The sequence below is a fragment of the Lactuca serriola genome, chromosome 5 (assembly GCF_051521515.1).
Source record: "Lactuca serriola cultivar US96UC23 chromosome 5, Lser_US96UC23_V15, whole genome shotgun sequence".
Taxonomy (NCBI): domain Eukaryota; kingdom Viridiplantae; phylum Streptophyta; class Magnoliopsida; order Asterales; family Asteraceae; genus Lactuca; species Lactuca serriola.
In genome coordinates this window covers 346,286,805-346,358,893 of record NC_136412.1, presented here as the reverse complement: position 1 = coordinate 346,358,893, position 72,089 = coordinate 346,286,805, and the positions used below count along the sequence as shown (strand labels likewise).

Below are 72,089 nucleotides of genomic sequence, written 5' to 3'. Positions count from 1 at the left end.
ATTTATTTGCTAAAAGATTAGTAATAGTGAATATGAACCTAATCACATTAGAAATCGGTAATTAATGATATATTAATCCATTTTACTTGCACAAAATCGACCATAGGAATAAGTGAATCGAATCTAAACGAAAGTCTCTTTAATCTTATTGAATCTAGTTGTGTTTTTCTTCTCTTTTAGTTGTTAATTGTTCTTTGCTAAGTGTTTAGTAATTGCTTAAGTTTCTAGTCTTGCAAAACTAGAGAAAAACCCTTTTAATAATTGTTTTATTTAGATAATATTAGTAATATTTTAATTGTTTACCGCTCCCTAAGTTCGGTACCCTACTTGCCTACACTAACAGCTAATCGATAGGTACACTGCCTTCCGTGTGTTTGTTTTTGTGTTTAAGTTAGTTAGGATTAAAACTAGTACATTCCGCACATATCAAACACATTGATCAGTCATAGTACCACCAGATCAAGTCTTCAGTGAATGATGTTCTTCGTGATGATAATACTTTCAATGTCTCTCGTGCTGATAATGCCTTCAGTGCCTTTTGCTCATCAGGGGATGATCTCCAGCAATACCAAAACTTTAGCACATGCTTTAGAAATATTCCAGATCTAATCAGCTAAGGCAGCTCAAATATGGTCTCAAGTCTTCATCAAGTCTTCAATATCAATCTTAAGAAACATCAGCATATCTTCAGATTAACTAAATAAACAAACTCTGACAGTTCAGCTTGTCTAAGTTTTACAACGAGTAGTAAAATTGTAACTATAATGTATATCTTTTGCAATATCAAATCTATACAAATATGTACCCAACAGGTAGTTGGTAATGGTAGTGGTAGCGGCGGTGCTGGTAGTGGTAGCAGTGGTGACGGTGGTGGCGGTGATGGTGGCGATGTTAGTGGTGGTTTTCATGTCGGCAGAGGTGGCGGCGAGTGATGGCAGTGGCGGCGGCGCTGGTGGTTGTTGGCGGCAGTGGAGGCGACGATGGTGGAGGTGGTTGTATCGGCGGCGGTGGTAATGGTGGCGGTGGCAGTGGCAGTGGTGGTTGATGGTCGATAGCAGTAGTGATGGGTGTTGGTTTTTTATAAGTGTGTATTTTGTAATCTGCCACTTTTCTCAATGAGAAGGAATGTTTTCTATCCAACTTTGGAAGGAATACACTTTCCTCCCTATGTTGGAAAATTTATATCATTTAGGAATCTCGTTCCCCCTCTAAGTTAAACCAAATGCATGCATTCAAGGGAATTGGAATTCTTTTTCCATGAATTCTATTACTTTCCTTCTGTTAGAATGTAAATATTGCATATATTAGTTTTGGCCTAGTTAGCCCATTGACCCATAAGGTTTCCTTTGTCTAGTGATCATGCCTCTATATATAGTCTTGTATCGTCTCCTTGTAATGTATACAATTAAAAATGTATTTTCACCCTCAATCAATTCTTGTTTACATGGTATCAGAGCATCGTTTAGAGTTTGATGGTTTTTGTGTTAAGCACCAACATGATACTGTTCACGCACAGTTCATTGGTATTGTTAACGCACTGTTCATCGGTACTACTCACGGTTACTATCCATTAATATTGTTTACCGAAAATTTTGCTATCGTTTCGCATCCGAGTTTTTTTTTTTGATTTGGGCACCATGTGAGTGCATCAGTTCTTTTGCCGACACTGTGTGGAGTTCCAACCAGATCTTTGAAGATATCAGAAAATGACTACGAATTGTCAAGAAATTCCTATTTCTAGTTCTAGTTATGATATTGCACTTGAAATTCCTGCGCTTGGTTCTACTTTTAGTTGTAGTTCTGCTACTATTACTATATTTGCGACAAAGAATGCTCGATTTTTGGGATACAAAAATTTACATTCGTGGTGGCCTCCTTTGCTTGGACGAGTACTCTTATAAATGTTTGTTATCTTCTGTCTCCAAATGGGTCATCAATTCAGGTGCCTCGGATCACTTGCCATGTAATCAACATCTTATGTTTGATTTCCATAATCCTACATCTACATCCCACGCTACCATTACTGATGGTTCTACTCCTCAAGTTTTAGGATATGGCACAACTGATCTTGCCCCATCTATTTCATTATCTTATGTGTTAATGATCCCTAATTTCTCATATAATTTGCTACCAGCCAGTAAAATTACTCGTGGATTAAATTGTAGTATCACATTTTTCCCTGATTATTATGTCTTTTAAGATCTTTCAACAAAGCAAATTATGGGTAGAGGACGAGAATCTACTGAACTTTATGTATTTGAACTCGAGGTACCGAAATCCATAGTAGGATTGATGTCATTATCTCCGTTTTAATTACATTGTCATTTAGATCATCCATATCTTCAAAGTTTGAAGAAATGATATCCCCAATTTAGTTGTTTGTCATCCTTAAATTGTGAGTCATGTCAGTTTGCTACACATTAGTGATATGGTCTTATTTAACTAGGTACTTTAGGCCATTATCCTAATATATTTGGGTAAGAATTTTATATTTTAAGATATATGATACTTAATATGCTTTGAAATGTTCAATTGCATTTAAAATGAGAGTTGGGATGCAAAAAGAGGAAAACAACATTGAAAAAGACCAAAAGGATGTTGTTGGCAGATTGACCTCTCTTTATTGTATTGGACATATCTCATGACTCGTAAATCCTATTAAGGAGATTCATTATTTTCTAGAAACAAGAAAAAATATCTGACAACTTATGTGTGAGGTCATTTTTTCTAAGTCCGCTTGTATCATGTCCAAAATCGTCCTTGAAGATGGAGCATAAAAGTTGGATGCAAATTCCCTCCAAGTTACATATCCCTAAGCACCATTTCCCTTATTTTTATTTGCTTAATCCCTAAGCCACAATTAGTTTCCTAATTCCAATCCAACCCTAACATTCCATAGTAAATACACCTCCTCAATTTAACTATAAATATCTCATCGTTCCACTATTTTCTTCATATATGATATTCCACATTGACTTGTCTGACAAGAAAACTTCATCACTGCCGTTTTAAGGGTCTAGAAGGTGACCAGAGGGCCGTTAAGCTGATATGGAGCGAAGATATGAAGGATTCGAGAGCAAATTCATGTCAGGAATCATTCGGTTTGCTGTTTTTGAGCTTGATTACCATTCCAATTGTTTATATTCGTATTTTACTTTCTGAATTAGGGTGTTCAAACCCTTTGCTTGGCGTTTATGATTAGATGAATCATTGAGACTATGGTTTAGTTTTTTAGTTGGATTGTTTATTCTTGTTTAATTCTTTTTTTAATTTTTATTGAAAGATCCATATGTGTTAAAGATTGTTACTTTATTCCCTATTGTTGAATTAATAGAGTTTAGATGACCATTCTTAAAGTGTTAATTTGAATCATAGTTGTCCATGATCATTTGTAATTATGACTAGAGTTTGATTAAAACTTAGTATTAGGAAAATAAAGTAATGAACTTTAATGTGTGTGCATGAGTGGATGATTATTCTATACATTATTTAATTCTTGTGATCATTAGGATTAATAAAGATCAAATCTTGCCTAATATGAACTCAACAATAAATTTATGGATAATTAATGGGATGAAGATGAAATTAAGAGTCTTTAGATTCAGTACGATGAGTAGTCTGATCATGATGCTAGTCATATAGGAATCGATGAATAATGAATGAATATCCATTGCACTTGAGTAATTAATCATGGTTTTGAGATGTAATCCAATCTAAACCAAAATACATGAAATGATTCGCTTCCAATTAGTTTATATAGTTTGTAAGTTATTGATTGCTTGCAATTTAATAATAAAACCCCCTATTTATTGTGTTCTTTTATTTAATACAACCTATAATCGAAAACTCTAACATTAATTCACTACGGTTCCCCTTGAGTTCGACACCCTTGCTTATCAAAACTATAGTATACTCGATTAGGTTCACTACCTATAAAGTGTGGTTTAGATGCGATAGAGTAGGAAATATAAATAAAAAACTAGTGCATTAAAGTTGCATCCTCATTTGAATTGGTTCACTCTGATGTATGGGGTCCTTGTCCTATTACTTCAAAAATTTGGTTCAAGTATTTTGTGACTTTTGTGGATGATTATTCTCATGTTACTTGATTCTATTTGATGAAAAATCACTTTGAGGTATTCACCTATTTTGTTCATTTTTTTGTTGAGATTAAACACAATTTAGTGTCTCTCTGGAAACTTTGCGTAGTGATAATCACCTTTGGGGATGATGGATGGATCGCCATTCCTTAACATATATGGTGGATGGGCTTCACTTAGAAAACAGTTTATTGTCTTTGTGAAGACTTTGTGTAGTGATAACGCAAAATAATATACCTCTAAAACCTTTCAATCATACATGCTTCAGCAAGGAATTATTCATGAATCATCGTGTGTTGACACACCTGCCCAAAATGGAGTTGCTGAACGAAAAAATTGTCACCTTCTAGAAGTGGCTCGAGCACTATTACTTTAGAAGACTGTTCCAAAAACATTTTGGGCTGATGCAATCGCTATTGCATGTTTTCTCATCAACCGTACGCCATTCGCGGTTCTTGGTGGTGATATTCCATTTTTTTCTTTGTTTCCTAAAAAACATTTATTTCCTATTGAACCAAAGATATTTGGTTGTAGTTATTTTGTTCGGGATTCTCGACCTCGGATCAAAAAACTCGATATGAAGTCTCTAAAGTGTGTTTTCCTTGGATATTCTTGGCTTCATAAAGGTTATAGGTGTTCTTCTCCTACACTCGATCATTATATGATTTCACGAGATACCACTTTTCTAGAGAAAGTACCTTTCTTTCCAGTGACCAACACACATTATCAAGGAGAGAATGATGATTTTTTGGTATACATTATACTTGTTCCTAAGTCGACTATAGAGCCACCCATGTCATCCAACTCTGAGCAGTCATTAAAGCCTACAAAACCACTAATCATTCACGTGTGTAGTAGGAAAAGACGACCTACATCAACTCCTAATCTGATACCACCTTCACCTACAGGTCCAAGTACTAATGATCCTTCTTCTATAAGTGTCGCACCATCTTCCGATACACATGATCCTGACCTTGATGTTCCCATTGCCTTAAGGAAAGGGAAGCCTTCATGTACTTACACTGTATCCTCTTTTGTGTCCTATGGTAAAAATATCTTCAACTTCTCGCGTAATGATCTCTACACTTGATAATATATTTGTTCCTAAAATGGTTGGTGAATCTTTGACCCATTCTGGATGGCGAGATGTTATGATTGATGAGATCAATGCTCTAGATCATAATAATGCATGGGAGTTGGTAGACTTACTTACAAGTAAGGAGGAAATCGGTTGTAAATGGGTATTCACCGTAAAAGTCAATCCAAACGGATATGTAGCTCGTCTGAAGGCATATTTGGAAGCTAAAGTATATGCTTAGGCTTATGGGGTAGACTATTCTGAGACGTTTTCTCATGTACCTAAGTATCCTTCATCCAATTATTCATTTACTTAGTTAATACTTATGATTGGGCCCTTCATCAACTGGATGTTAAGAATGCCTTATTGCATGGTGATTTACATGAGGAAGTTTATATGGAGAACCCCCCTGGGTTTTTTGCTCAGGAGGATTAGCAAATTTTGTAAATTGCGTAAACCTTTGTATGGTTTAAAGCAATCCCCTCGGGAGTGGTTCGGACAATTTAGTGTTGTAGTGATACATTTGGGCTTATGAAGAAGCTCTTATAATCATTATGTGTTATTTTCTTCATCGTCTTCTGGATGCATTCTGTTAGTAGTATATGTTGATGACATTGTGATTACTGTGAGTGATGGAATTGGGATCAAGAAGTTGAAATGTTTCCTTGCATCTCGGTTTCAAAAAAGGACATGTGTCCTTTAAAATCCCTTTCGGTAATTGAAGTCTCTCACACTTAAAAAGGGATCTATTCATATCAATGGAAATATTGCTTGGATATTTTGAAGTATTCCGGGATGATTGAAACAAAAACTTGCGAGTCTCCAATGATTCCAAATAAGAAATTGAAAGTAGATAAAGGAGATCCACTTAAAAACCCAGAGAAATACAGAAGAATTGTAGGAAAACTAAACTACCTGATGATTACACGTCCATACATTACTTTTCATGCTAGTGTTGTAAGTCAGTATATGTCATCTCCAATAAACTCTCATCGGGATGTTGTAACATCATAAAATCCTAAGCTAAAATTTTCATTTTTAAAATAATAAAAACATCCATTTTAAAAAAATTAAATCTAGGGAAACCCATTTGTCCAAAAACCATTATCCAGAAATCATGGTTAATAAGAAGACTATGTGGAATCTCAAATCAACTAAGGGTTGTCGACAATCTATGGGGACTATCGGCGGCCCCAATGGTCTAACAACATGCATTTTGGATTAACAGCACACCTCACAGGTTATCAGCAACCTTGGGGACTATCAGCAGTCCCATGGACTTATAGAAGTCTATTAGTTATCAACAACTCAGTTCACATACAACATAAATCAAAAAATAGGACCCACCAGTAGACATGCATATACTACCAAGCAAGTATAGTGAGAAGAATCACCTCACAAGTAACAACTAAACACCACAACTCTCACCTGGAGAAGACTGATCCTACATGGCACCTAACAACAATAAAGAGTAACCTATCAGTCTACACTCCAAAACCCTTAGTTTGACCAAAAGTCAACCCATACCGAAAGTCAAATTCAACAACCAACAATACTAGCATATGACCATCACATCATAACGAGCCCTTAGACACGTCGTGAGAACGCACCACGACATGAACCCTCCTTGGTCATGTCGTGAACACAACAGGACAAGAAAATCACAAGATCATCCATCGTCACGTCGTGACACTCTCCAGGTCACTACGAGACCACAATTTGAAGCATAATCCTAATGGTTTGAGTCCTTAATCCATTAAGTCTTCAACTCCAAATTTCTAAAAGGCTTCCCAAAACCAAAGGACCATAAAACTCATAGCTTTTTAGTTATGCATGTCTAATGCATGACTTAAACACTAACTAGAACAAAACAAAGGAAAATGAGACCAGGACTCGTGCTTGGAGTCCAATCCACCACCACACTTCATATATGAGACTTATGCTTATCAAATGACCTCAAAGATCCCTAAAGTTGCTAACTTTATGGATTTCATGTATTCAAATCAACCCATACATAGAGAAAAGTACGTAAAGCTTAGATCTAGCATGTTTCAATGAGAAAGGCAAGAACTTAAGGACTTACAAAGGTCCAGAAGCATCACAAAATGGTGAGGAGGAGGCTTTATTTTTGAAACAATGCACCAAAAGGGCCTTTTTCTTCAACAAAGAGCTAAAACCACCCAAAATGAGCCAAAACCACCAAGATGAGCTTGGGTTAGGGTTTCTGATGCTTAAAGAGAGAAAGCGGTTGAGAAATAAAACCTAAATTTGAGTTTAAGGTGCTTAAATACGAAAGGAAACCCTAAAAGATCACGGGCTGGCGCTAAAGACCTTTTCACGCCGTGACGAGCTATGTGTCATGTCGTGACCACTACTCCAGATAAGTATCCTCATTTGGTTCATCACATCGTGACCTCCTTATGGTCACGTCACACTAATCCATTCTGTAAAGTGGGTGTTATAATTCTCCCTATTTAAATTAGATATCGTCCTCAAAATGTTCCCTTACCAATCATTCTGTAAGATCCCCCTCTGAATTCCTCTCGAGGGATATGTTGGATTAGTGTCTAAGTCCATAACTATTTTGGTATGTACTTGACCCGATTATGAGCATGGTCCTTTTGGGTTGCCTTCACCATAGCAATATGTAGGATGAGTTAAGGAGAGAAAGGTTTAATTATGATTTTTTAATATATTATGAGAATAATATATTAAAGGAGAAATCATATTGTTTAATTAATATTAGTCAAGAATTAATTAAGAAATAATTTTGTGGCTAAAAGAGATTAATTAAACTTAAGGGACTTATTGTGTAATTATAAGATAATTACATAGATGGGCTAATGGACTCCATAGAAGTTGGAGTGGACGAATTCTATGGTTAAACCCATTAGAAATCGTCCAAGGCTTCTAAAAAGGGAGTCCATGGGCTGCTTAGGGCTTAAGCAGTCAAATTAGGGTTTCCTAGCTGTAAACCCTAATAGTCAGCATATATAACGAACCCTTATGGCCCAAAAAACGTGGTGAATACTTCTTTTAGGGTTTCCGGCCGTTTTTGGTGCATCCTCTCTCCCCCCTCTTCATCCAAGTCGCTTGGTGGTGTTTGTGACTCCACTAGAGGTGCAACACTTGAGGCACTAAGCTTTTTGAAGCCAAGGATTGATTGTTATTGCTATATAACAATCAAAGGTAAGATCTAAACCCTAATTTCATTTATAGTTTATTAGATCTAGGGTTTATATGTAGAGACCCATTTGAATACGAACGGTGGATGCGGAAGAAATAATCTTGAGATTTATCGTGTATCAAAATATAAACATGAAGAACATATGATGAGAATTCTTAGAAGATGAGAAAGAAAGAGAGATAAAATATTATTCAATGAAGAACATTGGTGGGAGAGAGAAACTCTCCCTAGGTGGGGAGAACCCACCACTTTCTCTCTCTAGAATTATATTTTGAGAATGGTAACTCTTCTAAGAAAATGAGAAATGAGCTAGCTAACTTTAAAAATGACCAACTCTCCCTTTACATAGGAGGGAGAGTATTTACACCATAAATACAATAAAGGGAAAATATAACCTAACTATCACTCATTATTTGTGGAGCATTTACATGCCCCAACATTCTCTTCCTAAATGCTTACAAATGATGAGAGATACAATAAGTGATACAAGGCTATAATACAGTAATCCAACTAGCAAGTGTGGTAATAAAATGAAATCAAGTGCTGAAATATCTCTAAAACTCTGAAGTGTCTGTGAAGTATGAAACTGGCCATGAATCTCTGAAATGAAGGTCTTCGGCTTCAAAGCACAACCAATGAAGCAGAAAAAATAAGATCCAAATCTTCAAACCAGTCATAATCACCCGAAGAAGGAGGTCACCATGAGCAAGTAGAAGATCCAATAAAAGATACACTTCGTCTTCAAAAGTCTGAAAAACATCTCGAGTTCTCAAATCATAATACACCGAAATTCTTCAAAGAATAACCTACTAAAAATGTGAAGCATCCATAAAATGTAGTCCGGATAAAGATAATGTGAGTCCAAAAACATGGTCTAGCAATGCCAAAAATTTGATCCAAGGACCAAAAATAAGTGTCACGTCACATTGCCAAAATAATCTTCGTCTTTAACATATCACAAATCCAAACTCGTGAAACCATAAGAACTAAACTAGACGCGAACACAAAATCATCCTGTGGTAGAGTCCGAATAATAAATAATCTGAATCGGAAAACATCGAGTAATGTCAAAAATTTGATCCGTGAAGACCAAAAATAAGTGCCACGTCGCATCACTAAATAAATAATCGTCTTCAGAAGTCTTCAAAATCCAAACTCAAACAATAATAACCAAATCCGGATGATATTCTCTCCCTATTTTTGATAACCAATGACCGGATATCAAAAATCAACAAATCATCGGATGGAGACTGTCGGATACCAAGAGCTAAGAGAAGCTCTCCCTAGATGTATGAAGGGTCTCGATAAGAAACAAGAAAGAGTAAAATAAATACTCTTGCAGTCATGAGAAAGCGGGTGACATCGTTGCTGAAACTGTGCTGAGAAAATCTGTTGTGCCAAAAATATATCCAAATATCCAAACTGCGGTGTCGGAACACTTGAAGTGGTCTTCAATAGAGAATAAAGTCCACATACTCAAGATACATGATTCGTCAACCAAAATCAAGAGCGCCAAGTCATAATATCCCATATAGTGAAGAATGCGAAACAACTTTGTTGATCAATCGTCGTTGTGGTGCAAGCATCACAAAAAGATAATATGAAGTCCGACCGCGGTAGGAGTATTCTTCCAATAATAATAATCGGCATGAAATGAATAACCAATGTGACAATCCATGGGTAGGTGGTGGCAAAAATTGGCGTTAAAAAAAATGGTTTTAATAAAAAAAAATTGGTTATAATAAAAAAAATGGCTAAATAAAAAAAATTGGTGTTAAAAAAATAATTGGCTAAATAAAAAAAATAAAAAAAATTGGCTGAAAAAAAATTAATTAAAAAAGTAATGTAGAAAAAAAATCTAAATTAAAAAAAAATAAGTTTAGAAAAAAAAAGGTTTTAAAAAAAAGGGAGGGGAGGAAAAAGCTGGGGGAGGAGGAAGAAGAAAGGAAAAGGAAGAAGGAGGGGGAGGAGGAGAAGAAAGGGGAGGAAAGGAGAAGGGTTGAAGGGAAGAAGGAGGAAGGAGGAGAGGGGGCGAAGTCTGGGAGGAGGGAAGAGATGATCTGAAGTTGGAGGCTGGTTTCGGGTCTAGATAGCTTGCGGATGAGAGGAGGTGGGTGGAAGGTGATGGTTGCGGACGAGATGGCTACTGATGGAAGGGGCGCTACTGATGGGGTACGTTGCGGATGAAGAACTTGGGTGCGGACACAAGGAGGGCGTGACTGTGGATGGTGCGATCTGGGAAGACACTGCGGACGAAGCATCAGAAGGCGCGTTGCGGTCTGAAGTTGCGGTCCGAGCCAAGAATACATCTGAAGCTGCGGTCTTGTGTTGCAGTCCGAGACTTCTGACTTCGGTTCAGCAGTTCGGAAGGGTAGGCTTCGGTTCTAAGCTGCTGACCGAGGGGCTGCGGATGGGGCATTATGACCTCGGATCAAAGGCTAAGAAGGGTTGCTGAGAGGCTTCTTAGGGGACTCCGGTAGGCAGTTTTTGGTTGCGGTTCGGGGGTCCGGAAAGGGCTGAACAGGTGACGAAAAATGTTCTTTTTTCATGAAAAATGGTACCACAAAGGCCATTTATTCATATTTTAATAATGGAATCATTTTATAAAGCATTTAAGTCAACAAGTGGGTCTTGGGAAGGCAAAAAAAGGAGTGTACAGGGGGTTTTTAGGGGACAAAAGGTGATGAGATTTGTCAGAGCCACATGGTTTTTGCTTAGGAAGGCAAATATAAGTGAATTAATCTTTACCCAAAAGAGCAAAAAGGACAATATGCTTTTCACAAACACAATTTACGTCCAAATTTCTTCAATTAAAGATCTACAGCAAGACTAAATAAGGAGTAAAAGTCTTCATACCTCAAGAAGATTTCAAGCTGCTAGGTAAAAAAAAAGCACCACTTTAATAAAAATAAGCCCATAATTGTGTCTTCTCATTTCCAAGGCATAAATAAAATGCATGGAGCAAATTCTTCAACAAATTGGAGACCACAAAAATAATTTCTCTTCTCATTTGCTTCATTTCTTCAACAGAAAAATAATAAGAACATCAAGAACATCATTTTTTTCCAGCAATAATAGAATGATCAGCAGCAACGACTTTTATTTTTGCTAAGATAGAATCACCCAAAAGATAGAACTAAGAAAGAACTTCATAAAAAAATTCCGGTTTGCAACCCGAAAATTTTTTCTTGCAGAAACACGGAAAAATCACAAGATAATCACCGAACAGGAGTCGTTCCCTTGAACTAATTGTGAGATCTTCAAGGTACGGCTCTGATACCAACTGTAGAGACCCATTTGAATACGAACGGTGGATGCGGAAGAAATAATCTTGAGATTTATCGTGTATCAAAATATAAACATGAAGAACATATGATGAGAATTCTTAGAAGATGAGAAAGAAAGAGAGATAAAATATTATTCAATGAAGAACATTGGTGGGAGAGAGAAACTCTCCTTAGGTGGCGAGAACCCCACCACTTTCTCTCTCTGGAATTACATTTTGAGAATGGTAACTCTTCTAAGAAAATGAGAAATGAGCTAGCTAACTTTAAAAATGACCAACTCTCCCTTTATATAGGAGGGAGAGTATTTACACCATAAATACAATAAAGGGAAAATATAACCTAACTATCACTCATTATTTGTGGAGCATTTATATGCCCCAACATTATAGCTTTGGATATTCAATTTCATGTTCATTAGACAAACTAGATCCAAAAGCTATTAGGGTTTGCATGTATATCACAAGAATGATGTATTGCTCAAAACCCACCAGTGGTATCAGAGCCTAGGGCTATTTGTTTGATGTATTTGATGTTATATTTGATTATTCAAGCTTAAAATCGAAAAATTTGAGTTTCTGGGGGCTGGACTTGCCGAGTCCATGGCTGAACTCGCCTAGTCCACTGTGAACTCGACGAGTCTGAGACGCAGAATGTTGTTTTTGCGGGATTTTGACCTGTTTTGGCTGTGGATAATTACCTAAAACGTTTTTTTGTCAATAAAATCTGAATTTTATCTATATTGGTTGATTATCCTTGCCAAAATAGCAAATAATTGTCAAAATTTAGATAATATTTTGTTTTATTAGATAAAGATTGATTATTTGTAATTTAGATTTGAATTATCTTGTGAAAAAGTTTGAAATTTCCCCTTTAGGTTTTATAGTTTAAATTTGAACTTAAAAGTTTTGTTTTTGAAATTTAAATAGTTAAACCCTAATGTTTTGAAAAGTTTCAAAACTTGCCCTCAAGTTTTGGAATTTAATTTTCTTTTGATTACAAGTTTGATTTTGAAATATTTAAATTCTAAACCCTAATGTTTTGAAATGTTTCAAAACTTGCCCTCAAGTTTTGGAATTTAAAATTTTGATTAACAGTTTAATTATGTAATATTTAAATTCTAAAACCCTAGTATTTCAAAAAGTTCAAATTACACCCACATGGTTTTGTTAAGTTAATTAAAAGTTTAATTAAAAGAGAAAGTTAATAAAACCACCTAGTATTTTAAAAGTGTAAAATACACCCTATATTATATATATATATATATATATATATATATATATATATGTGACATTAAAAGTCTAATATTATATATATGAGTAAAGAGTCAGTCTTACCGTTAGTAGGCCTCATTCACAAAGTTGGTCTATAAGGGGTGTTTATGGAAATTGCCTATAAAATGGCGATTGAATGGGTCTCCACTCTTACCCACCGCACTCTTGACTGGTGGAGGGTCATTAGCCGAACGGGTAGGATAGGATAGAAACCTTCCATTATAAGTATAATGAAGTACAAAGTAACTAAATGTTTTTCCAAATTCCCAAATCATAGTTACTTTAGGCAAAATGTGAAATTGTATGCTAATCCATGGAATGACACTTTGTACCCTTGCCGAGACGTTAGTGGAGCGTGTGTGGTTAACCGACACACTAATTTGGGTTTGGCATGGGTAGCGAAGGGTGACTCGATGTTTATCATATATCAATGGAGCATATGTGGCTAACCGGCACATTGATTAGGTGATAGTAGCATTGAGTGCACCACGTGATTCGCATGGTTATTCACACCTTGTTTATGATCCTCGGCATCCCAGTCGCAAATAGTAGGGCATAATCGAGATTAAACATGCCATTGAAAAGTTCAATGAATCTCAAAAGATATAGGAGTTTCAATTCATTTAAAACTTAATTTTTTTTTCATTTTTCATGGTGGAAATTGGTAAATCGTCATTTACCTACCTTCAAATATTCTGCAACTAGATTACGGCATCCCACTTTTAGGTTGTAGACTATTGTGTTGGATCCTAGCCTTGATGTTTCATTTGGTTGTTACATCAAGGATTCTTATCAACTTGAGTTGAATTTCTCCCGTTTTGTAGATGTCTGAATCTATCAATGGTTTTCCTAAATCTCTTTGAACAAGCTTTCCAAACGAATATGATATCCCACGATATGATCGAGGAACAAGAAATCATGCTTCACTTCCTCCACCTCCTTCAATTATTCTCCCTGGCCCACAAGTTCGAAGGCTTGAAAATTTCAAGCTAAATCAAGCCCTTTTGGTAAGTAAACACAAAGATGGGAAACCTATGTGTGCACACGTCTTAGAGATAAAGTCACACATTGACAGGTTAAGGATGTTGGGTGTCGAGATTTCAGGTGAGTTGGTTGTTGACTGGGTTCTTCAGTCACTTCCTGAATCATATAGTGAGTTCGTTAGAGAGTACTATATGATGGACCACGACGTGACCCTCATTGATTTGACATATTTGCTTATAACTGCTGAATCAGCGATGATTTGGCGTGTTGATCAAGCAAATTTGTTTGGTGAATCAAACTCCCAAATTTCAATGGACACTGGCAACCTTGGAAGTCCAGAAAGGACTAAGTATGAGATTGTCCCATGTGCTTTGCCAAAGGAGTCCATTTGTTTTTATTGTCAAGAGAAGGGGCGTTGGAGACGAAGCTGCCCTATCTACCTGAGAGATCTAAGAGATGGGAGAGTCTAGTGTTATGACTCTTCTACAGGTATGAAATCCACTATCTACATCTTTTAAGTTCCTATTCTAGATTCTTAATTCATGATGTGATAAGATTACATTTTGATGTATTATAGGATCGAAGAAAAGAGAGGAAACTTCAGGGAAGAAGTGAGCTGAATCTAATCGTGAAGAAAATGGATTTCGATCGCATTGTTTGAAGATTGGATTTCTGAGCTACTACTTGGAGTTAGAATAGATTGCTTAGGAATATGTAATAGCATAGTATTTCAGTTGAATTGCATTGTAAGGACAAAGTTTTTCCGCGATAAAATAAAATTTGTTTTTTGTCTTATTTATTTATCCTTGCAATGGCATGTGTGAAAAAATTGATGTTTGAATGTTTCTACTGTTAGCAATAATGGATTTGATTCTTTGTAACACCGAACATTTTCATATAAAATTTTCATTTTTAAAATTACATAAATATCATCAACACATATCACTAAATCTCAATATTTCAATTATCAAAAACACGTGTTCATAATTATTTAAATAAGATCCAGGATCCTCGAACACAACTTCATCTCGTGTGTACAATCAAGTCGTCGCCTTCCCGTGATCCTGATAAATACTTGAAACACATAACATATAACACGGTAAGCATGTAGCTTAGTGAGCTCCCCAATATACCACATATAACACATATTAACCACTCGAGGCTATAACTCTGTGGGCCCACTGGCCCTAACTCTGTGGACCCTCTGGTCCTAACTATGTGGACCTTCCGGTCCTAACTCTGTAAACTCTGGAATACACACAGCATAAATCACATAGAAATAATGCAGTGAAACACATCACATATATAGCATACAAGATACTATGTCATATAACTCTACTTACCACACAAGGTAAAGTATAGTGAGAAGACTCACATCGGATTGCAAACAGATCCTATAAATGTTGTTGCTACACTCCGACTTCTATCACTAAGCCAAACCCACAAATAACCCCATTAGGATATAATACAAACCCTCACATTATTAGGTCTAAATATGGTCCACCAATCCGGCCCATAAAAATCAAAGCCCAATGGGCCCACCAAGGCCCAATACTAAATGGGTTCACAAAAAGTCCTCTAATGGCCCAACTATGGCCCAATTTTCCAAATTTGGCCCAAACCCACACATGGGCCGTACCCTAGAGCCCATCTAAATATTCTAGTCCACATGACTGCTCTTGGATGGCTCATCAATGGCCTAATCACCAAAGCCCAATAAAAGGGTCAACACACGGCCCAAGTAAAAAATTGGGTTTCCACATAAAATGATGATTAGGGTTAAGTGTTTCTCACTTAACTCATTAAGGACTTAACCCATTAAGTCCATGATTCCACTAAGTCATCATACAATAAAATCGTCATGAGTTATAACTTTAGTCCATTGGTCCAAGTGCGGGTCCCAATAGGCCCATACCAACAAACCCAAAAATTAGGGTTTTCCAAACCCTAATTAGGGTTTCTAGTCCAATAGCCATCCAACAAGCCCAAATCAAGCATTTGGGCCGATTAGGGTTCACTGTGCCAAGTACCACCCACTACCAACCCATGTAGTGGTGGTCATTGGCGGCTCATGGCAGCGGCCACCACCTCACGGTGGTGGTGGTGGTTTTTCCCACAATTCCTCCACCAAAAATGCTAATACGAGACTCATTTCACAAGACATACTCATACTCATCACAGCAAATACACACAGCCACCACCATATGGCGGTTGGTGGTGGTGACGTGGCGGAAGGAGGCAAAGCTAGGTGGCAGCCACCACCTTGAGGTGGTGGTTGTGGATTTTCTGGTCCAATAATTCTCATATAACACCACAAATGCCAAGAATAGCTAATATACTCGACCATACATAGCTCAGCCACCCTCACTGGCGGCTGCCATAACCGAGATGAACAAAAATAGTCACCATGAGGACACCGACAGCAGGTGGCGACATCCCACGACGTCCAGCCGGTAGAAACGAAGAAGAAGAAACAAGGTGGGTGGTTGGCAGTCTTACCGAGAGCCTCCAGGTCACGTCGGACCCACGCAGCGATGAACGCGGATGTAGCCGTCAATATCGATTACTCCTCCGGCTCCCTTACGTCTCTGACAGCAGTAAGGAGGTGGTGCTCGTCGGTGCTACAATGGTGAGGCAATAGTAGCGGTCCTGGAGCTTCTCAAGGCGGCTGAAAGGAGTTTACGTGATGGTGGCGGCCGATAAGCAAAGTTGTAGGGTTCGGGTTTTCCATTATCCCATCCAAATAGAAGGAAATAAACATACAGGATTAACCCGTGTCCATCCCAAACTATAATGCCAATTAAACACTTTTGGTCCCTCCCCATTAAGTTATTTTCAAAGAAAATCCAAAAGTTATCCTTTAGCCCCTGACTCAATAAATTCCTTTCATGTAAGGTCCAAAACTTACCATTCAGCCCCCTAAAATTAATAATTCATAACAATACAAGTCCCAACAATTACCAACCAGCCCCTACCTCCAGAAATATTTACAAAGTGGCCCGAAAATTACACTTTAACCCTCAAAATCCATAATTAACTCAATTTGCTCCCCAACACCAACACCCCCGCTAAATATAATTTATTTTAAGGCTATTAACCTTTATCTACTTAATTATTCAATAATCGGGATGTTATAATTCTCCCCCACTTAACTTAGATTTTGTCCTCGAAATCTTTCCTTACTATCCCCTGCACGCACGACAACTCGAACGGCATGGCCACAAGCTCGAGCATAAACCCAACCGTCCAATCCAACAGAGCTATCTCAACCAACCACATGACAAAGCAACCACTAAGTTCGCTTTACTCTAAGCTATATCACAACTGCTCTGTAATCACACCCCATTTCCGACCTCTGTCGTCTAATAACCACTAACTCCATGCGTGTTGCGGTCCTGCTCAACCCAAACGAACCAACCCTCCCAGGTTTAGATCATCAGATGCAAACCATAACCACTCAAAATGAAATCCATTAGTAATCTAGAATCTCAACTCACCTGTCCTATACGCCAATAGGGCCAAACCCCAACTCATGAGTCTTATTTGACAGCAGAACTAGGATAACTCATATCCAATCTGATACTCAACCCACGACCCATGATCTGCGAATCTACGCGTACATTACTCTCAAATTCCTTCCAAATTATGACAACTTCTTCCCAATTTGAGATATAACGGATCCTAACCATCATGGAGACCCCAGTCTTGCTTATGGTCCGGCCACCAGGTTCCCAAAGACTCGGTTGTCAAGGCTACGTATTCCTAAGAACTCCTTTGTGTCATGCCCTAACCAGGGAATACTACAGATTCCCGTAGTCTTACGATACTCTCACACTAGCTCGTGAATGCTACAGCTCCCTGTAGGCTAATATCACTTACTCACTCATCCCTAAATGCTACGGCTCCCCGCAGGCTTACATCACTTACTCACTCACTCGTGAATGCTATGGCTCCCTTCAGGCTTACATCACTTACTCACCCACTCATAAATGCTACGGCTCCCCGCAAGCTTACATCACTCTCTCACTTGCCATGGGCTCTCCCCATGGTTCTTCCCTGATATTACAAAGTGATTACTCTCACATGTATCCTTCCACTCTCTTACCACCCCACAATTTCACTATTAAGCCATTACCATATTGCGCTCATTGAACTCATGCTCCGCGATCCATCATGGACAGGTGCACCCACCCTGTTCCGTCGACAATTGTCGTAACAATTCACTTTCTCTTGATACAATTCACATTCTTGAACAAAGCGTCTCGAACTCAACCATTGCAACCCTAAAGAGTCCTTAACCACAATAAGATCCCTGACCAATGGCTACTCTTCGTGGATACACTCGTTCTTTCCTGGACACGTACAATATGCATAATCTCGCTCTACGCCTTGCCTCATCCACCACTAAACCCAAGTCTCATATGACCATACCGTAGGTTCCTGAAACCCAATCCTCTAATCCCCAAATCGAACAGAGTGATGATCCTACCAACAAAATACCATGTTCTCCCCCACTTAGGGTTCGAACCATCGCCCAATGTCATACCCTATTAACCACACTACAGATTGGCTCTCCAGATGTATCATTCCTAACTCAGGGGAAGTACCACATAGCACTTGATGACTTTCCGTAGAGTGACCAAATAACTCCAAGTACCCCGAACCCCATATGTGAACCTCGGAATCCTTCCCATATGACTGCCCCCGGTCACCTTAAAGCCTCATACCGACGCACCACCGGATAACCCACTGTTCCGCATTAGATATGATCCAAAATATGAAAACAATGCACTATCACGCACTTCGACTCTGACTCCTCGCCCTGCTTCTCAAATCGGGAAATATTCATAAAATCAATAGACCTCATTCTCATTGTCGATACACAACGTAGACCACGAGGGCCACTGCCCCGATATACTCCTTTTAACCACTGAGAACTGCTAATAAAAGTACATTTCCCCCAATAAGGCACCTCCTAGTTCTCATAAATCTTAGTCCCACTAATGACTCTTTCCTGGTATAAGAATACCTCGCAGCAACATATTGCCCAAATACTCTGGTAAAAAGGTCACCACTCTTGCTACCCCACAGGGTTTACCTCCAACTCGGGACCAGAAACTCAATATCCCTTCTGCTCCTCACATAAATAGCACATTGTAGTCACAGGGAGTGGCATTTCCGCTACCGGCCGACTGCGTAGCTCAAACCGTAATCCTCCATGAAGTACCACCTCTACTCATCCCTGAGTCTTGTGACTCCGACTGACATCTCATTTTCCCACCTCAAGTACACTCCCTTGAATTTCATCAACATGGCCCTCTGGCCCCATACTCTTTCACATATGATCTAAGTCTAACCAATCACCACAGAATAACTGGTAGACCAGTAACACTAACCGCCACGAGTCATGGTACTCGAACCATGTGGCTACCCCTCGATCTGCTATGACTCATGGTACCCGAACCATGTTATCTCTTTTCATTCCGCTACGAATCATGGTACTCGACCCATGACATCACCTCTCGATCTGCTACGAATCATGGTACTCGAACCATGAAATCACTTCTCGATCTGCTACAAATCATGGTACTCGAACCATGAAATCACCTCTCGATCTGCTACAAATCATGTTACTCGAACCATGAAATCACCTCTCGATCTGCTACAAATCATGGTACTCGAACCATGAAATCACCTCTCGATCTGCTACAAATCATGGTACTCGAACCATGAAATCACCTATCGATCTGCTACAAATCATGGTACTCGAACCATGAAATCACCTCTCGATCTGCTACAAATCATGGTACTCGAACCATGAAATCACCTCTCGATCTGCTACAAATCACGGTACTCGAACCATGAAATCACCTCTCAATCTGCTACAAATCACGGTACTCGAACCATGAAATCACCTCTTGATCTGCTACAAATCATGGTACTCAAACCACGAAATCACCTCTCGATCTGCTACAAATCATGGTACTCGAACCATGAAATCACCTCTTGATCTGCTACTTAGAACCTCCGGAATGTTCTCTGTATCGAGTATGGGTCAACTGCTTTCAGTAGTACGGTAAGCATGAGATTCATTGAATCTTATCAATGGCATGTTTAATATCAGATTATGCTCTTCTATTTGTGACCAGGATGTCGATGATTACGCACAAGATGTGAATAACCATGCAAACACACTTGGAAACCTTGATCTCATTTATCATCTCTAGTTAATGTGTCAGTTAACCACACATACTCCATTAATAATGATAATTTTCGAGATGCCCATCATATATCTTTAAATTCCCTATTAGTGTGTCGGTTAACCACACACGCTCTATTAACGACATATAAAGCATGATGTGTATTTTCTTGGATTAGCATTCTTTTTACATTTTTCTTAAAGTAATTGTAGTGGTATTTTCAAAGAAGGTTCCAATAACTTTTATATCATTATACTTTTAATGAGGTTATGTCGTATCGAACCTGTTCTGCTAACAACCATTCACCAGACAAGGGAGCGGTGAGGGAGAGTGGACACCCATTCAACGACTATTGTTTAGGTCGCTTCCTTATACCCCCTTATAGTATGGAAAGTGATTCGTACACAACAGTTTTTTGTCATACACAACAATTCATGTATTATATAGTTGTATAATACAACATTCTAAAGCACCAATTATTGTGTATGGAGAAAAATTGTTGTGTATGGATCAGCTCCCTTATATTATGACTTCGTGAATGAGACATATGATGTGCAAAAAAGTACCCACTAAATTTTAATATTTATAACCTAACGAACTTAGACTAACTATGCACTTATAGGCAGTGTACCTAGTCAGATTACAGTATAGCTTAGGTAAGTCGGGTGTCGATCACAGGGAACGATGGTGAATTAATTTAATATATTTGATTATAGTTTACAGGTCACACGAAAATAATAAAGGAATAGTTTAATAAATCTCAAACTAACAATTAACAACTCTCGATAAACTAACAGGAAAACAAATCTCTTCAGGTACTTTGGTTTAGATAAATTACACCTTAAAAACATAGACAATTGCATACACAAATTCATTTATTCATGTTCACCGATTCCTAAAATTAGGCCTGTCAAATCGGGCCGTCGTGTCGTGTTTTTGTCTGACACGACACGACACGATAAGGTTTTTTGTAACACGAACACGACACGACACGATGTCGTGTTTTTTTTCACTAACACGAAAACGAACCAATTAAAAAACGACAACACGACACGACACGACAAAGATAATATTACATAACTATTATTTTTTTAATTCATATTTAATCATATATAACACGATAAAAACGACAAACACGAAAACACGACAAATACATGCTCAATTGTGTCAATTTTGTGTGGATTTGTAAACACGAACACGACACGAAAACGAATTTGAATTTTGATTTCGTCCCAATTTCATTTCGTGTCGTGTATTTTTGTCGTGTCGTGTCATAAATTGACACCCCTACCTAAAATGATTAGATTCGCGTTCACTATAACTAATCTTTTAGCAAACAAGTCAATTTAAACAGTGATCAGTTGATTAAACTAACATGCTTCCTAGTGTTCAGTTTGTATCAAGCAAGACTTGTAAATATGGTTAATCGAATTACTAATTCAATTTAACCTCTTGTTGATGGTCATCAAACAAGGCTCACACATTAACTTACTTATTCTCAAGTTAATCCTAGTTTCACATTCGTTATTCCTAGACTTACAATATCGATGGTCATCAAAATCATAAGAGACAAGCAATCAAGCAGATGTTCATACAACTCAATTCACTTAACAATTAACAGCAAATAATTATCATTAATACGTAAGGATCTTTTAACAAGCTTGGCAAGATAAATTAAACATAAATAAACAATTCAATATAGCAATTAGTCTAATAATCAAAGCTTCATTCAATCATAAACACAAAGTAAAAGGTTTTTACACCAAAATCAGAAACTAAATACAGAATAGTAACACAATGGAATGCTAAACATGGTCACGTTAGCAACCCATATGATTACTGACACTTATCCGCTCTCCAACCCTTCCGATCTCCACTCCCGTTAGCTTAACGGCCTTCCGGCCGCCTTCTAGACCCTCAAAACGGCTTAACAGAAGTTTAATATCGACTAAATTAAGTTGGAAGTCGAATCCCCCCTTCTGGTTAGCTGGAAATCAACTTTTATAACCTTTGTAGCCGACTTACGTACGCTGGGCATAAATCGGATTACGTTGGGCGTACTAAGGATTTCTATACGATTGAGTTTATCCGGTGCCAGCCATTACGCGGGGCGTACCCTTAAGTTACGCTGGGCGTAATATGATTTTGGTCATTACGCTTAGCGCAGAGGTGTATTACGTGGGGCGTAATTGGCCTTCCAGCATTTTTTCCTTTCTTTTAGCTTCTAAGCCCGATTTCCGCTTCAGTCTTTTCTTTTGTGCTTTATCGACAACGAATATCTACAAAACATAATTTAAAGCATTATGAGTGCTTTTTAGTTCTAAAAGAGAATAATAAAGGCCAAAATATTAAGATATAATGCATAAAAATACATATAAAAATACAAATATCAACATACGAGCGATTCGATTGACTTATTCTTATACATATAGTAATTAACTTTTAATATTATATATATATATATATATATATATATATATAAGGTGTATTTTAAAACATTTCAAAATACAAGATTTAAACTTTTAATTATCTAAATTAAACTTTTTAATTTAATTAAATCTAAACCAACTATGATTTAATTTTTATCTTTTAATTAACTATTACTTAAATTAATTTAAATCATTTATGGATTAAATAATTATTTACTATTAAACAATTAATTAAATAATTCAAATTTAATCCTAATCCATTACCTTGTCTAATTTTCAAAAATCAAGGTTAGGTTTATCAGGTTTTAATTATTCGAATTTTAAGGCATTTAAAATAATAATTAAGGAAACAAGATAAACTCTAAAGGAACTCCCCCATTTTTGAAAATATGGTGAGGGAGGCTAGGGTTTCAAGAAACCCTAGCAAAGTCGAAAATCCAAGACCTTTAAGGTTTTATTTCTATAAACCCTAATTCTGATCTATTCGTTATTATGCATAATATAATAGAAAACTAAGGTTCCGATACCACTAATAGATTTCATAGGTTATAAATCAAAGTATGAGGAAAACTAACTTAACCCTTAAGTTCACATGCAACCTATTTGGATCCAAGTTTTCTCTATTGATAACAATAATATAACGAACATCAAGAACCCTAAGGAAGCCCTACACTAATCGAAAATTAGAAGGGATTAGTGTTTACATACCTTTTGATCATCATAGAAAATAATCAAGTCAATTCCTTTCTTCAAATGTCTTGGAAAGCAAACACCAGAAATCCAATTCCTCTAATGGTTTGTATCCAAACCCTAGAAAATAAGAAGACTTGAGGAGAGAGTAGAGGGAATATGATTTTTGACTCTTCCTTCGGTAGAAGTGGGGGCCGAAAATGAGGAGCCAAGGGACTCTATTTATAGCTGATACAAGGAGACTTGGAAGCCCTAATTTGAATATAATATTATTATTTCAAATTTGGTAATTATCCAACTCCTTAATTATTTTTAAGGATTAATCTAAAATCCTTAAAAAATCCTAAAAACCGTCCATAACCCATGGATGGTTCTGGAAACTCTCTTGTTCAACTATTGAACACTTATAGCTTAATTCCCTGCACTTTTAATTAATCCAATTAATTCTAATTAACTTCTGGTTAATTATTAATTAAATAATATTATTTATAATTAATATATTAATCTTATAATATAATAATAAATTATTAATTTTGTTTACTTATATAATAAACCAATAAATCAACATCTATCTCCAAAAGTCATTCTGGTCAATTGTTAGTTTTGATGGCAACCCAAAAAGGACTTTGCTTTTAATTCAAGTATATATCAATTTAGTTATTGGCTTAGATGCCTAATCCAACATTCCCCGGCCCAAAGGACCATAAAAATCATAACTTTTTAGTAATGCATGTCCAATGCATGACTTGAACACTAACTATGTCAAAACAAACGAAAATGAGAGCAAGACTCATGCTTGGAGTCCAATCCATCACCAAACTTTAGATTTAAGACTTATGCTTATCAAATGACCTAAAAGATCCATAAAGTTACTAACTTTATGGATTCCATGCATTCAACTCAAACCGTACATTGAGATAAGTGGGTAAAACTTATATATAGCATGCTTCAATGAGAAAAGCAAGAACTTGAGGACTTATAAAGGTCCATACGCAACACAAAATAGTGGGGAGGAGGCTTGATTACTGAAACAATGCACCAAAGGGGACTTCTTTTTCAACAAAGAGCTCAAACCGCTTAAAATGAGCCAAAACCACCAAGATGAGCTAGGGTTAGGGTTTCTGAAGTTTGAGAGAGATGGAGGCTGAGATATGAACCCTAAATCCCGATGGTTTTTGAGCACTATAACATCCCTATGGTGCACATACAACCCTAATGCTTTGGATATAAGTTTTCTCTAGTTATACATGCAATTTTCATTTTTCCAAAGCATGAAGCCAAACTAGCACACAACATTGATAACTGAAACATAAAAACAAGTAAGATGATTGCATCTTTGTTGTAGCTTGTAGAACTTGGACTTTCAAGAGCTTAGCACCTCAAATGTGATGCCTCTAATGGAGTCACAAAACACCAAAAGCAAATGGAGGAAAATGAGAGGGCTAGGAGGCTCCAAAACGGCTAGGGTTCATCTTGGAACTATTAGGGGCCTTTTTGGTGATGCTAAGGGTTAATTTATAGTGTGGAATTCCTAGGGTTTCACTTGTAAACCCTAATTCACTTCCTTGGGCCTTTAGTGTAATAATCCATATGATAAACCCTTTGGAATAACACTTCATGGACTCCCACATAAAATTAGTCCATCCTAATCAACATGGATCATTAGCCGAAACTATATGTATTACTGATTTACTTAATTAGTCCCCGTTAATTTAATCAGTCTCTTTTGACCACTAAATTAATTCTTTACATATACCAATTAAATAATATGATTTCTCAATTAATATATTCTTCTTATAATATATTAATAAATCACAAATAACCTCTTTCTCAAATATGCATTCTATCAAATTACTCTGGTGAATGCAACCCAAAAGGACCATGCTACTATTGAGTTAAGTACATACCAACTATACTTATGGGATTAGACACCTAATCCAATATTCTCCCACTTGGATAAGTCTAATAACTATTATTGCAAGTACGACTTCAGAATCCGATTAGCAATCGTAGCTCTCAAAAGCCACTGTTGAAGTCTGATCTTATCAATAATGTGTCCTTTACATAAAGGATCATATATTTCCCCATTCTTCAAGATATTGTATGGACTGAGACATGGACTATAATCATTCTCTTTGTCCATATGTTGTTTCCTGAATTCTGATTTATGACGACTAACAACAGACTACACTGAACACATCAACTTAGTCCAGGCTTGGCCAAGCGCTTAGGGTGTCATCACTAAATCATTGAGGGGCCCACATATATCGCTTTTATCCCTCTGAGGGTAAAGCGAACGGATAAACTTCGACTCATATGCTTGCTCAATCTGCTCATCAAATCACACACAACAATACGTTTTATAACACATATTACTGGTGCGTTTACGTATCATCAATGTGCAACCGAATTGCAAACTACAACTCATATGTCTCTGTTTCAAGAATATAAGATATTATCGTCTCATAAATACTCGTGATAAAATCCACGAAGAGATTCAAATGAGCGTGGATTTAATCCAATACTCAAATCTTATTTCAAGAGCACTCATGAACACTGTAACAAACTTTTGCTATGTCTAAACACTTAGACAATCTACAGTCGGATTCATAACAATCTTACCTTATTACTTACTTCCAAAGTATGATTGATTGTGGATGTTTGAATAATCTTATTATTCGGGAATTCAAAACATGCAAAGTGAAACACAAGATTAATCCAATCTAATATGGACTCAACCATATTGATTACACATTATTCATCGTATAATGTTTCGATTAATCAACTTAATACTTGAATTAAAACAACAGTTATCCCATGCACACTATGTTTGCCTATGGTCCTTACCTTGTGAAATAGATCAATTGAACACATTTCCAATGATGCTCATTTCACAATTCCCTAATCCTTATTATAAGTGTAAGAATACAAAATCCTTGCCACTAATAGAATTTGTTAAAGTCTTAACTTTTACATAATGTTCCTTTTGTAATGTCGAGGTACCAAAGTCATAAAGACTTAATTTAAAAAGCGTTCCATTGGAGATTGTTACAAGGCAATTCCCCGGAAATGAAGTCTCACATTCATGGTACATTCCTTGAACATCCTTCTTGCATAGAAATTTCTAACTTAACTTAAATTCTTAATATCCAACTCCCATTATGGAAATATTTCCGTAATTGCCATATGACTATCCATTCTAAATAGAATCCTATCTATTCAGAATTATATCAATATGGTCCATCTATTACTATACTTCCAGCTGCCCACAAGGGATTAATCCTTAGCGAACCTTAGATCGTCCTTGATAGTTGTTTAATTACTTTAGTCATGACCGGTTTTGATCCTTTTTCCCACTCAATGCCCTAGGCATTTGGAAAATTTGAACAGACGAATATTATAGCATATGCAACCGATCCTATACCCGAAGCATATGAGATACGATTCATAATGTCTTACATAAAGACATGATACTTGACCAGTCCTTTGCTATAATATTTCCACTCAATGCCCTAGGCATTTAAAATACTAAGTGGTTTAATCTATTAATAAATTATAGTTTTAATTTAATTAAACTTAAACCATGACATTATGGATTTATTAATTGTCTCTTTTAATTAAACACTTAATTAATTTAATAAAACCATAAGGGTGTAATTTGAACTATTTAAAATATCAAGGTTCTAAATTTAAGATTTCAAAATTAAGGCCATTTAATTAAATTTTAAGTTACAAAACCAAGATGTGCAATTTTTTAACCTTTTCAAATTACTAGGGATTTTGGACTTTAATGTTTCATAAACGAGACTTTTCAAGTTCCAAAACTTGAGGGCAAGTTTCGAAACTCTTCAAAACCTTTTGAATTCCATAACTTAGAATTTAAAGTTCCATAAATGAGAATTATCAAATTCCAAAACTTGAGGGAAAGTTTTGAACCCTTTCAAACTTCTCTTCGATCAATTTTATAACAATTAAATTAATCATATAATTAACTATATCATAAAATTGACCTAATCTAATTTCATATAGCAAGATGATTCAAGTCAAATTCTTTAAATAATTAACATTTCACAAAATCAAATAATTATCTTAAAAATTGACAAACATCATTCAATTTGGATGAGGATAATCATTACCTTATCATAAAAAACGATTTTTATCAGTCAAAATAGTTTGTGGTAATGATCGTAATACAAAACTTGCCAAAAACTCAAAAATTCTGCCAACAGATGATCCAACTCGTCGAGTTCCCTTATGGGACTCATCGAGTCCAGTAGTCAAAGGCAAAAAATAAAGTTTTTTCAACTTTGAAAATAACACAATTGCATCAATATAACAGAAAACAACCTAGGCTCTAATACCACTGATGAGTTTTGAGCACTATAACATCCCTATGGTGCACATACAACCCTAATTCTTTGGATCTAAGTTTTCTCTAGTTATACATGCAATTTTCATTTTTCCAAAGCATGAAGCCTAACTGGCACACAACATCGATAATTGAAACATAAAAACAAGTAAGTTGATTTCCTCTTTGTTGTAGCTTGTAGAACTTGGCCTTTTAAGAGCTTAGCACCTCAAATGTGATGCCTCTAATGGAGTCACAAAACACCAAAAGCAAATGGAGGATAATAAGAGAGAGGCTAGGAGGCACCAAAACGGATAGGGTTCATCTTGGAACTCTTAGGGGCCTTTTTGGTGATGCTAAGGGTTACATTTATAGTGTGGAATTCCTAGGGTTTCACTTCTAAACTCTAATTCACTTCCTTGGGCCTGTAGTGTAATAGTCCATATGATAAGCCCTTTGGACTAACTCTTCATGGACTCCCATATAAAATTAGTCCATCCTAATCAACATGGATCATTAGCCCAAACTATATGTATTACTGATTTACTTAATCAGTCCCTGTTAATTTAATTAGTCTCTTTTGATTACTAAATTAATTCTTGACCAATACCAATTAAATAATATGATGTCTCAATTAATATATTATTCTTATAATATATTAATAAATCACAAATAACCTCTTTCTCAAATATCCATCCTATCAAATTGCTCTGGTGAATGCGACCCAAAAGGACCATGCTAGTATCGGGTCAAGTACATACTAATTATAGTTATGGGCTTAGACACATAATCCAACAAATCCGAGTTTAGGGTGCTTAAATACGAAGGAAACCCTAAAAGATCATGGGCTTGGTATGCAGACATTTACGCGTTGTGACCAACTATGTGTCACATCGTGACCACTGCCCCAGATACACATCCTCATTTGGCTCCACACGTAGTGACCTTCTTATGGTCACGTCGTGATCCATGTTTTTTTCCCAAAAACCATGCCTTTGACTCCTTAATGCCCCACACTGGTCCATTTTGTAAATTGGGTGTTACAGATGCAGTTAGTCATATTCTGAAGTACCTAAAGGGTGCTCCTAGTCATGACATCCTATATCCAAATCACAGTCAACATGTCATCAAAGGGTTCATCGATGTCGACTACAATGAGGATCCTACAAGTAGGCGGTCTACTATAGGTTATTGTGTGTTTGTCGGAGGGAATCTAGTTTCATGGAAAAGTAAGAAACAGAATGTCGTTTCACGGTCCAATGTTGAATTTGAATACCAGGCTATGGATCATACTACATGCGAGTTGATATGGGTATGAAATATATTGGAGAACTTGGTTTTACTCAATCAAAACTAATGAACTTGTATTGTGATAATGAGGTGACTATCCATATTGCAAACAATCCCATATTTCACAAAAAGGACTAAATATATTGAATCATACTCCATTTCACACATGAAAAGCTAGAATATGGAACCATCTTTACTCTCCGCGTTCGAATAGGAAGTCAATTAGTTAATATATGCACCAAAGCTTTACCTTTCTCAGATCTCTATTATTTGTAACAAGCTGGGCATGATTAATATTTATAACCCAACCCGAGGGGGAGTGTTAGAGTGTAAATACTACATTGTAATAATGTAAAATTTTTAGCCAAAATTTTCAATTCCAAAACACATTTATTCCAATAATAAAACCACAAAGTGTCATAATGTCAAATCCTTAAAACTCGTATCCAAAAACTATATATATATATATATATATATATATATATATATATATATATATATATATATATAAACTCCAGGTCCTCTCAATCATTAATCAAACTCTGATGTGTGTACAATCAAGTCGGCGCCTTCCCGTAATCCTGAGAAGTACCTGAAACACATAACACATAACACGGTAAACACAAAGCTTAGTGAGTTCCCCAAAATACCACACACGGCTCATTAGCCACTCTAGGCCTTAACTCAATAAGACCCTCCGGTCGATGCGTCTCAGTGGGAACCTTCGGTCCCAACTCAGTATACTCATAATAACAATATTCAACATAAATCACAAAGACATAATGCAGAATATCACAATACACATATAAGCACATAAGACAACACAATCATATAAAGATACCACTCTTGGTAAGTACAGTGAAAAGACTCGCCTCGTAAGCTAGCAAGTAAAAGTCTCGTGCTCAGGAATCTCGAACTAGCATCCGCCTAACACATTAGATAAGTATCTCTAATCAGTACCCCATTCTTACTCAAATACACCAAAGGTTCTTCTCTCACTCTGTTTCTCTCTAACTCCTGGAATGGGTAAAACACCATTTTACCCCTCCATGGTCTCCATTACTTATCTTGACCAAACCCTAAAGTCAATAGAAGTCAAACTCGAGTCAACAGTCCTAGTTTGACCTAACTCGCCAAATGCACTAATGTGACTTATCGAGTCCAATTGTTACTCAAAGGTCTTCATGAGGGTCCAGCTCGTCGATTTAACCCCTAACTCGCCGAGTAACAGCATAACCAGATCATCGGGACAAACCCTAACCGACTCGTCGAGTTGGCTCCTCGACTCGGCGAGTCTATTCAGACTCTTTTCTAATTCAGATGATTTTAAGGCAGAAAACCTTCCCAAACTCTAGATCTACACTCTCAAGGCTCATTTTGTTGGATTAATGTCTAAGTCCATAACTATATTTGGTATGTACTTGACCCGACCCGGCATGGTCCATTTGGGTTGCACTTCACCAGCACAATTTATAAGGATAATCTTTTGAGAATAGTATATTAATATATTATAAGTTCCAATATATTAATATGGAATCATATTATTTAATTAGTATTGATCAAGAATTAATTAAGTAATCAAAATGAACTAATTAAATATGGACTCTTAGATATATGTGTGTGATGGGCCAAGTTCATTTAGGTTGGGCTAAGATTTCATGGATAGTCTATGGAGTGTTTAACCCATAGATCATATGAAATGAAAGGTCATGGGTTTAACCCTAGTCTCCATATTATATAAAGATGTCCTTGGTTAGTGAAATGAGCACTAGTGTGGGTACACTAAGAGGGCTAGCCGATTTCACTAGAGAGAACTAATGTATCCTTATTCTCAAAGTCTTCCAAAGTGTTTTGGTGATTTGTGATTCCACTTGAGGCTTCCATACTATTGGGGCTAAGCTCTTAAAGCTTGAAGACTTCAAGCTCCATTAAAAGGTATGTCATCAAACTAGTCTTTTGTAGTATAGTTGCCTCATAGTATGCTAGTTAGGATTAAAGCCTTGGAAAGTTCTTGTTTGCATGTATAATACAGAAAACATAGATCTAAGGTTTATAGGGTTGCATGTACACCATAGGAGTGTTAGAATGCTCAAAACCCAACAGTGGTATTAGAGACTAGGCTTGCTTTCTCTTATACTTGATGCAAATAGATTTTTCAAAGCCAAGAATCTGTCAGGGCCTAAAACTCGACAAGTTCTGGAAGAAAACTCGACGAGTTCATGTTTTAGAGCATGAACTCGACGAGTTCCATGAAGAACTAAACGAGTTTGGACCCCAGACGGCATATATTCAACTGTTTTGGCTGGAATTGGACTAGGAACATTACCATAAGCTGTTTTTGAACTTATAAACTTGTTTTTGATGTGGTAATGTTCATGCTAATCCAATTTCAAAGATAATTGTCAATAGATTCATGTTTTGTATTAGTTTAAAAGTTATGTCAATTACATGAAAAAGTTTGATGTGAATTATCTTTGTTCAAATGAGTTGCTTAGATTAATAGATAAGTTAATTGATTATGTGTTTTCAATCCATTTTAATCTAAGAGATGATTCTAAAATGTGTTTGTGTAACTTGTCCTCAAGCTACATGAAAGGTCACATTTAAGTTTCTTAAAACTCATAAAAGATGGCAAAGGTTACAAAATGAAGAGTCTTGTTCTCGTTAAATGGTTTTATGACTCCATAACTTGTCCTCAAGTTATGGAGGTTCAAGAGTCACTTCATTAAGTAATAAAATGTGTAACCTTAATTAATTCCATAAGTTACAAAATAAAGAAAAGTCACATTCTTTTAATAGTTTAAAGTCTTCCATAACTTGTCCTCAAGTTATGGAACTTGAAGAGTTTTTAATTAAAACTACTTTAAACACATAAGTTATGGAATTAATTAGTTTTGAATATTTTCAAAACTTGCCCTCAAGTTTTGGAATTTTAAAAGTTTTCTCTTATGAATACTTTAATTCCAAGTTAAGCCCTTAGAATTTTAATAGTTAAAATTCAACCCTTATACTTTATAATATTATAAGTTAATAATATATATATATATATATATATATATATATATATATATATATATATATATATATATATATGTATAAGAGTAAAGTCGTCTTACCATTAGTTGGCCTCATTCACGAAGCCGGTCTATAAGGGGGGTATAAGGTTACTGCCTATAAAATGACACTTTAATGGGTGTCCACTCTCACCCACCGCTTCCTTGACTGGTGGAGGGTCGTTATCCGAATGGGTAGGACAAAGACTATAAATTGTCCCTTCATTAAAAGTATTAATGATAAATACTAAGTAACTAAACCTTTTATAAATACCCAATCTTAGTTACTTAGGAAATTGTGAATAAGGTGTTAATCCATGAAATTACACTTTGCACTTTGTTTAAGTCGGTAAGTGGAACGTGTGTGGTCAACCAGCACACTAACTCATATTTAACAAGGTAGACAAAGGGTAACTTAATGTTTATCATAGTATCGATGGAGCATGTGTGGTTAACCAACACATCGATTGAGGGGTAAACACTTAAGGGTACCAAGTAATTTGCATGGTTACTTCACACCTTGTTTTGTGATCCTCGGCATCCCAGTCACAAAACCTGAAGGGCACACTCGAGATTGAAACATGCCATTGAACAGTTCAATGAATCTCAAAAGATATAGGAGTTTCAAATCCAATAAAAACCTAATAATTTATTTCGTTTTTCATGGTGGAAATTGGTGAATCGTCATTCACCTACCTTCAAATATTCTATAGCTTGGATTATGACATCCCTCTTCCAAGTTATAAAATATTGTGTTGGGTCCTAGCCTTAATATTTCATATTGGGTGTTATATTAAGGACTTTAAATCAACTATCTTGAATATCTCCCAAAAGATGTCTAGTTCAGACATCTATGATCTTCCTAAATCTTCTGGAACTTCACCTCCTCCACCTCCTCCAATTATTCTCCTTTACCCACAAGTTCAAGGTCACTCAAGCCCTATTGGCAAGCAAGGTCTATGTGTGGTCGCATCTTGGAGATGAAGTCACATATTGACAAGCCGGGAGAGTTGGGTGTTAAAATCTTGAGAAAGTTAGTGGTTCAATCACTTTCTAAGTCACATAGTGAGTTCCTTTGGGATTCCTATGAAACAGACTATGACAAGACCCTTAATGATCTTATCTATTTTCTTGGTGCTGCTAAATCAACAATGATTTGGAAGGCTAGTAAAGCAAATTTGATTAGAAGATCGACTTCCCAAAACTTATGGACATTGACAATAAAGACACTGGAAATCCAGAAAAAGCATTCTCTTCCCAATGGAAAGGGATCGGCCATAGTCAACTCGGTTGACCAAATGGTAAAGAGAAAAACTAAGTCTGTGATAGTTCCATGTACCATTACCAAAGGGTCCATATGTTAAAGTGCCAAAAGGAAAGGGCATTGGTTGCGAAGCTGCCAAATTTACCTAAAAGATCATAAGGCTAGTAAAGTCAATAAGTTTGACTCTACTTCAGGTAAAGTCCACTATCTAACTCGATTAAGATTCTATTCTGAGATTCTTATTACATGATGTGACTGGGTCACATATTGATGTTTTAAGAATCAAAGGAAAACTGAAGGAAACTTAAAGATAGAGTATGTTGAATCTGATCGCGAAGATGGATTTCTATCGCTTGATTGAAGATCGGATTATTGAGCTACTCTTAGGAGTTATGATAGATTGCTAGGAAACATGTAATAGCATTGTTTTCATTTAAAGTTGCTTTGTAAGGGAAAAGTTTTTCTGCATTTTGATAAATAAATAAAAATTTCTTTTACTTTATTTTATATTTCCTTACAATGACATTTATGAAAACTTGATGTTTGTATGTTTCTAGCAACATTGGAAAAATGAACTTGATTCTTTCATTTGTGGTCGTGTCTAAATTTACCAAGTAAGGAAAGATTCTCATCACCCAAGTTTCAATTGGACCGAAACTTGGAATCATACAAGGTGTTTAGTGTGATGTATGAGAATTTTCAACTTTGGAAAATTAAGACTAGTTACGTGGTCACATGTATATGTGACTCAAGATAAGGATTAAGGGATCAAGTACACTTTCTTGTGCACTTGTCAAAGTCCACCAAAAAAGATGGATAAGACTATTCGTCATGATTTACTAAGGTTTAGTAAATATGATTATACTTACAAGCTTAAGTATAATTCTGAGACATTGGAAAAGTTTCAATGTATGACAGAACGAATAAGAAGAATCAAATTAGGCAAAAGGATAAAAGGTTTCTCAAATCTGAAAAGATGGGAGAGTACTTTAGTATCATGTTTTAAGATCATCTTAATGATTTTGAGACCTTATCACAATTCATCCTCTAAGTGCATTCTGATAGTTAAGAAGAGGAGTTATGAATTGTTGAAATGGTTAAATCAAGAAGATGATTCATACTTCGTTCCAAAACAAGTCTTAGAGTCATACTCCAAGACTATAATTTGAGTGACATATCTTAAAGAAAGGTTTAAAACACTTGTCAAATGTAAGAGTAAAAGTGTCCTACTCTTGTACATTTGAAATTGGTAAGTTGTGATGTTTTGGATAAAACAAAGACCAACTTAGGCCAACTGTGTGAAGTGTTTGTCTTGATAAAGAATACGCACAATCTCTTGAATATTTGGCAAGATAGTCTTATATGTCAAGGAGACAGTGGGAGTCTAAAAGATCCTGAAAGGGTCTCAAGATGTAATCAAGAATAAAACATGTATTTCATCACTAGCACACAACTAGAGGTTTATAACCTATCGTGTTGACATTTCTGTGCCCATTCCAGTTAAGTTGGCTATACATTTGAGTTCTACATGTTCTCAACTGCTTGCATAGCTACTTGGAAGCAAATTCAATCCATATGAGTTAGGATTTGTCACTAACCTAGTCCTATGATTATGGTTTGACAAATTCACATGGATAAGAACACATATACCATTAAATCTAAGTGTCATAAGGTTTCTCTTCGATTCATGAAATTGATGGTAAGGAAACTCTTTCACTAAGAAGAATTTAAGTAGATAGCAATCGTGATATTTGCAGTTCTCAAAGTCGTTAGTGGAGCGTGCGTGGTTAACCAACACACTAACATTGACTTATGAGAAATGGCAAAAGGTCTAAACAATTGAGACTATGATTACGACATCCCTTTTTATAGTACTGAAATTGTTTAGACACACATGTATGCTATCTAAGGAAATGTGTATGATTTTGATAAAGTTCTTATCAAGGCAATCTCGTCTTAGAAATCTGAACTTTGGTAAGAAAGTCAATAAAGTATTGATTTCTAGAAGTTCAGCTGATTTCTGAGTAGATGTCAAAGCTAGTGGGAGCATAAGTGTTATGCTAATAATCATCATGTTAGTGGGAGCATGATAATTATGATAAGTATTGCAAGTTAGCAATGTTAATTATAGAAAACAAAAGTTTCAGTTCGTTGAAAAAGGTGTTTTGCTATAATTAAGGGAGAGGAAATTATACTTCATGTCAATTCTAAAAGGCTTAGAGTGAGATTTTAAGCTTAGATTGAGATTTTAATCATCTTTAGTCAAGAATATATATATATATATATATATATATATATATATATATATATATATATATATATATATGAATTTCATGTTGGATTGGTTCAACATAAGGAAATTCTATATATTGTGTTCTTAAAATTCGATTATGATTAGGACATCCCTCTTCATAGTCAAATCTTGAGAGCATGGCAAATAAAAAAATATTGTAGCAAAAGACTGGTCTAGAATCATGTCTTTATGTGAGACATAATGAATCATTTCCCATTTGCTTTGGGTACAGGATCGATTGCATGTGCTATAATATTCATCCTTTCTAAAATTTTCCAAATGCCTGGGGCATTAAGAGGGGAAAAGGTCTAGAATTGGATTTGACTAAAGTGATTAAGCAATTATCGAGGACAATCTAAGGTTTTACCGAGGATTGGTTGCTCAAGGACAGTTGGAAGTATAGTGTTAACTTTGGAAGGACCATATTGACCTAATCTGAAAAGAGGCAATTCTTGTTCAGAAGGGGTAGTCAAAATGGGAATATGGAGTTGTCTCCATAGGTGGAAGTTATCTAAGTAAGAAACTTAATGCAAGAAGAATGTTCTTAGGCAATGAACTTTGAATATGAGACTTCGGTTCCATGGAGTTGATCTCCATTGGAATACTCTGTAATGTTTGTTGACAAGTCTTTGTGACTTTGTGCATAATCGTTACAAGAGAACCAATGTATATAAGTTTAGAATCGAACAGATATCCGTAAAAGGCATGAATTTGGAATTCTTGCATTGTCGTAAGGACTTGGGAGTGTGAAATTAGAATCATGGTTCAATTGGTTTATTTCACAATATAAAGATCATATACAAACATAGTGTGCATACTTGGTGTATAGGATGACTAGTGTTTAGAAAACATAGTGTACATGCTTGGAGCATGGGACAACTATTGTTTTAATTCAAGAATAAAGTTGATAGCTGAAACAGTATGCAATGAATAATGTGTAATCATATGGTGATAAATAAAAGGTGTTTTATTTATATTCATAAGTTCTGAGACCATATTGGATTCAATTATTCTTGTGTTTCATTTTGTATGCTTTGACTTCCAAAATAAACTAGGTCATTCTTCCCGAATGACTAGTTATTCAAACCATCCACAGTCAATCATATGTTGGAAGTAGATATGAATCAAGGCTGTCATGAGTTGGCTTGTAGATGTCCAAGTTGTTGGACATAGCAAAGTATTGCTACAACACTCATGAGTACTCATAAGTTCTGAGTATTGGATTCAACCCACGCTCATTTGAATCACTTCATGGATTTTATCACGAGTGATCATGAGACGATAATATCTTATATTCTTCAAACCTAGAGATATGAGTTGTTACTATGAGTTGACAGTACATTGATTGCACGAAAACGCATTGGTAACTCGATGTTATAAAACGTGCCTTTGTGTATGATTCAACAAGTAGCAGAACAAGCCATATGAGTCAAAGTTTATCCATTCCTTTTACCTTCAGGATAAAAGCGATATATGTGGGCCCCTCGATGATTTAATGATGATACATGTGAGTGCTTGGCCAAGCCAGGACTGATTTGATTTGTTCAATCAATCAGTCGTCATAAATCAAAAATCAGGAAACAACAAATAGACAGAGAGAATGATTATAATCCATGTCTCAATCCATATGATATCTAGAATGGAGGAATATATGATCCATTATTTAATGGACAAGTCATTTACAAGGTCAGAGTTCGACATCGGATTTAAGAGCTATGATTGCCATTTGGTTTTTGAAGTCATACTCAATAATAGTTTTAGACTTATCCAAGTGGGAGACTGTTGGATTAATGTCTAAGTCCATAACTATATTTGGTATGTACTTGACCCGACCCGGCATGGTCCATTTGGGTTGCACTTCACCGGCACAATTTATATGGATAATCTTTTGAGAATAGTATATTAATATATTATAAGTTCTAATATATTAATATGGAATCATATTATTTAATTGGTATTGATCAAGAATTAATTTAGAATTAATTAAGTGATCAAAATGAACTAATTAGATATGGACTCTTAGATATATCTGTGTGATGGGCCAAGTTCATTTAGGTTGGGCTAAGATTTCATGGATAGTCTATGGAGTGTTTAACCCATGGATCATATGAAATGAAAGGTCATGGGTTTAACCCTAGTCTCCACGCTATATTAAAATGTCCTTGGTTGGTGAAATGGGCACTAGTGTGGGTACACTAAGAGGGCTAGTCGATTTCACTAGAGTGAACCAAAGTATCCTTATTCTCAAAGTCTTCCAAGGGGTTTTGGTGATTTGTGATTCCACTTGAGGCTTCCACACTATTAGGGCTAAGCTCTTAAAGCTTTAAGACTTCAAGCTTCATTAAAAGGTATGTCATATAACTAGTCTTTTGTAGTATAGTTGCCTCATAGTATGCTAGTTAGGATTAAAGCCTTGGAAAGTTCTTATTTGCATGTATAATAGAGAAAACATAGATCCAAGGTTTATAGGGTTGCATGTACACCATAGGAGTGTTAGAATGCTCAAAACCCAACACATTTATCACGTAAAGTCACAGACTTTACGTCGATGCATGATACTTAGGGCTTGAAATGCCAAAACACACCTTAAAAAGGGTTTTTCACTCAATAACATTATTAGGGTTGAATAAAGCAGGAGCTTTTGGACTCTGGGGACCTCACATGGTCCAGATCTAAAGTTCAAACCTCAATATGAACTCAAAACACTCTAGGTCCTCATATTACATAGAAAAAGCCCTAAACAAAATCATGAGATATACTTCAACAAATGAGAAAGGTGCAAGCTTTATACCTTTCCTAGAAGCCCTAAGTTGAAATAGCCACAGATCTAGCAGCTCCTTCTCGTATCTTGGACTCTGGGGACCTCACATGGTCCAGATCTAAAGTTCAAACCTCAATATGAACTCAAAACACTCTAGGTCCTCATATTACATAGAAAAAGCCCTAAACAAAATCATGAGATATACTTCAACAAATGAGAAAGGTGCAAGCTTTATACCTTTCCTAGAAGCCCTAAGTTGAAATAGCCACAGATCTAGCAGCTCCTTCTCGTATCTTGGCTTGGAGTCCCCCTCTTCTCTTCAAAAGATGCACCAAATGCTCAAGGTTAGCTCAAAACTCTCTCTCTCTCTAAGCACACATGCCAATTAGGGTTTACTCTCAGGGAAGTATAGCCACAAATGAGGCTATAAGTGCCTTTAAATAGGCCTCAAACTCGGGGATTTAGGGTTTCTCTTCACAACATCTACTCGGTGATTCGGCTCTCGGAATAGTCGAGTAGGTCATTAATCCCACATGGCACATCGCGACTCTACTCGACGACTTGTAGCACCGACTCGTCGAGTAGCTCAATAGTCCTCAAAATAATTAAATAAATAAACAATATACCTGGAAATCTGGATGTTACATACATATATTAGTTTTGGCCTAATTAGCCCATGAGCTCGTAGGGTTTTCTTAGTCTAGTGATCCTGCCTCTATATATAGTCTTGTACCGACTCCTTGTAATGTACATAATTAATAAGGTATTTTCACCCTCAATCTATTCTTGTTTACACCTACCAACCAAACATACCCTTACTTTGTTCCATCTTAATTTCGACGACATTGCTTAATTTAGGGGTGGACATTTAGATCTCTAGAATGGATAGGACCGAGAACCATATTTAGACCTGGACCCATTTTTTAGAGTAGGTCTGATTCTTAGTTCTTTAAATCATGCAAAATCGGTTCGAGTACAAAACCGGGTAGGCTTGGTCTAGATCGAGGTACCCGGTCCAATGGGTATTCATTTTAAAGTAATAGATAAACTAATTCCAATGTTTTAAAACTCGGGTTGACCCGGCCAGTTCAACCGGTTGGACCGTGACCTGGGGTAGAAAGCGGGTCAATTGAGAACGGTTTTTTGTAAAAATACGGACCGGATCAAACTGGCCGGGTTTCCCCTGAACCACGGTTCAACCGCTTATGTTGAATCGGTTAAAACCGGGTTGACTCGTTTTAATAGGGTTTGGATAGTTGGATACAAGTAGCGAACACCAAAACAACGAGTCCTTTACGGTTTCTTCAATGTTTTTCAATATTTAAACTTTGTGGACATCAAATTATTGGTTTTATATGTTTATGCATTATGCAGGAAAGTAAAAATATATAAAATAGAAAAAAAAAACCATCAACCGGGTTGACCCGGCGGTTCAACCAGTTGACCCGTGAACCGGTCATCACACCGGGTCAACTAAAAACCCGAGTTTTAAAACATTAACTAATTCCGGTATGACTTCAATGACTCATGTGCACCTAAACTTGTATTGGTCCAACAAATTTAAGAACCAAAAAACCCGAATCTTGACCTGAACCCGATAAGCTTCAACATGTACGATTCATGGTTCACCAATTTAGGTGAAAATGGTATGGTCCAATAACTGATTTCGGTCTGGTAATGTTCACCTCTAGTGTAATTGTATGAGCTTTATAAATATGTCGGTCCATATGTATTTAAGTTTTTAAAATCATAAAATCATTTAATTAAACGGTATAGCAATATTTTAATTTTGTAACTTTTAATTATATTTAGTAATCAATTTTTTATAAAAAGTAGCCAAAATATGACAAAGGAATAGTAGATATATAAGTTTCATAGAATTATCTGTCTCAGTTTAAAACAATTTAATTCATTATCCAATCGTTTTTTCATCACGATATAACCACTCTAAATAAATAAACGTAACGAAATGGTTCATAAAATTCGATTACTTTTTTGTTATAAATAATTAAAAAAATAATGTTAAAAATATTGTGGGAAGACGAGAAGTGTTGGGTAATTATTATAAAACGTAGGGCAAATCAACGGAACCCTTAAGATCCTCCGTCGACTTAATTACGACACCCCAAGTCCCCGTCAATGCAAACATACGTTACCAAAACAAATGGACAGCTGACTTTTCAATTTAAAAAGTAGGTTATTTACATTAAATAAAAAAGTTTAATAACATATGAACTATTATGGTTTGGCTAATATTCAGTTTAATCATCAATGTGTTTATTATTAAATAAATTATTTATATCTAAAAAACGTCATCGAATTACTGTTGTTACAGCCGCTTTTGCTGTGTTTTTTACCAAAAAACTCACCATATTCTCAAATAATTCAATCATGACAAGTGGCAATTATCTGTTTCTTGTTTTCATTTTTCATTTTCAAGCCTTAATTTTCATTGAATTCAATATATCAAAACTGATATTCTTTTGTCCTTTATAAACAAATATTTCATGTCGATATATATATATATATGGAGTGGTTTAAATGAGAACCACAAAAGATTAAGAACTCTAAGAACCAACGTTTAATAAGTAATATGTATTGTGGATATTACTAATTATGTTAAAATCTTAATTTTGGTTTGTTTGTTAAGATAAGGGCAAAATCGTATTTTTTTAGTCTAATATTTTCATTCATACAATATTTTATATTTTTAACCCAAAATTTATGTAAAATGCAAATTTATACAGTTAATTTACAGTTTAATAGACAAAATTCACAACTTAATACAATTTATTTTATACCAATTAACAAATTTAAAGAAGTAAAACCCAAACTCTACCACTCCCACCACCAACACACGCTGCCACTAACCACATATGCTAACATTACAACCATCTTTTCTTGAAAATCAGATCTGCATATAAAGTAATGCAATGAGAGGGTAAATACTACATTCATAATTTAATAAACCGATTAATTCACTCATATTGAATATAATACAAAAAAAATTAAAAAAACTAATGCATTCTTGCATACTTATACAACACAAAAAATAAATGTATTCTAACATTAATACAAAAGTTCATTCATAAATCATTTATATGTTAACACAAATTTTATATATAAAAAAAAATCACAGTAAGTTGCAGTCAGTTCACAAGTTAATATAATCAATTACTATTTAATACATAAAATTCACAGGTTAATATAGTAAATTAACAATTTGATACACTGAAATGTCATATTCTTAACTTAAAACTTATATTTACACTTTCAGATATCAGTTCACAAGTTAATATAATCAATTACCGTTTAATACAAAAAGTTCACAACTTAATATATCAAATTAACAATTTAATACAATGAAATGTCATATTCTTAACTTAAAACATACATTTATATTTTCATATATGAAGGTAAGTGTTTTTTTTTTTCAAAGTTAAATTTACACAATATTCTAAATTTAAGTTTTTGTATAATCTATTTAAATTTAGAAAAAATCATATATGTGTATAATGATTATTTTTTCTTATATTTCAGAAGCAAATACAAAATGCATAACAAACTCGTAGCATAGTACAATCAATTCACAACTTAATATAGTCAATTCACAGTTTAATACGTAAAATTATTTATTCACATAAATATTATCAACTTAAAAGTTACATTTATACGTTCATATATGCAGACATTTCTATGTATTAAATTGTGAATTTATTATATTAAGTCATGAATAAAATTTACAACTTAATACACAAAATTCACAGTTTAATATGATATATTTATAGCTCATTTACAAGTATAATCTCATATGTTACTGTATTAAACAAACTATCCACAATTTAATATATACATAAATTATCTCATCTTTCAGAACCAAACATCAAAAGAAAAACATATACAATTTATTGAATAAAAAAAACCAGATCAAGATATAAAAAAAATCAGAATTCACAGTTTAATTCAATATTTGAGACATTAATTCACAACATAATTCAATATTCCAAATAGTATCTCACAATTTAGTGAATAAACAAAATATATAATCACATTTTAATAACTTATATATTCACAGATTAATATATAAAAAAAAACACATATTCATAGCTTACTAACTTACCGAATTTCGTTGAAGCATTTCATCAAACACGTTGTTTTCATCATTTACGTCATATCCATAATCACCATAAAACAGAAGATTTGAACAAATATACAAAGAGATGTTATACTAACAATTTATTCATTGTTTAACTCTAAAAAAAACTTTACCAGTAACATTCACAACTAAATTTACAACTCAATAATTTATCTAATTTCATTGAGGCATTTCATCAAGCACCTAGTGTGCATCTTTTTTTTTGCAGATTTTTTTTTTTTTGTAAACACCATCACCAGATACAATACAGATACACCACAAATATAAACACCAAATCTAACATGAAATAACACATTTACATCATTCGCAACTTAAAACGTACCTTTTTCATGAGCATATCATCAAACATCTTCAAAACTCTTGTTTCCGGATCTGAGAGTGCTTCCTAGCTTCAGATCTAGAGGAGATTGGCTAAAAAAACAAATCTGGAGGTGTTCGGTCATCTGGAAGCAACAAATAACTTCATTCTCCATCAGATTTAGTGTTCATGCAAAGCATATCAAATAAGCTTTCTAGTGCTCTGTCAGATCTAGGTGGTTGTTTGACGCTAGAGGTGGTGGAGGTGATTTAACGTCGGTGGTAATGCTCTCTCTTCAGATCTGAAACATTTTTGCAATTTAGAGATAGAATGGAACTGAAGGAGGCCAAGTTGTTGGTGGTAGATTGAGGTCGTTAACGGAGAATCGGGGTAATGAACGAGAAGAGGCAGTGACAACATATCTATATCTGAAAGTGGCGCTTCCAAATCTGAAGTTTGTGCGACAGATGTATGTTTCTCGTAGGTAATTGGAAGCTGCAGAGAGGAAGGGAGGTAGAGGAGGTGGAGCTGGCGTCGATGATGGTGGCGGCAGTGGGCGCCGTGGTGATGGTGGAGCAGCCATGGTGGCGGAACTGGGTCGTCGGCAGTGGTGGTCGTGTGGTATTTATCACAGGTGGTTGAAATAGATGAGATAATTTCTTTTGTTTTTGTAAAACGAGAGTAATGCATCAGGTATTATGAAATAAGAAAAATAGTCTTCATAATAGTGGTTCTTAGGGTTCTTAATCTTTTGTGGTTCTCATTTGAACCTCTACCTATATATATATATATATATATATATATATATATATATATATATATATATATATATATATATAGTTAGGTTCATGTGAGACAACCTAATTTTGTGAGACCGTGAGACGCATTTTTTTATTTATTTTTTAAAATTTTTTTTAGTTAATTCAAGTTCCGAAAATAATATTTAAAAAAAAAAAAGAACTTTTGGATTTTTCCATTTATTTTGCATTTTAAAATTATTTTTAGATTTGGTCTCACGGTCTCACAAAATTAGAATGGTTTCAAATGAACCTGAACCTATATATATATATATATATATATATATATATATATATATATATATATATATATATATATATATATATATATATATATATATATATATATATATAGTTTTTTAGCTTGTTAATATTTACAATATGAATAAATATATCAACTAACATGTGCATAAATATTTATATTTTTTTTTGTGCATATATCTCCTGCAACGTAACGATTTTGCCTTAATAATTTTTTTTTGTCAAATATATGTTTTAAGCTCTTGTTGTCGGTAAATATTTGAAGTTTTATATTGTACAAAAAGGATCGATGTTTTTTCTTTCATTTTGAAAAATAAAACCTTATTTTGTTCTTTATTTATGTATTTATTTATTTATTTGCACTAAGAGGATTTTCAACCACACTTTATTTTTAGAGTATAAAATAAAATTTAGAGTGTTTCATCTTGAGCCTCTTTAAATTATATTTTACACTATTTAGAGTATAAAATAAAATTTATAGTGTTTCATCTTGAGCCTCTTTAAATTATATTTTACACTATAAATATAGATTGTACTCCAAATTTAGAGTGTCATTATTTATTTTTCTATTTATAGAACATAAAATAGAGATGGATTGTAGCTTTTATTTTATTTTTACATGTTATAAATAGAGTGTAATGCCCTAATGGGTGTTGGAGATGCTTTAAATAAACCAAAATTCACATGTATAGACTTGACATATAATATTTTATTACAAATAAGTTCTAATATTTGGTGTAAATGTGAATACAAATGGTATAGAGAAAAACAATTATAGACAAACAAATTTGTAAAAGTAGTCTTTGTGGTATGTATTTTTTCTAAAGTTTAATCAAAACCTTGATTTTTTTTATTTCGTGGTCATTTTAAGTTAGTTTTTTGGTCCCTCAGTAAACTAACATGACTTTAATATTATTGGGGTATTTATTTTCTATTTTTCTTTCAATTTTTAATGTTTAATACTTATTTATTCAATTTATTAATTAAAAAAATGAAAGGGTCTCTCTGTGTGTTCTCTCTCTCTCTCTCTCTCTCTCTCTCTATGCGTGTATGTGTTTATGATATCTGAAAATGAAAATTCAAGAACACATAGATCAAGGTCAAGTTCTCTCTTCTTCCTGTAATTTTTGTAGGTCCAAATGAGTTTCAAGAACATCATGTTTAGATCTTGGTTCAAGCACATATCATGTTTAGATCTGAGTTCAAACACATATCATGTTTAGATCTGGGTTCAAGAAAACCCTTAAAACATATATGGAAACAAGTTTTTAGAAATGAGCTTCAAGAACAAACATTAAGTTGTTTCACATGCTTCCCATGAACTTGAATCCCTAAATCAAAACCATAAATTGCAGTGGAATCGGGCGCCTGAGGTTGCACAAAGTGAAGAACATGGGTTCCCAACTGATGTTCAAAACCATGGCTTCCATAAAATCACCCTCCCCAGATTCAGATATGTTAATATCTTGAAGAAAAAACAGATATGACAGAGGTCTCTATCTCCTCTCAACACCACTTATGGTAGCTCAAACGGGTTTTCAGATCTGCCCAGCATTTAGGGTTCCAGCTTCCCGTCTCTCTTCTTCCCCGATGATGTTGTTGTTCCAGCTTTGAAACGAGGGTTTGCAAGCTCAAACAAGAATGACGACCCCACCCCCTTTCCTCTCACCTGCAGATTGACTTCGATCATCTATTGCAAACCCTAGCAACTGGAAACCACCATCGCTTTGCTCTGCAACTCGATGAAGATGATGGCTAAGTCGCTACAAATCAGAGCTTCGTCTTTACTGATATGCAACTCGTTCTTCCCTTTGCTTAAACTTGTTCTTCATGTTGCTTTCATGGAGGTCAAAAAGGTCTTTGAAATTTTTAGAGGAACAAATATGATGGAGTTGAAATGGTGGAAAAGGGTTTGGTTTCATCTGGTCTCGATGAGAGATTGTGGAAGGTGAGGGGTTGATCTTGAGGGACGTTGAAGTCCAAAATACCAAGAGAGAGAGAGAGAGGGGTTCCTCTCATTTTTTAATTATTAAAATGAATAAATAAGTATTAAACATTAAAAAATTATTTTATGATAAATATATGGTAAAAAAGCTTCAAAATGATAATTATGAATAATTAACGTTTGGCGGAGACTAAAAGCGAAACAAAAGTATGCCTCAAGGATTGTCAAAATTAGAAAAAAAATCCAATATATAAAATACTTTTATGTTATTAGCCTCATTTAAAAATAAAAATATATGATCACTTTAAGTTATCTCTCATCGAAGAAAGTTCTTTTGAGAATTTAAAGATTTATAAGAACTCGAGAACTCCTGATCTGCTTATTATTTTTCAAAACCAAGATCATCAATAGTCGTTAAATGTTGCGTCTAATAGGGATCAATGTTAAAAAGAAAGTGACAAACTTTTTAAAAAAAAATATGCATACATGTACATCTAAATATGCATGCAAGCATTATGTTTTCTGTGTTCTTTTTAACATTTTCTAGTTGCGATTTTCTTAAACGTTGCTATTAAAGTCTCATTGTTGTGTTGGGTTTGAAAACTATTAAGAAAAAAACACAAATATTCATATTCAAAGTAATTATTACGTTATTTTATGCATAAATGTGGGCCAATCAAATTTACTTATTTTAAGAAAGTGATTAATATATATTATTGAATTAAATATAATTGAAAAATATCATCTTAATTAATTACAAGGGTAGTTTAGTCAATTAATATAAAATTAATAAAGGAAAATTGCATTTTTTAAGGGATCATAAATTCTATTATTTTTAAAAATTCGATTCTACGAATTATAATTCTTTTAATTCGGACATTCTGACAGAATATGTTTATGAGTATATTCAAAAATAAAAATATTCTTGAACCATAAATAATAAAAATATTTTTGAACCTATTTCTTCATCATGACTTTAAAAACTTATTGTAGAATAACAAATTCTTGAACAATCAATTGAAGAATAAAAACAAAAAATACATTATTTCTTATAAAATACGGGTAACAATTGTTAAGAATTACATTTATTGTTAAAAAATAAAACTAAAAAAAACTTTTAAAACGGGAAAGAAAACATCAAAATCTAACAACGACACTAATACATTCTAAAAGAATAATGTTGCTTAGAATCATTTTCAATTTTGTGCTCCGTTCTTCAAGCATCAACTTTTGTGATTCCAACAGAATTGGAATTCGTGATTCCATTCCAACAGAATTGGAATTCGTGATTTCATTCTAATAGAATTGATGGGCTATACAACACTAAAATATCTAAATCATAAACACACATTAACAATTGGGCCAAATAATCTTAGGTTGTTTGTAAGCACGACTTGAGTTAGTTGTTCGACTTGGTCAACATCACATATTTAGGAGATTATCGGCATGAAAGCTACATGAAAACCATAAGGCACTCGATATGGCAAGGTAATAATTGCAACTGGATCACTAGTAAACTTATGTGCATCTATTAGGATAACTTGTGAAATGAAGCCAATTTGTGTCCCATTGATATCCACGAATCATTAGTCCAATTTGCTCCACAAGAATATCGATACATGTAATAAGAGATTGATATAAACTTACGCGAGATATATTCAAATGTTCATCATGTACAAACGAGATCACCCAACCATCATCTTATTCAAGACCATCGGGCTTCGACACAAACACAACACTTGAACAGAATGTGTTTTCTAGGAACCTATTGAACATAAGCTACTGAATCAAACAAATCTACATGAAAGGTTTTGTTAATACCAAATTTATCGAAGATCAATTTCAGGCAGATTTAGGTTTAGGGCAGATCATGAGGAAAAATTGATCGACACCATGAAGATGATAAAGATATGAAACAATCTCAGGAAAACCCTGGTTTGAACAAATAAAAAGTAAAGCATGATTGAGAAAGCATGTATGAATACCTTTGAGAAACGAGAGAGATAGAGAGAGAGAGAGAGAGAGAGAGAGTGCGCGATCAGAGTAGTGTCTAACCCTGATCTAAGCGAGATCTCCATCGCTCCAATTCACAACAGATCGGAGCATATTATCTATTTTCCTCTCGAACTTAGGAGTCCACTAGCGAAACGATTCACGTGGGTGCGATTCGAAAGATGCCTCGCCATCGATCCTCAACAGTGAGGCGGGTAAGGATGTTGAGGAGGCACTTGTGAGTCAAATCGGCCCAGCCGGAGTAGAGTTCTGACTCGTCGGCTTCTTCTTCTCGACGGTGGGGCGTCTATGTGATTTAATTGATATATCCGGCGGTAAACGACGACGATGAAGTAGAAAGAAACGGACTACGGAGTCAAGATTGAGCCGAGAAGAAGAGAGAAAAAGGCTTTGACTTGCCAACAAGTCCGAGAGTTGCTTGATTGTAAAAGGTCGATGTTTTCTGTCTAGGGTTTTAAAGCGGTAAATGTAAACGATTTTGCCTAAATTAAAGGGTTTATGATTTGAATAATTAAATACCAAAATTAATTAAAAGCTAAGATTACAATTTTACTCCTATCTAGGTTTTTAATATGATTGGTCCACATTTATACATACAATAACACAATAATTACTTTAAACACTTGAATCTCTCTCTCTCTCTCTCTCTCTCTCTCTCTCTCTATATATATATATATATATATATATATATATATATATATATTTCAAAAAAAAATGATCAATTTTTTTTAGTCTAAATATAACTTATAGATGAATCATTTGGAAAATATTGATGATTTTGGTTTTGAAAATTGATGGACATTTTAAAACTTATGAAGTTATCATAAATTCTCAAAATAATTCCTTATTATCTTCCACCAAAACTTAAACTAATTAATAACCAGAGTGTGTGCCCATGGTAAACCATGAGTCACATTAATTGTTATTTATTTTTTTCCGACGATAAAAAAAAGTAAGGAAGCCACGACAAAAAAAAAATGGAAATTGTTTAAAGAGAATAGGATATGAAGTAAAACTGTTGAAAGGACAAAAAGTGGCAACATATAAAAGATTTGAGTGAAAGAAGCAAAAAAAATAAAGACTTTGACAAAAAGTGATAACAAATAAAACAGTTGTGCGAAATGGGTAAAAAAACAATAACTCTAATGTTCATAAACGAATTTTAAATTCCTATCCTAATAAAAGAGTAGTCATTTTGACATGTGTCGCTATATTAGACCTCTTAATTAATATGATGCCACTTATCAATCTATTAGTTCTCCATTTTAAATTTATTATACTTCCTAATTAATGTGATGTTATTTGTCAATGTATTTATTCTCCATTTTAAATTTTAAATTTTATATCATTGTTTTCATCAATTCACAAATAAAAAATGTCTAATATATATTAAAAATTAATTATATATATTTATTTGAATCAACAATTATAATTTCACAAAACTAATATAAATATATTGTAATTAATACTTTATTTAAAATAATTAATTATTAATTTTGAGATTTTACTATAAAATTTCAACTAATTTTATAACCGTGGTTTCTACGTGTTATAAACTAGTATGTATATAAATTGTTTATATTGATAATTTTTGTTTTTTATGAAATCGTTTCAGTGAGTTGTTTGAAACGTTATATTCCTGTAAAAGCATAACATCGTCAATTGTTTCGTACACAGATAAATATAAAAACCATTTTTTTTACATATCGTTGCTTTTATACTTAGTCAGAAATTAGAATTGGATGCATGCCTTTTTTTCATTTCATATAATAAATGGTTTTCTTAATATGTTTAATATGTATGCATATTTATAACTAACCACCCAAATATTCAAAGAAATAACTTAATGAATACGATTTTTAACATTGTTTAATAATATGGTCTATATATCAATAGAAGAATTGGATGATGCAAGATTTATTCACGATAACATTCTTCAAATAAATAAATTCATGATAATATTGTGTAAAACATTTATTTAATTAGTTTTATTTTTTATTTTTTATTTTTAAACGGGTAGACAGAGATAAAATTAACAAAAAAGAACCCTAGCAAGATGCTAGGATTGTGAGTACAAAACTAAAATAGTAAAACGGAAAAGCAAAGAGAAGATATTATAGCTCAATAAAGGGATTAGCACACCAATCTATCCAACAAATCACCTATGTATTCCCCGTATATTTAACCTAGTATACATTATAGACATAATGATGTCTGCCACTTTAGTAGGGTGCAACATGTTGATTAGTCTATCATTCATTGATTTCCAAATACTCCATATGGCTCCATAACAAATTTCCAATAACCTATTTTTTTTCGGGCAATTACCCGAGTTTGATGCATAATTGAGCACATCAATGAACTGAACAGATATTTGCAGTTGGAATGTTGCACCATCTTAATATCCATTCCATTACTTTTTTTGTGTATGAACATTGAACCAGAACATGTTTCATCCTCCTCCCCACATTGGCAACAAACTGTAGAACTCACAATGACTCCACTCTTCAATAAGGCAACAAATGTTGGGATGCGTCCCTATTTTGCCCGCCAAATGAAAGTCGTGACTTTAATTGGAATTTCTTTCATCCATTCGAATCTTCCAATGTCTACCGGGCTGCAATGATCTAGTCTCTTCCTTAGAGTATTAACTTGGTAATCATCGTTTTTAGTGAGAAGGCATGTCCACGCATCACCATCGGGTGTCGATTTTTTTCCATTACCGTTATAATCGTTATTCCACTTTTCTCCAAGCCTTTTTGAGAGCAAGCAATGTCATTCCAGACTCCGGCTTGGGTTTTCAATGAAAACACATGGTCTAATTTTCTCGCTAAATTGTGCATGTCAGTAATTGCCTTTGCCCATATGGACCTTGGATCTACTCTAAACTGTCATCACCATTTAACGATGAGAGTTGTGTTAAACGCTTTTACCGAGCCAACTCTGAGCCCCCCTGATGCCTTATTTGTAATAATTTTGTCCCAAGTTACCCAATGTATCTTGGACCTTTCTTCCGACCCACCCCAAAAGAAACGACGCCTAAGCTTTGATGAGTTTTATACATAGCAAACAATTATATGTGTGATGCAACCCTAATTTGAGGATTTATGTTTTCACTATTAGACATACAATCATTGAACACAAAAACTAGAAACCCTAGGAGGCACATGTAATTTTTGAAATTAACATATAATTAGGGTTAGGATACATACCTTTATTGTTATATTGTAATAACAATAAAATCCTTGAAGATCTTGAACTTTGGTAGCAAGTGCCACAAGCGTCGCGCATTTAATGGCTCACAAACAAACCTAGCAACCAAGGATTACTATGGAGAGAGAGAGAGAGAGAGAGAGAGAAGTAGAGTAGAATTTCGGCCCTTACGCCTCGTTCCCGAGTTTAGCAAAAGAAAAGAAGAGAAGAGAAAAGAAAGTCACGAGAGAAAAGAAGAGAAAGGAAAGGAAAACAAAATTTTCCTTTGTGTTCTCGAGTTGGAGAGAAGTGGAAGGAAAATGAATCATTTTGTTCTTTATTTCCAAATCCTCCCAAATCGGAAGGAAAGTTAGGAGGGAAAATGATCCTCCCATTTCCCTCCACTTCCTTCCACTTCCCTCCTTTAATGAAACTCGGGAACACCAATTTCTTTTATTTTCTTCTCATTTCCACCCATTTCCTTTCCTTTCTCTCCGTTAAGTTGAACTCGGGAACGGGGTGTTAGCCTTTCCTGGAGTGCATAGGATGAAATCCAACCCTATAAGGGTTTATATAGGTGATAAAGAAGGTTTAGGATAAGACAGGTGTATCTTAGATAACCCTAATCCCTTAACTTCCTCTCTAAGGCTTCCAAGGCACCCTTAGAGCCCAATGAAACCCAAGGACACTCTAGATTTCGTTTCACACCTCTAAGGGAGGTTCTAGAATGCCCAATGCTCAACTTTTGAACATTGTCACCTTTAGTCCATGCAGGTTCAATTAATTCCTTTAATCCTAAAATTAATTTCTGATTAAATATTAATTAAACAATATGATTTCTAATTAAACGAATTATATCCATAATACATTAGTAAATCATTTATCTTGATTTCAAATTAATTTATTAACCAAGTAATAAATTAATAAATTATTCTTCTCTCACTAACAGTTATCCTATTCAATTGCCACATTTGAAGGCAACCCAAAAGGACATTGTTACTATCAATTCAAGTACATACCAATTATAGTTATGGGCTTAGACACCTAATCCAACTGTCTCCCACTTGGATAAGTCTAATAACTATAGTTGCAAGTATAACTTCAAAAATTGACTAGCAAATTTTAGCTACCAAAAGCCGCTGTCGAACTCTCACCTAGTCAGTGACGTGTCCTTAGATAACGGATCAACTATTCCTCCATTCTACAAGATATCCTATGGACGTGAGACATGGATTATAATCAATCTCTGTCCAATAGTTGTTTCCCGATTTCCGATTTATAACGACTAACTAATTGAACAAATCAAAACAGTCCAGACTTGGCCAAGCGCTTAGGGGTGTCATCACTAAATTATCAAGGGGCCCACATATATCGCTTTTATCCCACATTGGGTAAAAGGAACGGATAAACTTCGACTCATATGCTTGCTCTATTTACTCATCAAATCACACACAACAATATGTTTTATAACACCAAGTTACTGGTACGTTTACACATTATCAATGAGCAACTGACTCGTAAACTGCAACTATATGTCTTCGTTTTAAGAATATAAGATAGTATCGTCTTACAATCACTAATGATAAAATCAATGAAGTGATTCACGTGAGCATGGGTTTAATCCAATACTCAAATCTTATTTCAGGAGCACTCATGAACACTGCAACAAACTTTTGCTATGTCTAAACGTTATATACAACACTGTTTTGAAAACCGGACCGGACCAGCCGGTTCAACCGGGAACCGGTCAAGGATCCGGTTCTTTATGTCCAAAAAACCGTTTGTTTTTAAACCGGTAAAAACTAGACGGTTCAATGAAAACCGGTTAAAACCGGAGTGGTTGAACCAATAAAAACCGGCTCATGTATACCAAAATGGCATCTGTAGCTGAAAATTTAACCCGTGTTGGTTCCTTTTAATAAGGAGGCCAGCCTTAAAACTTTCATTCAAGCGTCGATGTGGGATGAATTCCCTTTCATTCCCTCCTATTATTAAGCCACAACCCTTTACATTTTTGTTTCATGTAATCGATGTGGGATTAAAACTCATAACAATAAACAATCACATTGCCACTTTCCAATACTTTCCCTTTGTTTTATTAATTTATTTTGTTTCCTCTTTATTTTTTATTTTTTTTAATATATATATATATATATATACCCGGTTTTTTAAGCCGGTCCGACCGGTTGGACCAGTTGAGCCATCGAACCTTTAAGACGACCGGTTCGGTTTCCGGTCCGGTTTTCAAAACCTTGAGATACAATCTACAGTCGGATTCACGACAGTCTTACCTCATTACCTACTTATAAAGTATGATTAACTATGGATGTTTGAATAACCTAGTTATTCTGGAAGTCAAAACATGCGAAGTGAAACACAAGAATAATCGAATCTAGTATGACCTCAAAACTTGTGAGTATAAATAAAACACCTTTTATTTAATCACCATATTGATTACACATTATTCATTGTATAATGTTTCGAGTAATCAACTTAATACTTGAATTGAAACAATAGTCATCCCATGCTCCAAGCATGCACACTATGTTTACCTATGGTCCTTACTTTATGAAATAGATCAATTGAACACATTTCCTATGATGCTCATTTCAAAATTCCCAATCCTTATCACAAGTGTAAGAATACCAAATTCTTGCTATGTGTTAGATTCTAACATTTTATGCAATGATCCTTTTGGAATGACATAGCACCAAAGTCACAAAGACTTTGCCAATGAAATTACAAAATGCTTTATTGGAGATTGTTACAAGACAACTTCACAGATATGAAGTCTCACATTCAAAGTACATTCCTTTGAACATCATTCTTGCATAAAAGTTTCTAATCTACATAAATTCTTAATATCCAACTCCCATTATGGAAACATTTCCATATTTTCATATGGGAACACATTCTAAATAGAATCCTATCATAATAATGTCAATATGGTACATCTAATACTATACTTCCAATTTCCCATAAGTGACCAATCTTTGGCGAACCTTAGATCGTCCTTGACAATTGTTTAACTTACTTTAGTCATATCCGGTTTCGATTCCCTTTTCCCTCTTAATGTCCTAGGCATTTGGAATAAACAGAACAATCGAATATTATAGCATATGCAATCAATCCTATACCCGAAGCGTATAGGATACGATACATAATATCTTACATAAAGACATGATACTTTACCAGTCTCCTGCTACAATATTGCTATATTTAGAATTCCCTTATGTTGAATCTTTTCAACATAACATTCATATATGTCATTTGACTAAATTTGATTAAAATTTCTTGATCTAAGCTTTTAGATTTTGAAATGAAGTACAAGTTCCTCTCTTTTAATTATAGCAAAAACAACTTTTCAACCCCTACAACTTTGCGAATTGAAACTTTTGTTTTCTATAATTAATATTGCTAACTTGCAACATAATAATCATGCTCCCACAAACATGATAATTATATCTTTACCTACATAACACTTATGCTCCCACTTAGCTTTGATATGTATTCAGAAAACAACTGGACTTCTAGAAATCAATGCTTATTGACATTCTTACCAGAGGTCAAACTTCTAATACGTGATGCTTCGATAAGACTTTATCTAAGCTTATACACCTTTTATTAGAAAGCTCATATGTGTGTCTAAACTATTTTAGAACTTATATCAATAAGTTCCAAATGTTCAGACTAATTGCCAAATCTCACAATTCGAACGATGAAGAGGGATGTCGTAATCATGATCAGATTTGAGACTACAATTTACACAATCTCAATCTCCTAAAAATCTTCCTAGTGAAAGCGTTTCCTCACAATCATTTTCATGAAGGATAGAAACCTTATGACACTTATATTTTATGGTGTATGTGTTCCTATCCATGTGAATTTGTCATAACCATAATCATAAGACAAGGTTTGTGACAAATCCAAACTCATATGGACTGAACTTGTTCAATCTTTATTTCTTGCCATCTGGCAACACAAAGGCCTACCATGTCTTCCATGTAGTCAAGCAGCTCACCCATACAGATCAATGAACTTTCACCAATCAATGTGCTTTGCTTTATGCAATCAATTGAGAACTCTTAGAACTCACATGCATAGTCAACTTTACTAGAATGGCACAAAAACAAGAATATGTCAACACGATAGGTTATAAACCTCAAGTCGTGTGCTAGTGATGAACAACTAGGTTTATTTTTGATTTGTTCTTGAAACTTTTCAAGATCATTAAGACTCCCACTGACCTCTTGACATATAAGATTATCTTGTCAAGAAACATTTATTGATAAAAAAAAATATTCAAGAGTTAGTGTGGGTTCCTATCAAGACAAACCCATAACACACGATTGGTCTTAGTTGGTCTTTGTCTTATCCAAGACATCACAACTTACCAATTTCAAAAGTGCAAGAGTAAGAAACTTTTCTACTCCACATTTGATGAGTGTTATAAACCTTCTTAAAATGATGTCACCTAAGACACAATCTTGGAGTATGACTCTAAGACTTGATTTTAGAATGAAGTACGATTTACCTTTTGATTTAACCATTTCAACAATTGTCGATACCTCTTCTTATCCATACTAGTGCACTACGATGTCCTTAGAGGGTCAATTGTGACACGGTTTCATAATCACTAGGTTAATCATAAAACACGATATATAAGTACTCTCCCTTCTTTTCAGATTGGAGAAACTTTTATCTTTCTACCTAATTGATTCTTCCTATTCATTCTGCTATACATTGAAACCTTTTCAATAATTCAGAATCACACTTCATCTTGTAAGCATAACCATATTTACTAAACCTTTAGCAAATCATGATGAATACTTTTATCATTCTTTATGGTGGACTTGACCTAGTGCACAACAATGCGTATTAGATCCTGTATTCTTTCACTTGACTCACATACTTATGTGAACAAGGAATTAGCCTTAATTTCCCATATACGAAGGTTCTCATTCATCATACAATACAAGTCGTATGATTCCAAGTTTCTGTCCAACTGAAACTTGGGTGATGAGAATCTTCCTTATTTGTAAATTTTTGACACAACCACAAATAACATAACTAAGAATCACATCCATTTTCAATATTGCTAACAATAGAAACACACAAACATCAATTTCACAAAAGCCATTGCAAGGATATATAAATAAATAATTTATAAAAGTGCGTAAAAACTTGTCCTTACAATGCAATTACAAATGAAAACTATGTTACTAAACATTTCTAAGCAATCTATCCTAACTCTCAAATAGCAGCTCAAAAATCTGATATTCGAACCTTGCAATCGATATCCATTTCTTCATAATCAGACTCAGCTCACTCTTCCTTTAAGCTTCCTTTTTTTCTTCTTCGATCGTACAAAACATCAAAATGCAATCTTATCACATCATGTATTAAGAATCTATAAATAGGAACTTAATAGAGTTAGATAGTGGATTGACCTGAAGCAGATTCATACATCTTGACTCTCCCATTTTTGCGATCCTTCAGGTGGATATGGCAGCTTCACATCCAATGCCCCTTCTATTGGCAGTAGAAACGAATGGACTCTTTTGGAACAGTACATGGACAATCTCAGATTCAACTTTCTCTTTACCATCCGGTCAAACGGTTTGACTATGGCCAATCCCTTTCCATTGAGAAGAGAAGACTTTTCTGGAATTCCAATGTTGCCATTTTCAATGTCAATGGAAGTTTGGGAGGTTGATCTACCAGTCAAATTTGCTTTACCAGTGCGCCAAATCATTAGTGATTCAACAGCAATGATCAAATAAGTAAGATCAATGATGGTCACGTTGTGATCCATCATATAGTAATCTTTAACGAACTCACTATATGATTTGGGAAGTGATCGAAGAACCAAGTCAACAACCAACTTCCTTGACACATCGACACCCAACATCCCTATCTTGTCAATATGCAACTTCATATCCAAGACGTGAGCACATATAGACTTTCCTTCTTCGTTTTTTCTTGCCAATAGGGCTTGAGTGATCTTGAACTTTTCAAGTCTTCGAACACATGGGTCAAGGAGAATTATTGGAGGAGGTGGAGGAAGTGAAGAACAATTTCTATTTCCATGATCCAATCGTGGAACATCATCTTCGTGTGGAAACCTTTTTCCAAAGGATTTGGGAAGACCACATTTGTTAGATTTTGACATCTTTATTGTTTTATTGTAATAACAATCAAATCCTTGAAGATCTTGAACTTTGGTAGCAAGCGCCACAAGCGTCGCGCCTCTAATGGCTCACAAACAAACCTAGCAACCAAGTATTACTGTGGAGAAAGAGAAGTAGAGTAGAATTTCGGCCCTTAGCCTTTCTTGGAGTGCATAGGATGAAATCCAACCATATAGGGGTTTATATAGGTGATAAAGAAGGTTTAGGATAAGGCAGGTGTATCTTAGATAACCCTAATCCCTTAACTTCCTCCCTAAGGCTTCCAAGGCACTCTTAGAGCCCAAGGAAACCTAGGACACTCTAGATTTCATTCCCCACCTCTAAGGGAGGTTCTAGAATGATCAATGCTTAACTTTTGAACATTGTCACCTTTAGTCCCTACAGTTTCAATTAATTCCTTTAATCCTAAAAGTAATTCCAAATTAATTTATGATTAAATATTAATTAAACAATATGATTTCTAATTAATATATTATATCCATAATACACTAATAAATCATTTATCTTGATTTCAAATTAATTTATTAACCAAGTAATAAATTAATAAATTATTCTTCTCTCTCCAACAGTTATCATATTCAATTGTCAGGTTTGAAGGCAACCCAAAAGGACATTGCTACTATCAATTCAAGTACATACCAATTATAGTTATGGGCTGAGACACCTAATCCAACAGTGACATCTACAACACGGTAGAAATTCAAGTTAGTTGATTCAATCCTTAATATAACACTTAAATGAAATATTAAGGCTAAGACCCAACACAATATTCTACAACTCGCAAGAGGGATGTCGTAATCTAGTTGGAGAATATTTGAAGGTAGGTAAATGACGATTTACCAATTTTCACCATGAAAAACAAAAAATTGAAAATTAGGTATTAAATGAATTGAAACTGATAGATTTTTTGAGATTCATTGAACTCTTCAATGGAATGTTTAATCCCGATTATGCCCTTCAAGTTTGTGGTTGGGATGCCGAAGACGTATATCACCTAATCAATGTGTCGGTTAACCACACACGCTCCATTGATTTATGATAATGTATGAGCTACCCATTGCCATCCTTTATTGGTCCCATATTAGTGTGTCAATTAACCACACATGCTCCACTAACAACCAACAAGGTGCAATGTGCAATTTCATGGATTAGCCCAAAATTCACATTTTTTCTAAAGTAACTAAGATTTGGGAATTTATAAAGGTGTTTAGTTACTCCGTATTTCATTATACTTATAATGGAAGGTTGTGTCCTATCCTACTTATTCGGCTAACGACCCTCCACTAGTCAAGGGTGCGGTGGGTAAGAGTAGATACCCAATGACGGTCATTTTATAGGCCACTTCCTTAAACACCCCTTATAGACCAGCTTCGTGAATGAGACATACTAACAATAAGACTGACATTTACTTATATGTATATAATATTGAACTTTTAATTCTATATAGTATAAGGGTGTATTTTATACTTTTAAAATACCAGGTGTTTTAATCAAATTTATATTTTTTCGAAAATTAATACTTTTTAATTTTAAAATTTTAAATATCAAAACTTTGATTTAATAATTATGTTAAACAATTAATTTAAATTATTAAATCTTGAAGGATTATCTATTAAATTAAACAATTAATTTAACCTAATCCCTTTATCCCCTAGATTTCGAAAATTTGGGAAGGGATATTTCAAAATTTTTAATTATCCATTTAACAATTAATAAGATAATTAACAAAGATAACATTATCCTAATCCCTAAAATTTTGAAATCTAATCTTGGGGAGGAAGGTATTTTCGAAAACCCTAGGGTTTACCAACCCTAAAATGGAAAATATGGGGCCAAAGGAAAAGGGTTCAAGAAACCCTAACAAATTTCGAAAATCCAAGCCCTAGGGTTTATTCGCCATAAACCCTAATTTGTCAAATTCATACTTTTGTATCAAATCTAATTGAAAACAACAAGCAAAAGCTCTGATACCACTGATGGGTTTTATACATAGCAAAAAATCTTATGTGTGCATGCAACCCTAATTTGAGGATTGATGTTTTCACTATTAGACATACAAGCATTGAACACAAAAACTAGAAACCCTAGGAGGAACATGTAATTTTTGAAATTAACATATAATTAGGGTTATGATACATACATTTATTGTTATATTGTAATAACAATCAAATCCTTGAAGATCTTGAACTTTGGTAGCAACCGCCACAAGCGTCGCGCCTCTAATGGATCACAAACAAACCTAGCAACCAAGGATTACTATGGAGAGAGAGAGAAGTGGAGCAGAATATTGGCCCTTAGCCTTTTTTGGAGTTCATATGAAGAAATTCAACCATATAGGTGTTTATATAGGTGATAAAGAAGGTTTAGGATAAGACAGGTGTATCTTAGATAACCCTAATCCCTTAACTTCCTCCCTAAGGCTTCCAAGGCACCCTTAGAGCCCAAAGAAACCCTAGGACACTCTAGATTTCGTTACCCCACCTTTAAGGGAGGTTCTAGAATACTCAATGCTCAACTTTTGAACATTTTCACCTTTAGTCCCTACAGTTTCAATTAATTCCTTTAATCCTAAAATAAATTCCAAATTAATTTCTGATTAAATATTAATTAAACAATATGATTTCTAATTAATATATTATATACATAATACATTAATAAATCATTTATATTGATTTCAAAATAATTTATTAACCAAGTAATAAATTAATAAATTAATTTTCTCTCTCCAACAATTATCCTATTCAATTGCCAGGTTTGAAGACAACCTAAAAGGACATTGCTACTATCAATTCAAGTACATACCAATTATAGTTATGGGCTTAGAAACCTAATCCAACAAGCTTTTCTAGTTTTCCAACTACACCAACAGTTGCAACAAAAAAGGACATGAAGTAAATAAGAAGGTTTCTGAGGACCGATTTGATTAGCGTAAGCCTACCTCCAAATGATAAAGTTTTTGATTTCCAATGTGTGAGTTTTTTTGAAATATGTCTATCATTAGTCGCTAATATTTTTTTAGACACATGTTAGCTCCTACAGGTATACCTAGGTAATTGACTGGTATAGTTGATGGTTCGCAGCCAAGAGGGAAAACCTAACAAGCCACTTCATCCGTAGTTGCCTCAACACCGAATACTCTGGATTTACTGAAGTTAACTCTTAGCCCCGAAGATACATGAAAGCACCTAAAGATTTTGGTGAGGTCTTTTACATTATGCTCTGACCATTCACCGATGAATAGTGTATCATCGACGTAGAACAAGTGCGAGACTAGTGGACCCCCGTTTGGTAGTTGTAATCCTTGAAAGAAACTAATGATACATGCTTCTTTCATTGCTATGCTTAAGCCTTCATGTAACACTTGAACCCATGTTTATTCATATATATTATAAGAATAATATATTAAAGGAGAAATCATATTTATTTAATTAGTATTGGTCATAAATTAATTAGGAATTAATTTGGTGACTAAAAGAGATTAGTTAAATAAAGGGGTATAAACTGTCAAATGTATAATAGTTGAGTTTTGGGTTAAGGAAACCTAATGGACTTAAGGGGGAAAGAAATTATGATGGGAATACATCATATTTTCATCCAAGGCCTTATTCCAGAAGGTTCATTGGGCTGCTTGGTAGCTAAGCTGTCCGTTAGGGTTTAGACTGAAACCCTAGTAGCCTGCAAGTATCAATAAGACCCCTAGGCTATGGAAATCAGCTACAATTCATTCCAAGGGAACCCTAGGGCTGTTTTCTAGCATCTCTCACCCTCTCTCATATTGCCTTCTTGCTTGTGGGGTTTGTGAACCATTAGAGGAGTTACAATTGTGACTCTAAGCTCAAGATCAAGAAGATTACAAGGATTCAAGCCACTTGGAAGAGGTAAAACACTTAGGTTTGTTTTCTTTATGATAATTTCGAATTATATATGATAGATCTAAGTTTGTAAGTCTTGGATTCAAAGCATGTACAACAGAGAAACCTAGATCCAAGCATTAGGGTTTGTATGAGCGCATAGGATTGTTTTTCTGCATAAAACCCATCAGTATTATGTAAAAGTTACAATTTGGTCCTTGAGTTGTATGTGGGGCGTACCACATGGTACGATTGGCGTACAAGTTGCGAAGCGAGTACACGAGGCGTACCACATGGTATGCTTAGTGTACTCATGCAAGGCTTGGACGGGGGTTCCGGAGGCGTACGCGGGACGTACAGCCTTGTACGCTGGATGTACGTAGGGAATCTTAAAACCCTAATTCCTGAGGTTGGACATTATATAATCACCCTTATGGCTTATGAAACCCTTATTTCTCAGCCTCCTCTGACCCTTAAGCATTATATTCAAAACCCTAAGCCTCTCTTTGTGCTTTGAGTTCATTGTGTCAATTTTGGTGTGCTTTTGTCCATATTCAAGAAGTAGAAGCTTGGTGCACATTGGTGGATCAAGGAAAAGCTTGTGGATCTTGACTACGTGCTTCATTTCCAGCTTTTTTGAGGTATAAAGCTATGAACTTGTGCATTTATGGCTTAGATCTTTTATATATGTGTTTTGGTCCCTTTTTGGCCCCAAGAATGAGATCTAGTGGTTTGATACCACTCCAGGAGTTTGAGTTGCCACTCTTGGTGTTTTTGAGGTTCTAGATTCATAAAGTCGGCACCTTTAGGGTTTAGATCCATCCATGCATGAGTTTATGTCCATTTAATGAAAGTAGGGTGTTATATTTGGAAGTTGGGTCTTTATGGGGCATGCGAAGTCACCAAGTCAGTGACTTTATGGTTATAGACACTTATTAGGACTTGGATATGTGATTTGGACTTCTGGTCTTAAGCATTAAGTGCTTAATGTGGAATTTGGCTTATTAGGTGAGTACATTGGGCGTACAAGTCTGTATGCATAACATACAAGCCATTTGGCAAGTACGTTTAGCGTACAGCTGAGTACGCCCCGCATACTCAGTCTGTTGGGCTTAGCGTTTTGGGATTCAAGTTTGGACCATTTTATTGGGCTTGGATGCTTGGGTTATTGTTGGGCCATCTAAGTACATGTATTTGGATTAGGAAAAGTTGTTGGGCTTTAGGGTAAGGACCATGAAGGGGTTTGGGCCCAATTTGGAAAATTGGGCCATACGTGGGCGTTGGATGATTATTTGGTTTTGGGCCTTTTAGATTTTGAGTTTGGGACATAGCCTTGGGCCAAACTAAGTGAGGGGTAAAATAGCCTTTTTACCCTAGGTATGGATTTTTGGACTTATGGTTATGGACTGGAACCCAAATGTTAATTGGGTCTTGTTTTAATATTGATTAGCTCGGGGATTCGTTGGACCAACAGCCAGGGTCTAAGGATTTTGTTTAGTGAGATTTAGTAGTCGAGGTTAGTTTCCTCACTGGGTTTAGCGGGTCTAAGGCACCAATTCCGACCCTTATTGTTTATGTTAGGATGCTAGGAGTCTGCATGCTCTTTACACGTGTTATGTGCTGCTATGTATATCGGGTGGGGCTCGATGCCGGGGGAGGCCTGGTGACTGAAGCGTGTGCTATTGTTTATGATCTTTATATGTGTTAGCATGATTATGTGATATGTATTGTATGTGTATAGTGGGCAGGGCCTGATGTTAAGCAGGGCCTAAGAATAGCATATTTGTATACCGGGCGGGGCTCGATGTCGGGCGGGGCCCGATGTTGGGCGGGGCGACCAGAATGTGATTTATTTTGTATGGTATGGGGTAGTTTGGGGGATGCACTAAGATTTGTGCTGACAGTTTTCAGTTTATGTTTCAGGTACTTTTGGTTCCAATGGGAAGAGCTCGGGTTGACTGCATCGCACACACCACATTGATTCCGTTTTTGAGATGTCACTCCGATTGTTATGATGTTTGATATACTTATTTTCACTTGGGTTGTATGGATAATGTTTTTTGAATACCATTTTATTTAAATTAAAAAATGAAATTTTTGGATCATATTTTGGGACGTTACACTTCTATCACCGTGATGAAAAGAAACGGGGATAGAGGATCCCCCTGACGAACACCCTTTGAAGTCGTGAACTCGTCTGTTGGAGTTCCATTAATTAATACCAAAGCTTTTGATGAGGCCAATCACCCTTTGATCCACATCTGCCATTTTTCACCAAATCCCATCTACAATAGATTATTATCTAGAAAACCCCAATTGACAAAATCAAATTCTTTATTAAAGTCTACTTTGAACAACAAAATCTTCTTTTTTGCTTTATTAGACCATGTGCAAATTTCATTCACAAGGAATGGTCAATGATGTTCCTCCCATCCATGTGTGTTGTTTTGATCTCATCAATGCATCACCCCATTACTTGTTTGAGTCTCACCGCTAAGATCTTTACAATTATCTTATAGATACAACTGAGAGTCTCACTGTTAGGATCTTTGTAATTATCTTATAGATGCAACCGATCAAGCTTATTGGTCGATAATCATTTAACTGTTGGGGGTCTTTGATCTTGGGTATAAGAGATATGAAAGATGAGTTGCAAGATAGGTCATTTTTGCCATATCGTTCAAAGTATTTCGCCATAACCGATATATCATCCCAATAGAACATCCCATTATTTCTTTATGAATTTAAATGTGAAACTGTTGGGACTTGGGGATTTGTCATCCCTACAGGCCCACATCGCGTCTCTGATTTCTTGGAGTGTTGTGGGAACTTCCAATGCCAATATGTCGGGGTCAGTGATTTTACAAAACATATTGCTTTGAAAAACGGGTCTGTTTGGCCACATTTCCTGGACCTTAGATTGGAAAATTTTAAGAGCTTCCGCTTTGATATTGACAATTTTTGTTTCATCATTTTCCATAAATCGTGAGTCCAATGATGTGATTCCTTTTATTATTGTTATTGATGAACGCGTGAAAAAGTTTTAAATTTTCATCCCCATCTACCGCATACCTGATTTTGGACTTCTATTTTGCATCCATTACCACCCATTTTTCCTTTTTGATAATGTCCTTATATCCCATCCTCCGTGTCTCGAGCTCTTCATCAGAAAGCAATATAGTTTCGGCCTCAGTGTTGAGTTTTTCAACAATCTCTTTGATTCCTTTTATTTCCGCATCTTCCTTCGAATAATTAGTATGTCTCCATACATGTATCGCCTCTTTAATGTATTTTAGTTTAACATTCAGATACAAATCTAGGGTGTCGTAATCACACCATGAAGTAGAGAGTAGAATAGGACATGAAGACTTGTTCGAACCCCTCTCTTGAAAGCCAAGAATTAAACATTTTGAACGGTAGGGGCCCATAATCGCACCATAAAGTAGAGAGTAGAAGAGGACAATGATAAGAAATCTATCCAGGTAAGGTTGCGACTGTAGTAGATGAGGTGAGGTCGATGAATTTGGGGCAAACAAGAAAATGATCTAACTTGCTTATTTTGAGATATCCGTTGTAAAATAAGTGAACCGATACCCACCCATTTTATGTCTATGAGCCTCTTTTCGTGAATGAAGTTGTTGAAGTCTCTAGCCGATTTAACATAGAAACCGAAGTGAATATCTCTCACCCGGTCTACGAACCACGTTGGAGTCCCCCATTATTATCCAGATCCCTCATTTATTTTGTTTTAATTACGTTAAATCCTGCCACAATGTTGCTTTCTCCAATCTAGGTTTCAGTCCATATATGTTTTAAAAAAGAATTAGTTCTTGATTGCCTGCCTAGTGCCCCATGGCGACTATATAATTTCGAGATGTAATAGACTCCACCTGAGTGAACCCTCTTTTGTCCCACATGTTGATCAAGCCTCCCGAGCACCCTGCGCCATTAATTCGAACATATTATGCATCATTAGAACCCCAAAAAGCCGACACGTTAATATGTTCTGCATCGAGAACTTGAGTTTCCAGTATAGCAAAGAAGAAGACTTTGTGTGATTGTGTTGTAATCGTAGCCTCCTCACCCATTTCACCTTATGTTCCTCCCCGATTCCCCTAACATTTATGAAATATAATATGTATTTATCTTATAATATCGAATTACTTTTCTACATAAACTTTTATGATTTTTTATACTCCCTCCATCCCAATATTATTGTCCGCAGACAAAAAACACACAAATTAAGAAAAACATTAATTACCACTAACTTTATATAATAAAATGACAGTTTTATCCTTACTTTACATTTAATGTTCCATTAAATGCTTAGTTGGTTAAGTGATACTGAGGGGGTATTTTGGTAAAAGTATTATTTATTTTTAGAAGTGGACTATTATTTTGAGACAAACCAAAAAGGAAATATAGACTATAATTTTGGGACGGAAGAGTATTAATTAATTTTTATAAACATCATTTTTTTTATAGGTTAGCAATTTAATTGCTAATATTTTTCAAGGCATTATTGATTTTCTATAACCTATCATTTTCTAGAAACATATATTTTATTCAACATACTTAACAAACAGAAATTATTGTCCATTACTTATATGAGACAAAAAATTTATTATACAAACATATAATCAAAAGAATACATACTCTTAAAATATTAATAAACATATCCCTACACTTTTTAGCAACCTATACTCCTAACTATAAAAAATCACATAGGTTTTTGACCAAAATGCTTTTCCAAAAAAACATACCTAATCTAATGCAAAACCACTAGTTTTCCTGTTCGTTTATTTTAATCATGGATTTAATACTTATATCAACTAGAAATATATGAACATATGTTAATACATTGCAAAACCGCAAAACGATACATGTAATATAAACATAAACATTTAACTAATACAACAACATAATTCTGAATCCTATGAAAATAGGATGAAGGAACATAAGATGGTAGACATCTTAAACTGTTTTCAAAGAAAACATCCAACAAAAAATGAAAAGATTAAATAGAATAAAGTATGGATAACCAATGACTTGCATATAAAACAACAGTCCACCATGAAACAAATTATATATATATATATATATATATATATATATATATATATATATATAAAAGTATCAAAAATAAATGTCATAGGTTTTTTACTAGTATTCAACCTAATAATTTCATAACGTTATATAATTTAATAAAAGAGAAGTTAAATGCAAAATTTATTAATTGTTTATTTGTGGGCCGGTGATATTTGAAAGTACAAGTAACAAGCTCCCCGAGGACACATGCCACATCCCAATGGTTATTAGTATTCCCCAAATTAAAGGCCAATAAAGAAGACAACCCTCCAAATCTTTCGTTTTGTTTACATATAAGACTGTTTCTTTACAGCGAGAGAGTATTGACAAAGCAAACGCATTTCAAGCTTCTCATACCCAACTAATTAGTAATTACACACTCTTCTTGTTGATTCCAATAATCAATTTCACCTAGAACTATTGCGTTTTGTGGATTCGATCACACCAATATATATAAAGATTATTCTGTTCTTGATTGATTCCTCCGATCTTGTGAATGTGGGTTCTTTTGAGGTACTTTCCAGTCTTCTACTTTACTCAGATATTTGATTATGCAATTGTTGTTTCTTTTTTAGTTGTGATTTGATCGATTTAATAATCCTTTTTGGTTGTTAAATGTTTCCAGATTCTTCATACCCTTTTCGAAATTTTGAATAATTTATTTCACCGATTGAATGATCAACGACGAATCTTTCTAGATCTAACCCCACTGTATTATAATCGTATCACTGAATGCAGAGTTCCAATTGGGGGATTTCGGGTTTTTCAATTGATGCGGAGTTCTTGTAAACTCCAATTACAAATTTTGCCATATAATGCCAGGTAATTTGTTCTGAAGTAGTTTAATTAAATATTGAGATGAATTCAATGTTCTTCATTTGACCAATCAAATGGTTGTTTACTTATTTTTATTATCTAAATTATTTATTGTTATTATGTCATAGCCTTGAATCAAGAAGATATGAGCAGTCATTTGGGGACATTTGGGGATGATAACAGAAGGAATCGAGTTAGATCTTTGAAGAAGAAAGCAATGGTAGCATCAACAAGACCTTTAAATGCACTCAAACCAAGAAGTAATATGCGTGTTTCAAATTGCCAGTTTGCTTCAATTTCAATAGATGATGTTAGAGATGAAGAGGAAGAGAAGGTAGTGAATGCTTTTCGCCAAATCTTGATTGAAAAAGACTTACTTCCTCATCGTCATGATGATTACCACACGTTATTAAGGTATAATCCTTGATATTATCTCAATTTGTCGATAAAAAATATCTAATTTTGTGTCGGCTAAAGTTTTTTCTCAACTAAAATATGATGCGAATTTGATGAAAATATGTGATTTTTGTTTAGTATTACAAATACAAAACGTTATCGCCACAATTGTTTTGAAATCCTTATCAATTTTGAAACTGAAATTAATAATCTTGACTTTAAAAGTCAAAAATCATCTCTCGTGTAGAACATTCATGTCCATCTCGTAATCAAGCCAAAGTTCTAGATTATTGTGTATGATATCGTTGAAAATTGCATCGTTTGACTTAATACACTTTATTAAAAGTGTGAGATTGATTTTGAGATGTCTGGAATACCCTTCGATAAGTCCAAACAAAATTCGGTAAAAACCCAATACGATCAGTCTCTTTGTAATGACGATAATGTATTTGAAGTTGAGTTTGACTTTACAAGTTTCCAAAAAAGGAAATTAAGCCCTATTCATGGTGTACTTTCTTGAATATAAACATGGTTGCAGATTCTTGAAGGCAAGGAAATTCGATATTGACAAGGCATTTCAAATGTGGACTGAAATGCTCAATTGGAGGAAAGACTTTGGCGCTGATTCTATCTTAAAGGTGCTCTTTTTTTTGTTACTATTCATTTACTTATTGATTTTATACAAAATATGTAAACATGACAAAATCATGCGACTATTTAACATATCATTTGTCTTTTAGGATTTTGTATATAATGAATATGAAGAGGTTCAAAGCTACTATCCACACGGGTATCATGGGGTAGACAAAGAGGGACGACCTATTTACATTGAAAGACTAGGAAAAGTGGACCCCACTAAGCTTATGAATGTCACAACAGTTGACAGATTTTTAAGGTATCATGTACAAGGTTTTGAGAAAGCTTTTTCCGAGAAGTTTCCAGCATGTTCTGTTGCTGCTAGAAGACATATAGATTCTTGCACAACCATATTGGATGTTCATGGCATGGTTAGATACTTAGATTACATTATTACCCTTTCTTTCTATTTATAGTAAGTTTAAGGTGGCTCTGCAATCTGAACTTTTTTTTTGTTTGTTTTTGTAGAATTGGATGAGTTTTGGAAAAGTTGCACATGATTTGGTTATGCGGATGCAAAGAATAGATGGAGATAACTATCCTGAGGTGCTAACTTTGATGCCTTTTTAACAAAGATTTTTCTTTTGTTTGTTTTGGATAATGTTTCTGATTTTTTTATTATTTTTTATAATTCAGACGTTACATCAAATGTACATTGTTAATGCGGGTAACGGGTTCAAGTTATTGTGGAATACAGCAAAAGGGTTTCTTGATCCAAGAACAACATCGAAGATACATGTAATGATCACAAACTTTTTAAAATTTTATACAACACTGAATCTTGATTTGATTCTCTTAAGTAATCTTACAGGTTCTTGGCACCAAGTATCAGAACAAATTGTTGGAAGTTATCGATTCAAGGTTGATGATTTTCTTTTTTTGCATCTTTTATACATTAAGTTTATATTGATTTTATGGGGTTGTTAAGGGTTAGTTGTGTAATTACAGCCAATTGCCCAGTTTTCTTGGTGGAACATGTTCATGCCCTAATGAAGGTGGATGCTTGAGATCAGACAAAGGTCCTTGGCATGATCAAGAATTGATGAAGGTATGATTTTGTTTTATTATGTTTGAATGTAAGCTAATTAGCATCTTTTTTTTTTTTTTTTTTTAATTCTATCTTTAAATGATCATTTGGATTCTTGTTGCAGCTAATTAGCACGGAAGATTCAGATAAAAATGGTAGATTTTATGATGATTCTAATCTAGAGGTGAAGTCAATTGTTTCTGAGGTGGGCCCGTGTAACCACATGTTTTAATCAACTACTCATAAGTGTTAACCATGGTTAGTTTTGTGACAATTTTCACTTTGTTTTTACTACAGACCACAAATCGTGAAGTCTCCCATGAGTCTGTATTCCAAACCCGTGTTCCAAGAAGATCAATGTCTCTCCATCTAAGGGTACGTGTTTCTTTATCCAAAAATCGATTTAAATTTTAAAGATAGAAAAAAATATAATTCAAGAAAAACATTAGTAATATAATTATTGACTATCGTGTTGTATCTTAGAACTCGGTAAACAAGCCACCTGTTTCCAATAAAACAAGAGTTGATCGAGTGGTTTCCAATACTCAAATTGATGCTACTCCAAGAAGTAAGTGATTTTGATTTTATAGTGTTTTTTTTTTAATGAAATATGTCATCTCGAGTGAATACCATTGACTGTTTGACTATTGAAGCAGATGAAGTGACACGAACAAGAAGGATGGAAGAAGAATCAACTGTAAAGAAAGCTTTCGGATTTATATATGAAGTTTTAGTGTATACGTATCTTCTTATTTTTGGGTTGTTGAAACTTTTAGCAACAAACATCATGAAAGTGTTAAAAACCGAGGAAACTTCTTCACCCCAATTTGTGAATGATTCAAGTCGTTTGGAAAAGGAAAAAGAGCTTTTGCATCCGTGTGAGGAGAAATTGAAAAAACTTGAAGCAATGGTGGCTGAGCTTTCAAGTAAACCTTCTAGAATCCCACAAGAAAAAGACGAAATGCTTGTTGAATCGATGAATCGTATACGATGCATGGAGTATGACTTGCAAAAAACAAAAAAAGTACGGATTTTTTTAGGTTATATGGACAAGGGCATTCATGTCTTTTTGTTTTATTTAATTAATTATTATATTTCACTTTGTAGGCTTTATTTGCAACGGCTTCAAAACAAATGGAACTTGAGGAGTCAATCGAGACCCTAAGAGGGGATACGTTAAATGTAAGTCAAAGCTATCGATTTTAAATTTTGTTATAATCTTATTTCTCATGTGACATTGAAAAACTTTTGTGTTTTAGCAATTTAACGTTTTTAAATTGGAAAAAACAGAAAACAAATTCGTGTTGGGTGAGACGTACAAAATCAGCCTCGAGTGGAAGATGGCAGTGATCAATGATCATACTTACAATACTTACATACACAAAAATGTGATAGAAAAATACATATTTTTTCTTGGGATTTTTGATAAATTCAAAGGCAAATATCGTTGAAGGTTTTCTATTTGGTTCTTTAAGCCATATATGAATACTTGTTCATAGATAGTTTACATAGAAAGAGATAATTCGCCAAGAAGAACATGTCGACAGGAATGAATAGGTTGATGTGTTGTTTATGGCGAAAATGATTACTTTTTCATTTTAGAATGTAATGTTCCAAGAAGTTTATAATTCATAATGATAATGATTCGATCCATGATTGAAGACAGGAATAAATGTTGACTTTTGAGGTCATATTTACTAGTTTTTAGGATATAAAATAGGTATTTGTCACTTGTAATTGAAATTTCCACGATCCCATCGGCCATGGGTCATGGGTCGTATTATTTTATTCAAACTTAATTAAATCAATTAATGGTCAATTCTATAGAGGGCATGATCAAGCATATTTCTGCGGATCATGTTAGGTAGTTCAATCAAAATTAAACAAAAATAATTTAGTTGATAATATTATTAATATGCATATTTAATTGATGAATCTTTTTTATAAAAGTACCTAAATAATAAAAAACAAATTACACGTAAAGATGGTTGGATTTAAGTATTAACCCAGGATTTAAGTGTTAACCCCGGAATAATCGCAAATTAAAATCTTTTTTATGGGTCACAGAAAGAATGTTCATCATAAATTGACTTTAAATGGTTGAACTTTCAAATAAAATATACTCTTGTATTTATTTATTTTTTTTCTTTTGAAATTTCAATTTCGCTAATTATTTTTAAATATTTTCTTGTAAAACAGAAATCTCAGCATCAAACATTACAGAAAGGTTTGTAAACAGAAAACAATTTTTTTTGAAGAATTTGAAATTAATGGATACATATGTGATATGTACAAAAAAATTAGGTTAATGTATAATTATCTTACCTCCAACAAACTAATAAAGCATTTCTACTAGGGCAAGACATTCTTTCCACACCGCATTGCGGCCAAATATACATTGCTATTTACTCATATGCTTATTATTGATCTAATTGAAGTTATTTTTTAATCGAATATAGGTATTTATGTAAACTTGTTTAACAAACAACAATTATCATTAAAAAACCAAGTTAATTAAGAAAAAAACTTTATTTTCTAATATCACGCTTGATATGGTTATGATAATCAATAATCGATCTTCACCATCATTTCATTTTATGCTTTTCTTTCTGTCATCATCTTCACCGATTTAATATTTCTTCATCAGGAATGAGTAATTCTAAAGTTTTACTTCGCATCTTCATTAAGAATGAGCAATCTTTCATAGCTTCATAATTTTTTTTTATTCCGTACATTGTCACGTCTTTATCTATTCCAAACTTCATTATCTCCGAATTCATAGAAAAATACGATTTATTCTAGAAGTTCATCGTCATCTTCATATGTTAATTAATTTACAATTATATACATTATTCATATAAGAATTATTCCGGTATTCCGTAATGATCATGCATCATCATGTTTTCATCTATTCTAGAAGTTCATCATCATGTATTCATAGAAGAATACCATCTATTTCAGAAGTTTGTCCTCGTTTCCAGTAGATCGTTATCTTCGAATGTTAATATTCAACTATATGCAATATTCATATTGGAATTTATTTTGTTCGTAGCATAATGTAAATATACAACTTGATCTTTAATTTAATAATCAAAAATTCAAAATAGAATAGGTCAATTGTTAATCTAATATGAATACTGTATCACATCAAAATTACAATTATTTTGTTGGGACCATAAAATTATAT

The 72,089-nt window shown here is 34.5% G+C and overlaps 1 protein-coding gene across 3 annotated transcripts; it reads left to right on the top strand.

The window, feature by feature from the left end:
• Positions 1-66,244: 66,244 nt before the first annotated feature.
• LOC145055477 (phosphatidylinositol/phosphatidylcholine transfer protein SFH9-like) lies at positions 66,245-70,575 on the top strand. 3 transcript variants are annotated; one of them, XM_079003820.1, is made up of 15 exons: positions 66,245-66,540; positions 66,766-66,849; positions 66,972-67,257; positions 67,778-67,877; positions 67,980-68,246; positions 68,344-68,421; positions 68,512-68,613; positions 68,687-68,736; positions 68,824-68,923; positions 69,027-69,107; positions 69,200-69,277; positions 69,386-69,470; positions 69,559-69,926; positions 70,010-70,084; positions 70,193-70,575. In XM_079003820.1, the coding sequence occupies exons 2-15, from the start codon at positions 66,843-66,845 to the stop codon at positions 70,250-70,252; spliced, it is 1,737 nt and encodes a 578-aa protein (XP_078859946.1). In that variant the 5' UTR covers positions 66,245-66,540; positions 66,766-66,842; the 3' UTR covers positions 70,253-70,575. The 3 variants fall into 3 exon arrangements, with proteins under 3 accessions (XP_078859946.1, XP_078859944.1, XP_078859945.1); XM_079003818.1 differs by having other exon boundaries at positions 69,556-69,926; XM_079003819.1 differs by having other exon boundaries at positions 66,653-66,849; positions 69,556-69,926.
• The last annotated feature ends 1,514 nt before the right edge of the window (positions 70,576-72,089 follow it).

Bases quoted from the DNA above. Each gene is read 5' to 3' on its own strand.
- LOC145055477 (XM_079003818.1), top strand. The intron at 68,614-68,686 runs GTAATGATCACA...GTAATCTTACAG, and splicing joins GAACAACATCGAAGATACAT to GTTCTTGGCACCAAGTATCA. The intron at 70,085-70,192 runs GTAAGTCAAAGC...TGGAAAAAACAG, and splicing joins TAAGAGGGGATACGTTAAAT to AAAACAAATTCGTGTTGGGT.